At 47.2% G+C, this 68,497-nt stretch overlaps 2 protein-coding genes across 4 annotated transcripts; one reads left to right on the forward strand and one right to left on the reverse strand.

Moving 5' to 3' along the window:
* The first annotated feature begins 8,358 nt into the window (after nt 1-8,358).
* On the forward strand, nt 8,359-43,621 carry CLIC1 (chloride intracellular channel 1). Of its 3 annotated transcripts, none has more exons than XM_082210701.1 (6): nt 8,359-8,486; nt 38,599-38,708; nt 38,874-38,999; nt 39,617-39,723; nt 41,191-41,372; nt 43,338-43,586. In XM_082210701.1, exons 1-6 carry the CDS (start codon nt 8,448-8,450, stop codon nt 43,497-43,499), a joined length of 726 nt encoding a protein of 241 aa, XP_082066827.1. In that variant the 5' UTR covers nt 8,359-8,447; the 3' UTR covers nt 43,500-43,586. The 3 variants fall into 3 exon arrangements, with proteins under 3 accessions (XP_082066827.1, XP_082066828.1, XP_082066829.1); XM_082210702.1 differs by lacking the exon at nt 8,359-8,486 and adding an exon at nt 11,770-11,814 and having other exon boundaries at nt 43,338-43,621; XM_082210703.1 differs by lacking the exon at nt 8,359-8,486 and adding an exon at nt 33,460-33,478 and having other exon boundaries at nt 43,338-43,621.
* Nucleotides 43,622-46,746: 3,125 nt separating this feature from the next.
* LOC309525309 (uncharacterized protein) lies at nt 46,747-54,579 on the reverse strand. The gene is made up of 3 exons (XM_082210868.1): nt 54,425-54,579; nt 49,481-49,603; nt 46,747-47,098 (listed from the first exon to the last, which is right to left on the reverse strand). Exons 1-3 carry the CDS (start codon nt 54,474-54,476, stop codon nt 46,887-46,889), a joined length of 387 nt encoding a protein of 128 aa, XP_082066994.1. The 5' UTR covers nt 54,477-54,579; the 3' UTR covers nt 46,747-46,886.
* Between the last annotated feature and the right edge of the window lie 13,918 nt (nt 54,580-68,497).

Here is a 68,497-nt window from a genome sequence, read left to right on the forward strand (position 1 = left end):
CAGAATCTGAAAGGTGGAAGGGCACCGGCAGCGGGAGGCCTCATTAGGGAAAGCGTGCCTCGGTTTAAGAATGGTTTCAGTTTAAGAACGGACTTCTGGAACCGATTAAGTTCATAAACTGAAGTACCACTGTAAAGTTATAACAGTCACTTTGTTGTTGTTTAGTCGTTTAGTCGTGTCCGACTCTTTGTGACCCCATGGACCAGAGCACGCCAGGCACTCTTGTCTTCCACTGCCTCCCGCAGTTTGGTCAAACTCATGCTAGTAGCTTTGAGAACACTGTCCAGCCATCTCTGTCGTCCCCTTCTTCTTGTGCCCTCCATCTTTCCCAGCATCAGGGTCTTTTCCAGGAAATCTTCTCTTCTCATGAGGTGGCCAAAGTATTGGAGCCTCAGCTTCAGGATCTGTCCTTCCAGTGAGCACTCAGGGCTGATTTCCTTCAGAATGGATAGGTTTGATCTCCTTGCAGTCCATGGGACTCTCAAGAGTCTCCTCCAGCACCATAATTCAAAAGCATCAATTCTTTGGCGATCAGCCTTCTTTATGGTCCAGCTCTCATTTCCATACATCACTACTGGGAAAACCAAAGCTTGAACTACACGAACCTTTGTCAGCAAGGTGATGTCTCTGCTTTTTAAGATGCTGTCTAGGTTTGTCACTGCTTAATTATGGGAATTGTAGTTTGCTGCAGAGGCTAAGAATTCTCTGTTGGGGACCTGCAATAGAACAATGATTCCCAGGGCTCGCCAGACTGAGGAGACGGCATTTACGCCTGTCTAAGAAAGCAGCAGTGATACGCCCTGAGACTACCAAAATGAGAGGCAGGCCTCCCTAAAGAAGCAGAATCGTTTCTGTAAATTGAATCTCACCTTCCTCCAGGGAGCCTCCTAGCCTTGCAACAATCCTGTGAGACAGGCCAGGCTGTGAAATGGCAGCTAGCTACATGTGAGCAGAAGCAAGGGCTTAAGGTAATACATGTATGTATTTACCATGTTTACATCTCGCCCTTCCTCTTAAAGGCGGCTCCCAGCACATTCACATTAAAGTACCTTTGCCTCCTTAAGCTTTGCCTCATTGCGTTGCGATGAGTTTGTACAACGGACACAGCTACACCCCCTCCATTTTATAGCTATATATATTTTTAAAAATCACAGCCAACGCCTATATTTACAAAACAGGAAGGAGCGACATGGCTGGATGTGTGAGGAATCCAGGTCTCCCTGATCTGAGTGCAAAACTCGACTCCACCCTCGGTACGCCTATTCAGAAATAAGCCCCACTTTCATTTCCCCCAGGCCAGGAAAGCCTGCAAGGAAGCGGCTTGTACAGGGAACCGATACAGGAGCTGGCTTTGCCACCTCTTCCTGACTCTCATTAAAGATTTGCTCCAGGAAATATCTGGCCCGAGTGCAATTTCCATATACTTCTCCTCCCAACTCCTGAGGAGCCTCCCAGGTAGCAAGTGGGGAACATTGGCAGGGACTGGAGATGACTGATGGCTTGCCGTCTCCTTTGTTCCTGTGGGTCTGGAGGAGTTGGGGTGTGTGTGAGAGAAAGCCAGGAAACCGCCAGCCCTAGGGGCAGGTATGTCTGGATCTGATAGCTCCTCAACATCATTAGCTCTGTGTGGAGATCTGCTGGAGGGCCCAGCCCACCTTGCTCATCAGGATCTGAGGTCTGGACAAGGCTGAACCCTGACACGCATTGCATCCAATGGGACTTACTCCCAGGCAAATGTGCTTAGGATTGCAGCTGTAGCCCTGTGCGCTTTGTTGGCTCTCGGCGTGTCTTATTATTATTATTATTATTATTTACTAAATTTGTTAGTAGCTTTATCTTGCCCAAGGAAACACAAAGCGACTTACAGCAGTACCTTGGTTCTCAAACTTAATCCGTTCCAGAAGCCTGTTCCAAAACCAAAGCGTTCCAAAACCAAGGCACGCTTTCCCATAGAAAGGAATACAAAACAGATTAATCCGTTCCAGACTTTTAAAAACAACCCCTAAAACAGCAATTTAACATGAATTCTACTATCTAACGAGACCACTGATCCATAAAATGAAAGCAATAATCAATGTAAAAAGGTAAAAGTAAAGGACCCCTGACTGTTCGGTCCAGTTGCGAACGACTCTGGGGTTGCGGCACTCATCTCACTTTAATGGCCAAGGGAGCCCACGTTTGTCCGCAGACAGTTTTTCTGTGTCATGTGGCCAGCATGACTAAGCCGCTTCTGGCGAACCAGAGCAGTGCACGGAAACGCCGTTTACCTTCCCACCGGAGCAGGACCTATTTATCTACTTGCATTTTGATGTGCTTTCAAACTGCTAGGTTGACAAGAGCTGGGAACGAGCAACGGGAGCTCACTATGTCACGGAGATTCGAACCGCCGACCTTCTGATTGGCAAGCCCAAGTCTCAGTGGTTTAGACCACAGCGCCACCCACTGTACTATAAAATAAATAAGACAGTATTGTAGATGATAAAAATTAAAATTATTATTATTTTCTTACCTGCACTGATGATAGTCATTGTTTGCCTTTTCTCCATTTCCACAGTCACACAATCAATCAATCAATCAATCAATCAACCAGTAGCTGAACTGGGTTCCACACAGTCACAAAAACAAATTAACCAAAAAAGCCTCAAAAACAAAAACGCAAAATAAATAGCAAAAACAAAAGCGCCAAACTTAATCCGTTCAGGAAGTCCGTTTCACTTCCAAAATGTTTGAAAACCAAGGCACAGCTTGTGATTGGTGCAGGTGCCCTGGCAACAGTAGCCGACAGTTGCATCAGACGTTCGGCTTCCGAAAAACGTTCGAAAACTGGAACACTTACTTTCGGGTTTTTGGCATTTGAGAACCAAGGCGTTTGAGAACCAAGGTACTACTGTACAACCAACCCCGCCATGGATACATCAAACCAGGGGGGGGGGGGATAGAAATACATTAAAAACATCCCATCCACTTTGAAAGGCCAGAGATAAAGGCCAAAGGGCTGGTTACAGAGGAAGGTTTTCGCCTGGCACCTAAAGATATATAATGACAGTGCCAGTCAAGACTCCTTGGGGAGAGCATTCCACAAACAGGGAGCCCTTAGCCCTTCAAGCCCCTTGAAGCTCCACTCTGTGAAGTGTAGGCCTGTGAGAGGAATAGGGTGGCGCTGTGGGTTAAACCACAGAGCCTAGGACTTGCTGATCAGAAGGTCGGCGGTTCGAATCCCCGTGACGGGGTGAGCTCCCATTGCTTGGTCCCTGCTCCTGCCAACCTAGCAGTTCTAAAGCACGCCAGTGCAAGTAGATAAATAGGTACCGCTCTGGCGGGAAGGTAAACGGCATTTCCGTGTGCTGCTCTGGTTTGCCAGAAGCGGCTTAGTCATGCTGGCCACATGACCCGGAAGCTGTATGCCGGCTCCCTCGGCCAATAAAGCGAGATGAGTGCCGCAACCCCAGAGTTGGTCACGACTGGACCTAATGGTCAGGGGTCCCTTTACCTTTAACAAGTCTCAACGCTCACAACAAACTGCAGTTCCTGAGATTCTTTGGGGGAAGCCATGTCTCTTCGAAGTGGCATGAAACTGCTTTAAATGCGCAGTCCGGATGGTGCTACTGGTCACCCAGACATTGTTCGCTAGGGTTAGCTTTCTTTCTGAGGGGCTCCTGCTGAATCCTGTCAGAATGAGCAATAGCAGAGGCTAGACCAGTGTTTTCCAGCTGTTTTCGGACTACAAATTCCATCATCCCCGACCACCGGTTTTGCTAGCTAGGGATGATGGGAGTTGTAGTCCAAAACCAGCTGGAGACCCAAGTCTGGGAAACGCTGGGCTAGAAGTTCCGTACGAAGGATGGGAAGAAACGGCGGCTCTCCAGACGCGGTTGGACTCCAACTCCCATCAACCCCAGCCAGTGCGGCCAACGGTCAGAGGTTGATGGCAGTTGGAGTCCAGTCACATCTGGAGAGCCAAAGGTTCTTTGTGACCCAGTTCTTGCTTGTTCGCAGGCTCTTCCCTCCTGACATAGACATATAAACGTCACCATGACAAGCATTTTAGTGGGATGGCAATTATAACTGTACTTTTTTTAAGGGAAATTCCCTTATTCTGAATAGGATTCCTCGCAAGAAAAGGGAAAAGTTGACAGCTATGCAGTAACTGTAGTAGTAATTATTTTTGCAATAACGAGGGCTTAGTAAGAACAAGGAGATGAAACAGAACAGAAGATTGGAGAGAACTGGAGCAAGAGGATTTTTGTGTTCCTTTTTCCGAAGGGAAAATAGCTCAAAAGGCCTAGCTATCCCACTAGTCGGAGCAGGAATACTAGCTGGATATTGTGAGACGTTTACAAGCAGGGCAAGATTGCTGTTTAACCCCCAACAAGAGGTGTTCTGTTTCTAAATGTGCAGCTTGCACTTAGGTGTACTCGATAAATTTGTCTTGTCTTGTCTTTATTTTTTTAAGGCAGCATGTTGTGGCAACGAATCCCACAAGCTTGTTAGATGCTGCATGGAGAAGTAACCCTTTCTCTGCCAGGTCCCAAAATCACTAAGAAGTCAAATTCAAGACCTGGCTCCAAATTTCCATGCTTGGGAAGAGAAGTCTTAACCATTCTCTCCACACCAGTTCTATAAACCTCCAGCACCCTTCTTTTAGTTACGGTATGTAAACGAAGCCTATCAATTAGAAGGCCATAAATTATCCCCCCACACACACTTTTAAAGGTGTACATTAAGCGACCTTTTTTAAAAAAACACTCCTGAAAACATAAGTCACGAATGCAACAAATGTGGGCCTTTGCAAGGTGTGAAATGTGCAAATATGCTTTGCCAGAGGGCTATACAGTGGTACCTTGGGTTAAGAACTTAATTCGTTCTGGAGGTCCATTCTTAACCTGAAACCTTTCTTAACCTGAGGTACCACTTTAGCTAATGGGGCCTCCTGCTGCCGTCGTGGTGTGGTTTCTGTTCTCATCCTGAGGTAAAGTTCTTAACCTGAGGTAGTTCTTAACCTGAGGTACTATTTCTGGGTTAGCGGAGTCTGTAACCTGAAGTGTCTGTAACCTGAAGCGTCTGTAACCCGAGGTACCACTGTATTGGCTACAGCTCTCAGATGAGTGTTACTTGTGACAAACCCAGGTTTCTAGAAACTAAGAGGAAAATGGGAAGTGGCTTCATACTGAAGTGGAGGGTTGGTGCATCCAGCTCAATATGGTCAACGCTGAGTGGCAGTGTAGGCTCCCAAGGGTTTGAGACTCTCCCAGTCCTAGATGGAGATGGTGGGGGGTGGGGACTGAACCTGGGACCTTCTGCTTGTGGAGCAGACACTGCCCCCCCCACCAATCTAGGGCCCTTCCCGTTTGAGCCATACAATGTGTGAAACGGCCCAGTCGCTTTGATTTCAGCAAGACTATCTGCCTGCCCCCAGTAGTGATGTATGGAAGTGAGAGCTGGACTATAAAGAAGGCTGTTCGCTGAAGAATTGATGCTTTTGAATTCTGGTGCTGGAGGAGACTCTTGAGAGTCCCATGGACTGCAAGCAGATCAGACCTATCCATTCTGAAGGAAATCAGCCCTGAGTGCTCACTGGAAGGACAGATCCTGAAGGTGAGGCTCCAATACTTTGGCCACCTCATGAGAAGAGACGACTCCTTGGAAAAGACCCTGATGTTGGGAAAGATGGAGGGCACAAGGAGAAGAGGATGACAGAGGACGAGATGGTTGGACAGTGTTCTCGAAGCAACCAGCATGAGTCTGACCAAACTGCGGGAGGCGGTGGAAGACAGGAGTGCCTGGCGTGCTCTGGTCCATGGGGTCATGAAGAGTCGGACACGACTAAACAACTAAACAACAACAACATCTCCCTGCCCCCCGAGAAAAGTGCTTTACATTGGCCAGAATAAGCTTCCGGGAGACTCTACCCTCAGCTCAACAGGACTGGCAGGCTTTTGTAACATAGCCAGAGCCTGAGAAACCTGTTGGACCAGCCGCAATGGGGCAAACAGGGTCGCTTACGTCGCTGTAGCCCATGGAAAGAGGCGGGCCACTTTTATGCTTTAAAACAGGGATGGCATGTTAGGGGTGGGGTCAGAGGCCTGTGGCCCTCGCAATGCTGCTGGCACTGCCCCACCCACCTGTCCCAGCCAGAGGGGTCAGCGGGGAAGGACCATGGGAGCTGCAATGAGCTGTGAACATCTGGAGAGCCACACAGTGGCGTAGCGTGGGTTGTCAGCACCCGGGGCAAGGTAAGTAATTTGCGCCCCCTAACCCGTGGATTTGCGCCCCCTAACCCTAACCCCCAGATGTTGCGCCTGGTGCGGCCGGCCCCCCCGCACCCCCACGCTACGCCACAGGTCCCTCCACATCCCTGCATTTTTTTGGGGGGGAGGGAACAAGTTATCATTTGAGTGTCCTCCGAGGCTATAAGGGGTTGGTGGCGGCTAGCCAGGTTTTTTGCCCTGGGTGAAGCCCCCAGAGGGGCCTCCCAACCGGGTGGGTGGTGCGTGCCAAACTTACTATTATTATTATTATTATATTTATACTTTTCAGGTTTATACATTTCACTGATTTTACAATCATTTTGATATTTCAAAGCTTGACCTCCTCCCCCTTTCTGCAGTTCCTTAAATTAATTTTTAATATCTCCTGCATATCCAAATTAACTCATTTGCTCATTCATTCACCTTCTTCAAATATATACTCTTATGAAACTGCAGCTTATTACAAGAGTCCTGCCAGTGTTCTTATCTGTTTACAACTTATCTGTCAATATTCAATAAACCATTTCCATCCTGTTATAAAAAGTTTGTCATCTTGATTTCTTATTCTTCCGCTAAGTTTTGCCATTTCTGCATATTCCATAAGTTTTTGTATCCGTTTTCTTTCCATTTTGGGGCAAGTCACATTCTTGCTGCTGTAGTCGCATACATGAGTAAGTTTCTATACAGTTTCTGAGCACAATTCAAAGTGTTGGTGTTGACATTTAAAGCCCTAAATGGCCTCGGCCCAGTATACCTGAAGGAGCGTCTCCACCCCCATTGTTCTGCCCTGACACTGAGGTCCAGCTTTGAGGGCCTTCTGGTGGTTCCCTCATTGCGAGAAGCGAGGTTACAGGGAACCAGGCAGAGGGCCTTCTCTGCAGTGGTGCCCACCCTGTGGAACGCTCTCCCATTAGATGTCAAAGAAATAAACAACTACCTGACATTTAGAAGACATCAGGGAAGTTTTTAATCTGTGGCATTTTAATTTATTTTTTATTTTTGTTGGAAGCCGCCCAGAGTGGCTGGGGAAACCCAGCCAGATGGGCGGGGTACAAATAATAAATTAAGATTATTATTTAAGTCAGGCATGGCCTAACTCGGCCCTCCAGATGTTTTGGGACTACAATTACCATTATCCCTGACCACTGGTCCTGTTAGCTAGGGATGATGGGAGTTGTAGTCCCAAAACATCTGGAGGGCCGAGTTTGGCCATGCCTGGTTTTAGTAGCCCCTATAATTCCCAAAGGGACGTGGGTAGCGCTGTGGGTTAAACCACAGAGCCTAGGACTTGCTGATCAGAAGGTCAGTGGTTCGAATCCCCATGACGGAGTGAGCTCCTTTTGCTCGGTCCCTATTCCTGCCAACCTAGCAGTTCGAAAGCATGCCAGTGCAAGTAGATAAATAGCTACCACTCCAGCGGGAAGGTAAATGGCGTTTCCGTGTGCTGCTCTGGTTCGCCAGAAGTGGCTTAGTCATGCTGGCCACGTGACCCGGAAGCTCCCTTGGCCAATAAAGCGAGATGAGCGCCGCAACCCCAGAGTCCTCCGTGACTGGACCTAGTGGTCAGGGGTCCCTTTACCTTTATAATTCCCAAAAGAAAGGCTGCTGGGTTTTGTGTTTGTTTTTTAAAAAACGTTATTTTAAACATCCTTTTCATTTCATTATACACCATTTCCGAGTAAGCTTTCACCTTACTACCAGACCACCACAACTGTGCGTGCCAAAATTTGACCCAGGTGAAATGAAGCCCAGTTTCCCCTCTGCTTTTAGGGCTTAAGGAAGAGGCTGAGAAAGTGGGAAAGGGGCAACGGGAGCGAAATCGTAGCAGAAGGCCAAGCGAAGGAGGTTGGGGCAAGAGAGGATCCCACCCCGCGGCTGCTCCACGGCCCCCCCAGCCGGGGCTGGTCCTCTCCCCCCTCTCTCTCCCTCCCTCCTTCTCTCCCTCCGCCCGCGCTCTGCTCCCATCCGCCCATCCTCGGTGACTCACGGCTCGCCCGGGCTCAGTTCCTGGGCGTGGCCCGCAGCGGCGGAGGGAAGTTGCTTGAAGTTGCGAGAGGCTTTGCTTTTCTTTCTCTTTTTGAGCCGATCGGCGCGGCCCATCGTCCTCTCCCTTCAACCCACCGAAACTTCTCTGCCCCCAAAGCAGCTTCCCTCCCTCCCTCCCGCCCCCCAACCCCAGCGCGCCCAGCCTCCCTCGACATGGCCGAGGAGCAGCCCCAAGTCGAGCTCTTCGTCAAGGTAAGAGCAACGCTGCGCCCTGCGCGCCCTTTCCTGCGCCTCCGTCCCTTGCAGGGAATCGGAGAGCGTGGAAGCTGGAAAATCATATATATACGAGCTCCCTCTCCGGGGGAAAGACGCATCCGATCCTCCTTGGCCCCCACCCTCTCCTCACTTCCTCCCTGGCTGGGTAAGTGGAAGCCCAAAGCCAGCCGAGAAGAAGCCCCCGCCGCGCCCTTCTTGGGCAGACTTCTGTTTTCCTTGCTTGCTTTTCTTAAAAAGACTTCCCCTGGCGGTTATCTGTCTGGTTATCTCGGCGCCTCGTAGCGTGAGAATGGCCGAGAGTTAAAAAACAACAACACAAAACTTTCCTTTAAGGCTTTTGGCTTGAGGTTCGGGGGGGGGGGAAGAGGGGAAAGCCGCCTTTCTGTTGCAGCCGGAGAGAAACAAAGAAACATGTGGCAACTCTAAAAATAAAGAAGGGGAAAAGGCTGCCCAAAACTGTGGTTGGCATGTCTGTAATGTTAAACTCTGGACCTGGTTGTTTTAAGTGCAGGATGATGGGCATTGCCACATTTGGGTGGGTGAGGGAGGTGCCCGTTTTGTTGCGTTTCTGCCCCCAAGTCCTAAATGGTGCTGCTGGTCAGAAATTGCTTTCCTGCAGTTTTTTTTGGGTGTTTTTTTATTTCAAAAACCTCTTTATTTGCTGTCAATCTTATTTTGGAAATTGCTTTCCTGCAGTTGTGTGTGTGTGTGTTTAAAAAACCCTCTATTTGCTGTCAATCTTATTTTGGAAATGGCAAGTTAGAAAAGAGGTGGGAGAAGGTTTTATTTATATTAAATTTGCATCCCGTCACCCCCTCCGACTTTTCCACCAAGAACCACAAAGTGATGTGAAAATGGTTCCAGCCCCACATCTTTCCCTCCTCTTGCCACAGCCTTGTGCAGTAGGTTGGGCTTAGAGGCAGTAGTAATTGCCATGAGGTCACTCAATGCACTGAGTCAGACTCTAGTCTTCCAGGTCCTGGTCTGACACTCTTAGCCACGCTGGATGACAAGGGCATTTGGCATTTCTGGCACAAATCCACTGCCCGAGAGCTGCGTGGAATGCGTGTTCCGAAAGGCGAGGCAAACCCATCCCCTTTTTGATGAAGTTGCGGTGGTCCCATGTCTTCTGTGCTTCTGGTCCATAGATGGCCAACTCGCTTGTGCAGGAAGGGGTGTGGTATCTCTAGACAGGAGCAGGAGGACTCGTGGGCCAGGATGTGGTCTGGAGTTTCAGGTCTGCATGCTTCTTGAGCCCTCTGAAAAGGGGAGGGGAGAAAGCTGCTTCATACCAGGTCTGTCTGGTTTGGCATTGTCCGCACAGACTGGCAGCAGTTCTGCAAGGCTCCAGGCTGAAATATCTTCCAGTCCTATCTGGAGATGCTGGGGACCTTCTGCATTCTTGACCCACTGAGCTATGGCTCTTCCCCCAAGGAATCAGTATGATCTTGTGCATTGGACTTGGGAAGCCGCCTAGGACTTCTGGGAAGCCGCTTCTAGTCCCATCTTCACCCTGCTGCCCATGATCTCAGGTCTTCACCCTCACCTCTTAACCCAAGGCTACGGTTAGCTGAAGCTTTTGGGGACTGGACATTGGCATGCACTGCGTTATGTTCTTCCACTGATCTAAGCCAAGTTACAGGGAACCAGGCAGAGGGCCTTCTCGGTAGTGGCACCCGCCCTGTGGAACGCCCTCCCACCAGATGTCGAAGAGAAAAACAACTACCAGACTTTTAGAAGACATCTGAAGACAGCCCTGTTTAGGGAAGATTTTAATGTTTAATAGACTATTGCATTTTAATATTCTGTTGAAAGCCACCCAGAGTGGCTGGGGAATCCAGCCAGATGGGTGGGGTATAAATAACAAATTATTATTATTATTATTAGGCCCCTCCCCATGAGGCAAGATGTGGTGGCGTCTCTGTCCTGCCTTCTTAAATTGGTACCCTCCTCCTGCCTCCATTGCTTCCTTCAGTTCAGGCGTTTGGGGACCCTTTGGTAAGCTGAATGGTTAGTTGCTTCCCATGTTTGCACCAGCTGGCTCGCTGTCCAGACTTGCACTGTGAGCGATGCAGGGCCTGTTACAACCCTGCCTGGTGGGAGTGTGCTGTGAGGCAACCTCGGTCCTCCTTTGATTTGTGGCTCCGCAGGCTGCTAGGCCACGAGTGCTTTTCAGTTGCATATGTATACTTGGCTGTGTTTGTTTCCATCCAGAATGTGGGGCCTTCACCTTGGGAGCCAATTGTGGCCTTCTAAGCCTGGCTTAAATGTGCCCTTGGACACTGGCGATGCTTCCGTGGATGGGGGATAGAAAGGGCTGGCTGCGTGTGTGGAAACTAGCCTACTACACAAAGGCAAATTTGGCAATCATTGCATCGCGTATTCCTGCATTGCATGGGAGTTGGGCTACATCATGGGTCGGCAAATTAAGGCCCGGGGGTTTGATCAGGTCCAATTGCCTTCTGGATCTGGCCTGCAGACGGCCTGGGAATTGCCGCGTGGATCGCCAGCACGCACGTTCTTTCCCTCTCCCTCCCTCAGCGGTGGTGGCGCCTCCGCCTCCTCCCTCCCTCCTCCTGGCTTCTCCCTGCCCTGCCTAGAGGAGAAAGGGGGCCTGGGCTTTGTTGGTGCCAGCAGCAGCAGCAGAGCTTGAGCGGCCGCCATTTTAAGCAGCCCCTCTCTGGAGCCTTTTCACGCGCCGCTCATAGTCTACCCCACTGCCTCAGCCCCTGCTGCTTACAAGACACAGGTAAGCAGCCACTGGGGCTTGTGGCGCTCTTGCATCACCCCCCCCAAATATAGTCCGGTCCCCCACAAGGTCTGAGGGACAGTGGACTGGCCCCCTGCTGAAAATGTTTGCTGACCCCTGGGCTAGATTATCCTCAGATTCTATGAATCTATGGACCTTCTTTTGCCTCTGGCCACGACCACCACTGGTGTGTGGCCCCCAGAAGGGAATGTGGCATTCAGCCTGGAAAAAGTGCCCCCACCCCTGCCTTAATACTAAAAGAGAGAAGTGTGGGTGCCTGTGAAATACGTTCTTCTCTCCCCCAGTTTTCTTCTCCCATTGCCACTTGTGAAGCCACAAGGCTCCTGCCACTCCTGCTAAGACTCACTGTGCCATTTCCATGCTTACATTTCAGTGCTTTCCACCAACTGCTGCTTCTCTTCGCATTCCCCCCCCCCCCGGCGACACCCCTCATCTTACAACACTAGGCGAGTGTTCCCCTCAACCCCCCACTGAGCATATCACCCTCCAGGTGTTTATTCCGCAATGCCATTGATGCCTTGCCTCTCCTGTCCAGTGAGTCGCTATATTTTTGTTAAACAATTACTGTATTTTTCGCTCTATAACACGCACCCGACCATAACATGCACGTAGTTTTTAGAGGAGGAAAATCCGTAGGCATGCCACCCGTAGGCATTCCCTCCATAACACGCACAGACATTTCCCCTTACTTTCTAGGAGGAAAAAAGTCAGTGTTATGGTGCAAAAAATACGGTAAATGGGCCCGTGGTCCAGGTATGCATGCCAAAAGCACAAATTGCTTTGTGAAAAAAAGTATCTGTTTTGTTGCAGTTCTGTTTTCAGTGTGGTGTGCCGTTTTTGAAATCTGAACGAGCCACAGTTTTCATGTTGCATCTACCTTGCAGAATCTTCATTTGACAATCTCTTTGCTTCTGTGCTCTGTAACATGGAAAACATATGAAGCTGCCTTATGTATTGAGTCAGAATACAAGTCTATCTAGCCTGGTGCTTGTTTTTATTTCATATACTCTATCGCTGCATATTTAGCCCTCCTTTCTTCCCAAATGCTTGTGGCCGCATACCTAGTCCTACTACTCCTTGCAAGTCCAGTTAGGCTGAGAGGCAGTGATTAGATCAGGGTCACCTGGTGGGATTCATGGTGGAGCAGGGATTTGAACCCTGCTCTCTCCCAAGCCCTAGACTGGCACTCTAACCCAGGCATAGCCAAACTTGGCCCTCCAGCTGTTTTGGGACTACAAATCCCATCATCCCTGACCGCTGGTCCTGTTAGCTAGGGATGATGGGAGTTGCAGTCCCAAAACAGCTGGAGGGCCAAGTTTGGCCATGCCTGTTCTAACCACTATGCCAGCCAGCAAGCAATGGTTCTCCCAAGGTCTAGGGGTGGGTGGTCTTTCCTAACCATACTAACTAAAACTGGAGGCAGGAGTTTCTGCATGCAAAGCATGTGTTGTCTGGTTGTGTTGCTTCCCTCTTCCTGTACTCCTATCGTGGCAACCCACCCACCCTCTTGCCTGCCTTCATGTTAAGACCCTTCACCCATTCCTAGCTCATGTCTGGCGGCTCTTTTCTCAAACAGGCGCAGTTAAGACAAAGCACCACCTTTGCAGCTTTTAATTTCCGAAGCTCATTAAAGTTTTTTAGTTTCCGGAGCTCATTAAGCTTTCAAGCTCTGTCGCTTTTTGAGTTATTCTGCAAGCTGGCGGGTTTCTTCCGATCCGTGGGTTCCCAATAGGATGTAACCTCTGCTAAAGGTCCCAAGGGCAGGCAGCAGTGGCTTTTAAATCCCAACTGGACCCAGGAAAAGGGTCATATTCCCAGGCCATTCAGGTATTAAAACAACTGGCCTGCGTGCCTGAAATTGGGAGGCTGAGGTTCTGTGGCCTTTTCCTCCTTACCTTTCAGAATGGTGCAAGGATGGACACGATACTGACAAAAAGGGTGAGGGGTGTTAACTGCTTTGTAAGCATCCCAGAATAATCTGGCTGACAACTGTTGGGAACAGGGTGTTTGGCTGCGTGGACTTTGTGTCAGGGCCATGCAGGATATTTGAATGTTCCTTTTCTTTTCACTTTAACACACCAAGAAAGACAATTATCCGTATAGGTAAAGGGACCGCTGACCATTAGGTCCAGTCGTGAACGACTCTGGGGTTGCAGCGCTCATCTCGCTTTATTGTCCGAGGGAGCCGGCGTACAGCCGTACAGTCATGTGCCCAGCATGACTAAGCCGCTTCTGGCGAACCAGAGCAGCGCACGGAAACACCGTTTACCTTCCCGCTGGAGCGGTACCTATTTATCTACTTGCACTTTGATGTGCTTTCAAACTGCTAGGTGGACAGGAGCTGGGACCGAGCAACGGGAGCTCACCCTGTTGCGGGGATTCGAACCGCCGGCCTTCTGATCGGCAAGTCCTAGGCTCTGTGGTTTAACCCACAGTGCCACCCGCGTCCCTAATTATCTGTATGCATCAACACAAAACAAAAAGAAAAATATACCAAAGAGTAATCACAAAACGTTGAAATAAAAATTGTCTTTTTCTATAGACCTGACTTCCCGTCCAGGAGAAGGAGTGAGGATCTTTGCATGTTCTTATGCCTTACTGCTTCTTTCAGCTTCGCCTGGTCTTGTTTCCAGGTTTCCCCTCATAAGAAGAGGCCTTCTGGACCAGGCCAAAGACCTATTCCAGCCTCTTGTTCCCATAGCGACAAGCCAAATCTCCATAGGTAAAACACAGCCACTATGTGTAGCATCCGGTGGTAGTCTTATCCGCCATGATTTTTGTCTAAAATTCTTTTTAAAACCATCCAGTTGGTACCCGTCACTCCCTCTTTTGGGACCCGATTCCTTAGTTTAAGGATGTGCTGTGTGAATAACTGCTTTCTTTTGTCTGTCCTGAACTTTCCAGATTCCCCCAGTTTTTGGCATTATGAGAGAGGGAGAAATCCTTACCCACTTTTCCTATACTGCTCAAAATCTTACACATCTCTGCCATGCTCCCTTAACCTAGAAGACTAATCCCCGGGCCTAACAAAATAGCTTGATTTGTCTCCTGGGCGGCTACAAAAATTTTATAAACGTATTCAGGAGTATATGAAACCTCAGTAGCCGGAAATGAGATACTGCAGTGTACGGTATACTGTAGTTTTCCGCGTATAAGACGAGGTTTGTTTCTTTAAAAATCCTACTAAAAAATGAGGTTTGTCTTATACATGGGTAGTGGTTAGTTTGGTTACTGCTAGCAGCTATTGTGTGTGTTATTGGTTGCTGCGTCAATGGGTGGTGTTGACTGGCTGACGCTGCGGTAATTTGGCGGGGGATTAGCCAGCGATGGGACAGACGAGAGGTGGATTTTGCGACACGTGCAGGTGGGTGAGTGAAGGCGGTGAAGGTTCTGTGTGAGTGCCTGGAGGCTGTTGGAGGATGGATGGCGGCTAACAGATTGAGGTTGAATCCTGACAAGACAGAAGTACTGTTTTGGGGGGACAGGAGGCGGGTGGGTGTGGAGGACGCCCTGGTCCTGAATGGGGTAACTGTGCCCCTGAAGGAACAGGTGCGTAGCCTGGGAGTCATTTTGGACTCACAGCTGTCCAAGGAGGCGCAGGTCAATTCTGTGTCCAGGGCAGCTGTCTACCAGCTCCATCTGGTACGCAGGCTAAGACCCTACCTGCCCGCGGACTGTCTTGCCAGAGTGCTGCATGCTCTAGTTTTCTCCCGCTTGGACTACTGCAACGCGCTCTACGTGGGGCTACCTTTGAAGGTGACCCAGAAACTGCAATTAATCCAGAATGCGGCAGCTAGATTGTGACTGGGACCACATAACACCGGTTCTGAGAGATCTGCATTGGCTCCCAGTACGTTTCTGAGCACAATTCAAAGTGTTGGTGCTGACCTTTAAAGCCCTAAATGGCCTCGGTCCAATATACCTGAAGGAGCGTCTCCATCCCTATCGTTCAGCCCGGACACTGAGATCCAGCACCGAGGGCCTTCTGGCAGTTCCCTCATTGCGAGAAGTAAGGTTACAGGGAACCAGGCAGAGGGCCTTCTCGGTAGTGGCGCCTGCCCTGTGGAACGCCCTCCCAGCAGATGTCAAAGCAATAAACAACTATTTTACTTTTAAAAGTCATCTGAAGGCAGCCCTCTTTAGGGAAGTTTTTAATATTTGAAGCTGTACTGTTTTTAATATTCAGTTGGAAGCCGCCCAGAGTGGCTGGGGAAACCCAGCCAGATGGGCGGGGTATAAATATATTATTATTATTATTATTATTATTATTATTATTATTATTATTATTTCGGCAGTCCCCCCTAAAAAAAGCTCTACAACTCTGGGCAATCCTCTGCAAAAATACTCAGCAATTCTGTGCCATCTCCCCCCATTTTCTTAAATGTGAGTCCCCCAAATAGGGGGCGTCTTATGCATGGAGGCATCTTATACACAGAAAAGTACGGTACTTCTCTAGCTCCTAGTGGAGGGAAGAGACCCAGAATGATAGAACAGAGCCGTTTCTTTTAATGACTTCAATATTTCTCCAGTCAAGGCAGAGAGCAGCGTTCAAAATGGACTGGGCACATTTTGCACCTGTCTATTGGCCACTTGCAACCAATTGAAAATGTCTGGGCCTGACGTCTCCACCATCTAGAGGTGGGATCCATGGATCTTGACTGTTTTCACACACTAGCAGCTCATCCTGTGGAATTCTGTCCGTTACATTTTATCCGCACAATCAGAACAAATTTCAGGAACCAAAAAGTCTCATTGAAAAATAAAACCTTTGAGCCGCCCGACTCCAAAATGGCAACTAGGCATTCTGTTTTGGTGACGATAAACCTGGTTTAAGGAGGAATTTGGAGCCTAGCGTATATATATATATTGAGCTTCTAACACTGGCAGAAAACCTATATAGGTGTTTGTTTGTTTTTCAAAAAGCTGGGCAGGCGGGTAGCAGATAATAAACAAAACAGGAACGTTTGTCATTTTAATACGAAAAGGGAAGTTGCTCCCCCCCACACACACACTTAGCATGAGATGCTGAGCAGGCAAATAGTGGTGTGTTGTAATAAGGCACTGTCATATTCTGAGGAATATTCAAACACACAGTCTATAAATTTCCTGGAAGATGAGAAAGAAAAAGAAGGGGAGATTAGTAACCAGAGAACCACAAATTTGGGAGGCCAGTTAAACCTTGTCCTCTTCAAGAAGACCATGGTAAAAAGGTCCAGGCTGACACACTGGGAGTTAGAGATGCTTTGAGTGGCTGCAGGGAGAAGCCAGCCTTCGTGGCTTGGTGGTTGAGCAATCTGCTTTGAATGCAGAAGGTCCTGGGTTCAATCCCCAGGTTAGTACTGGGGAAAGACTCCTGTCTGAAACCCTGGTTGCCTGCTGCGAGTCACTGCAGCTGAGGCTGATGGGAATTGTAGTCCAAAGCATTTGGTGGGTACCAAGTTGGATGCAGGTGGCGCTGTGGTGTAAACCATGGAGCCTTGGGCTTGCCAGTCGGAAGGTTGGCGGTTTGAATCCCCATGACGGGGTGAGCTCCCGTTGTTTGGTCCCTGCTCCTGCCAACCTAGCAGTTCAAAAGCACACCAGTGCATGTAGATAAATAGGTACCATTCCGGCGGGAAGGTAAACAGCGTTTCTGTGCGCTTCTGGTGAACCAGAGCAGCGCACGGAAACGCCATTTACCTTCCCGCTGGAGCGCTACCTATTTATCTACTTGCACTTTGATGTGCTTTCGAACTGCTAGGTTGGCAGGAGCAGGGACCGAGCAACGGGAGCTCACCCCGTCGCGGGGATTTGAACCTCCGACCTTCTGATCGGCAAGTCCTAGGCTCTGTGGTTTAACCCACAGCGCCACATAACTCTCCCCAAAAATGCACAGTACAGAATTTTCAGGGTGTCCCCCCCCAAAAAAAATGTGAGGATATAAACTCATTCTCAGCATTGGACTCGGGCTCTGTGATGGCATGGAATGTTCATAAGCATTTCACCTGTTTGAGGGCAAGGTGCCCACAGTAGAGCACTGACAGGCCGTGACATTTCTCTGAGAGGAATTAAAAGGTCATTTCTCCTATAACAAACATCACATGGTTTAGGGACAGAAGGGACCGTGTACTTTTGTCAGGAAGGGAGTAGACAGGCAAAAAAAGGGAGGGAGTAGACAGGCAAAAAAAAAAAAAAAAAAAAAGGAGGGTATGTTCAAATGTTTGATCTAAATTAGGCCAGCGTAGAATTTAATTTATTTTAACCTTGCCCAAACCTGAAGGCTTTGAGCTAGTAAACACCATTTCTCCTTCCTTATAATAGCCTACGAAGGTAGGTCAGGCTTGTTGTTTGAATTCTGTAGGTGGAGAAACTGGTGCTGAAAGGTAATTGACTTGCCTGGGGATATCAGAGAATTGCAGAACTAAAGAGTTGCAAGGGACCCCGAGGGTCATCTAGTCCAACCCCCTGCAACGCAGCAGTCAATGCTCAACTCAAGCATCCATGACAGATGATGATCCAACCTCTGCTTTAATACCCCCAATGAAGAAGCGTCCACAACCTCCCAAGGGAGTCTGTTCCACAGTCGAACAGCTCTTGCCCTCAGAAAGTTCTTCCCGATGTACAGTGGTACCTCGGGTTACGTACTTAATTCGTTCCGGAGGCCCGTTCTTAACCTGAAACTGTTCTTAACTTGAAGCACCACTTTAGCTAATGGGGCCTCCTGCTTCCGCCGCGCAGCCGGAGCACAATTTCTGTTCTCATCCTGAAGCAAAGTTCTTAACCCGAGGTACTATTTCTTGGTTAGCGGAGTCTGTAACCTGAAGCATATGTAACCCGAAGCTTATGTAACCTGAAGCGTATGTAACCCGAGGTACCACTGTATATATCAGTGGTGACTGTGGCTGAATTGAGGACACGTGTTTTCAAAACATGGTTCTGTTAGGATATTTCCGTTCCACCTTAAAAGGGAGCAGGATGTTTGTGTCACAGCCTGCGTATTTCCTGTTCACAAGATGTTTATGTTTGCTATTGCTTTCGTTCTCTCTCAGACGTTCTCTCTCTGTCTGAGACACTGTCGCAGACAGTCATGTCTTTCTTTGTTCTGATCAACGCTGAATAAAAGCTTGTAAATAATGCTCTCCTGAGTGCGACTTCTGGCTGTGAATTATCTGCTGATAGAGTGTGCATGAGCCCTGGAATGTGGCAAGGTATTTTCAGGAAACTCGTGTCGCTAACCGCTCATACTGCGTGACTACGGGAGATCGATGGATCGTCCGGCAGCCGGCTTGGGGGCCATGATGGACTTTATCTCCCTGGCAGTATCCCAACAGGTTCTCCCTTTAAAACGTGGCAAGGAAGAAAGGAATGAGCTGCCTCACTCTCCTTGAAGGGCACTGCTTGAAATGTGTGTCTCTCTTGCACAATGCATAATTAAATCAGTGGTGTTATATATTGCAAGGTGTGATGGCCTCTGGCTTAGAAGCATTCTTTAGGTTAGGTCTACCAGCAACCATGGGTCATCCTAGCAAAACTGGAACTTCTTTATGCAGAGGCATAAATACCAGGTGCTGGGGCCAGCCAGATACCCCCTGTTGCTTCTCATTTGCAGAGTCTGTATGTCCCCAGAGGCATCTCTGGTTGGTCGCTGTTGAAACATAATATTGGACCAGATGGAATCTGGTCTGTCAAAGCCAGGAAACCAGTGTCCCCACTGTTGAAGGACGTGTGGCTCCAGAATTGGCCTCTGCAGCCACTTACGGACTCATTGTTAAAACCGTGTTTATGGAAGACAATCTTACTTGGCTACGAGCGATCGCCAAAGAAAGAAGTGGGTTGGCCCCTTATCTCCCCGCGTCAATCGTCACAACTATGTCAGGTGACCTGCTTATGCCTGTGCTGCCAATCGGCTGATCGGTGCGGCTTGCAAAGTGCCAGAAGCGAAGCCTGAGCATCAGCTGATAGGTGAGGCTTTGCAAGCCCAGACAATCAGCAGCCTGCCCCCGTTAGCCCAGGCATCTGCAGGTTTCCCTGCCACTCACACGACATCGTAAAGGACATCCGCTCTAGGACAGGTGGGCTTGGGCTTAATGTCCTTGTGGGCCAAATGGGGAGGGGGCCTGAAGTGGCCCAGGGGCTGGAGATGTCTCACTCCTAATCAGGGTAGCAGTTCTATTTGTGCCTGCAGATTGGCTAATTTTACATGGGCGCGGGCAATCTTTTCTCTGTTGAGAGCTGCATTCCCACCGGGGCGTTTGGGGTGGCTGGGTGGGATGCCCTGGAGATTGCATAGTAGCAGCAGGCAGGATCAGAGCCGAAAGTGTGTGGGGCCACCCCTCTTCTTTTCCCCCTTGGCCATGTGTTTGCCGGATTCACATGTGCTACCCTGGCTGCATGGGGATTGCTGCACGGAGAAGCAACTCCCTTGACATTGCCAGTGCACCGTGTTTTGCAAAGGAAAACACCCCAGCAGAAGGAGGTCATTTCACCTTGCAAACTGAAATGTGTGCACTGACAGAATGACTGCCATGGCGCTATGCTGAATTCCTTCCTGCGATTCTATTATATATTGCTGAAGGCTCTTTTCTGCTTGTGTTATGTTGCTCTGTCATGGTCCGTCCTGCACTGATTTACAATACGATCATCTTTATTGTCATTGTCCCATACAGAACAACAAAATTGAAAACATGGGCATGTCCCAACAAATTTTTTTTTAATAATTTAGGCAGAATATTTGGACTATTTGATATGTATTTGTATAATTTGGAACACTAAATGTGATTTGATTGGATTGTTAAAATGGGAAACTTAATAAAAATGATTTTTAAAAAGAAAATCTACGTCAGACATTCAGAGAGCGACAAGCCAGCTGTCCCAGCCTGGTTAGCCCCCTAAAAACTCTGATACCCCATAATTAAATACAATATACTCCCATAGAGACTACCTTACACTGCATTTAAAACCAAGAAGTAAACCAAAACTCCACCCCCCCTCTCTCTCTCTGTGTGTGTGTGTGTGTGTAAAAACAAACAAAAACAAAGCCCTTGCTTAACAGAATCCTTACTATCACATAATGGATCTGACGGCACTGAGCTTAGGCTGCAGTTAGGGGGTTGGCGAATCAGTCTTTATTTCTGGCCTGTGTTGGTTTTGTGTGTGTGGTCAGGCATAAGCATTTCCCGTCCTGTTTTGCTTCAATCTAAGAAGCTTCTTTTGTAAAAAATAAAAATAGACCCAAATACAGACACGCGCAGTGTGTTTTTCTCACAGATTGTGCGTTTCTAAATATGCATTTTACGTGCTGTTTGGGCATGCTTTTGAGCCGAGAGGTGCAGAATCTAAAAGCGACCGGTGTCCTGATCTGTAAGCCAGGTCTCTGAGATGGAGATCTGGCCAGCTCCTCTCAGAATTCACTGATAAATTCCTCAAGATTCCTAGCTGCAACTGAGATCCTTTTTAGCAACTTCTGCTATCTAGATAAGTAGCTATGGGGGCGTAGAGAAAGGGGAAGCAGTGAGCTATGATTGTGTGTTTGTTTGTTTGTTTGTTTGTGTGTGTGCATGCATGCATATGTATGCTAACACTTCTCTTTTTAAAGAAAAAATAAAAATAAAATATGTTCTTCAGATTTCCCTGAATGGAAAATCAGGGACAAATTGTGACACCAGGAACAGGTAGCAGAATATTGGAACTGTCTCTGGTCAGTTAAGAGAGCTGGGAGCATATTATTGTCCCTTACTAAATTTATGACCTGCTCTTCTCTGGCTGAGGTCTGGGTGGGTTGCAGGAATTTAAAATTCAGAATTAAACAACACCTGGAACAGAGCACAGTCACAGGAATAAGGGGGCTGGGGCTGAAAACACACGTCTCAGGTGTGTTTGGCCAGGTGTGTTTGACCAGCTCGGCGACGGTGCACAATTTTGTGTACAGTTTCAATAATTCAGTCCTTGGGAGATGGCCTTTATTCTAGCTCAGAGTATTGGTACATGAAGCCCAATGTTCTTGACACTGGCTGGCAGAGGCAGGGGGCTCTCCCAGCCCTATCTTGTGATGCCTGGGATTGAACCCGGGTCCTTATTCAGGCAAGGCAGATGTTCTCCTACTGAGCTACAACCCTGCGGTCCTTAGTATCATCATAGCAGATGAAAGGAAAGACCTTGGGGATCCACAGTGAGTCATAGACCGCAGTTCACCAACCTTTTTGGACCAGAATTTTGAGAGTGTGTCAGCCACAAAATGACTGCTTTTTTTGGGGGGGGGGGTGGCATAACTCAAAATTAGAGAGATGGCGAAGCTTTCCCCAGAGTTGCATTTCCATACAGGAAAAGGCTTAACCTGTTGAATTTCTGCCTGTTGTACAGCTGCTCAGGGCACAAGAACTCCATTCCTCCCCATGCCAACCTGAAGCCAAACATAGGCTGCCATCCCCTACCCGCTTGCTTGGGAGTAAAGCTCTATTAAACACAAAGGGACTTCTGAGTAGACATGCCCGTTATTGTTGCAAATATTCTGTGTGGTATTAATGTATCGGATAAAGCAGGGGTCTGCAACCCGCGGCTCCGGAGCCGCATGTGGCTCTTTTACACCTTTGCCGCGGCTCCAGGGCGGATACTAGCGAGGGGAGGAAGCGCATTGTGCGCCCCGACACTCCCCACTGTGGCGGGCGCTGTACTGGCTGTGACGTCGCATGGGGGCGGTGCATGCGTTAGTCACGCACCGTCCCGACGTCACCTTCCCGCCCGCTGTCAGATCGCGGCTCCGGAGATATATTTGTTTTAAATGTCGCAGTGGTTTTGCGGCTCCCAGGTTTTTTTCCCTTCGGAAACGGGTCCAAGTGGCTCTTTTTGTCTTAAAGGTTGCAGACCCCTGGGATAAAGGAACTTTAATAGAGAAATTGCTTTGAAGGGTACTTGCAGGCTGTGATTTGTAGCTTTCTTTCTGGGGAGGATTGGATAGTTCTGGTATTTTCCGCTCTATAGGACGCACTTTTCCCCCTCCAAAAATTAAGGGGAAATGTGTGTGCGTCCTATGGAGCGAATGCAGGCTCCTTGGCTTCAGCGATAGCAACGTGAAGCCTCCGAAGCACAGAGGGAGGCTCCGGAGGCTTCACGTTGCTTTCGCTGAAGCCTAGAGAGCGAGAGGGGTCGCACCAACCCGCCTCTCTCTCCAGGCTTCAGGGATAGCCGCCTGAAGCCTTTGGAGCGCAGCGGGAACTTGCGCTGCGGTCCGAAGGCTTCGGGTTCCTTTTGCTGAAGCTGGGAGAGCAAGACTCTCCTGGCTTCAGCAGAGAGGGAGAGCTGCGCGGCACCCCTTCAGCGAAGCGGGAGGAGAAATGGAAGGGGCTCCGTTTCTCCTGCCACTTCGCTGAAGGGGCACTGAGCAGAGAGGGGGAGAATTCCCCCCCCTTTTCTCTTCCTCCTATGGTCGGGTGTGTCCTATAGAGCGAAAAATACGGTAATTTATTTATTTCTTTTTAAAAAGTAACTCCGCAGTCCAGGAGCCTTGCCAGGGGGCCACCAGCAAAAGCTATAGGGGGTTTTATGGTGCTCGTGGGCAGTGCATTTTAGACAGTAGCAGACGTTATGGTCAAAATAGTCTGACCTTGAATATGGGGGGAGAGTTATATAGAGAGAACTTTTCTCCAGACGTCTCAGTCTAGATGCATGTGTTTGTGTGTTTAAAGTCTCTGTTTTTCATCCAAACACCCTGATCCTGTCAGCAAACAGATGCTGTTTGAATACCCTGACAAAGTCCCCTCTGTGAGGGTCTTAATTCATCAGGAATGTTTTGTTCCGAGCAAGGTTAACCCTCCAACGAGAATTGTCTGTTGGGGGCCATTTTTTATTCTGAGAGGCAGCCTAGTGATCGATAGCTTGGAAGCACCTCAGGTGAGCTCTTTGTTTTCCCAGTCATGCTGTGGAGGGGGAAAAAATAGCCCTATTGTGGTGATTGAATGAGGCAACAGGGGAGCGGTGGTTGGCAAGAATCTGCTTTATTTGCCTGCGTTAGCAGCACAGGGGATAAATCAGCAAGTTGAATAGGGAGTCCGTGGGACACCGCTCACAAATACATAATTCACCTTAGTCCCTTCCCGGAATGCCTGCTCGTTGGTGCACAATATCTAAAAACGGTATGGTATAATTTTAAATGCTGTGGTGTGCCCCGTTTATGGTGAAGGGCAGGTTATGAAGCTTGCCAAGGGTAATAATTAATTGTGAAGTTTGTTGGCTGGTTCCGCAAACTGAATTGATTCAATAAATCACGTGCAACTAAACCACTCCTCAATTAGGTATTACCTCTGGTGTGTCGTGTTACAAACGAACGTGATTTAGCCTCCCATTCCACTTCCAGTCATAACTTTCCCAATTTTTTTTTATTATAGTACAGTGGTGCCCCGCAAGACGAATGCCTCGCAAGACGGAAAACTCACTAGATGAAAGAGTTTTCCATTTTGGAGGTGCTTCGCAAAACGAATTTCCTATGGGCTTGCTTCGCAAGACGACAATGTCTTGCGAGTTCCTGCTGGTTCCCCCCCCTTTTTCTAAGCCGCTAAGCCGCTTATCAGCTGATCCGATCAGCAGATAAGCCGCTAATAGCGCTAATCCGCTAATCCTTCAATGGGCTTGCTTCGCAAGACGAAAAAACCGCTAGACGAAGAGAATCACAGAACGGATTCTTTTCGTCTTGCGAGGCACCACTGTAAACCTTTTGGTTCTGACACCACATATATTTGCACCAGCTTTTTAAAAAATAAAACAGAAGACGAGCCCTACTGGATCAGGCTAGTGGTGCATCTCATTGTGGCCAGCCACGGCCCATGCCTATCGGAAACCTTGTAAGCACAAGAGCGTTCTGCCCATCTGTATTTCTGAGGAACTGGAATTCAAAGGCTTGCTATTGAGGGATAATGTAACCATTGTGGCCAGTAGCCCTTGCTACACATGATTTGCTACACATGATTTGATTTAGCCCTTGCTAGTTTTATTCTCCATGTTTTCGCTTTTATGGTACCTTCCCAAGCTTTCTTATAACAGGAACTTCCATGAATAGATACCCTGTGCCAGATACCTCTCCCCGCCCCCCAAAAAGATGGGAGTGGATTGCTTCTTCCAAAATTTGTCAACCAATACCTATTGGAGCATCCTCCCTGTAAAATCTATTAATTGTTTGGCAGTGTAATTTTCTTTTGCCTCAGTGGGTTTCAATTTTGTGCCACTGTCTTCTCATTGGTGGAATAATAATAATAATATTTATTATTTATTATTTATACCCCGCCCATCTGGGTTATAGTTGTTTCCCTAAACAGGGCTGCCTTCAAATGTCTTCTGAAAGTCAGGTAGTTGTTTATTTCCTTGACATCTGATGAGAGGGCGTTCCACAGGGAGGGCGCCACCACCGAGAAGGCCCTCTGCCTGGTTCCCTGTAACTCACTTCTTGCAGTGAGGGAACCGCCAGAAGGCCCTCGGAGCTGGACCTCAGTGTCTGGGAAGAACCATGAGGGTGGAGACGCTCCTTCAGGTATACTGGGCCGAGGCCGTTTAGGGCTTCAAAGGTCAGCACCAACACTTTGAATTGTGCTAGGAAACGTACTGGGAAGATGTTGGTTTATGGTCCGAGTTATTAAGCTTCATTGGTTGAACATTGGTTCCATAAGGTTTATATACTGCTTGATTGTAAAACAAGAACGTCCTCCATAGTGGTTTACAAAAACAGGGTGTGTGTGTGAAACTATCAGTAAAAACATTTAAAACCAACTATTTAAAATGTATTTTAAAAATTTGAAGTCAACCAGATTAAGACACATGCCAGCATTTTACATACCTGAATAGGCTTGCTAAACAAAAATGTTTTTAGCAGGCGCCAGCAAGAGAACATTGAAGACTCCTGTCTGATGTCTATAGGCAGGGAGTTCCAACGTATGGGTGCAAACGAACGTGTTTGCATTAGGGAATGTCCTGAAATAGAGGACCTTATGCATTATATCTTGCGCTGCCCCTTATATAATGAAGCAAGAGAATGATTTTTAGCACCTATAATGACAAAATCCCCTGGCCAGAACCCCTCTGACATGATTTTATATCTCCTTGCAGACACAGATAAGTATGTGACCTGGCGTGTAGCACTCTTTGCAACTGCCGCTAGGAAAATTAGAGCAAATTATATAGCCAAGATAGCCACCAACTGTAAAGGAGATGAATTTATTTGACCCTATCTACATCCAGCTAGGGACACGGGTGGCGCTGTGGGTTAAACCACAGAGCCTAGGACTTGTCGATCAGAAGGTTGGCGGTTCGAATCCCCGCGACGGGGTGAGCTCCCGTTGCTCGGTCCCTGCTCCTGCCAACCTAGCATTTCAAAAGCACGTCAAAGTGCAAGTAGATAAATAGGTACCACTCCGGCGGGAAGGTAAACGGCGTTTCCGTGCGCTGCTCTGGTTCGCCAGAAGCGGCTTAGTCATGCTGGCCACATGACCCGGAAGCTGTATGCCGGCTCCCTCGGCCAATAAAGCGAGATGAGCGCCGCAACCCCAGAGTTGGTCACGACAAGACCTAATGGTCAGGGTTCCCTTTACCTTTACCTTTACATCAAGCTATATTCTATCTTTATCACCAAACTCCTGTTATAATTGCACATTGTATTAATCAACATTATTTTTTAATATAATAGTGGCCATGTGATGATTTTAGCCTATAAATTTTATTGTTTAATGTCTTATATTAAGGTACTTTCTTAGCTCTGTTTAATGTAGCTAATGTCTTGATAATATAAATGTTTTCAGTTTTTTGTATTAATCCAGCGTATTTTCTTTTAATTGTTGAACGATTCTGTGTACATTGCGGCAGCCTTTGGCTATGTGCAATGAAACTGACTGAATGACTGACTGACAATGTATGGGTGTGACCACACCGAAAGATCAAGTTCTTATGAATGTGGAATGAGTATCGTGTGGCACTGGCAACAGTGCTGCTTCCACAAATCCAAGGTTGGCAGGCGTATTTAGAAAGGCATTTGGCACATTGTTATAAACAGGTCAAATAAGTTATGCAGGCCTAGGGTGGAGCTGCACTGTGGGACTTCGAGTCCTTCCCTCTCTGCCACATCTTCCCCTGTCGTCTTGGATTTCTGTTTGAAGGACACCTCCTGGCTGCCTGTCATCTTTGTCAGGCGCCAAGGTAATCACCGGAGGAAGGGCTGTTTTCTCTTCCAAGTAAATTTTTATTATTTTCTTTACATACCGTATTTTTCACTCTATAAGATGCACCAGACCACAAGACGCACCTAGTTTTTGGAGGAGGAAAACAAGAAAAAAAAATATTCTGAATCTCAGAAGCCAGAACAGCAAGAGGGATCGCTGCGCAGCGGAAGCAGCAATCCCTCTTGCTGTTCTGGCTTCTGGGATAGCTTCGCAGCCTGCATTCGCTCCATAAGACGCACACACATTTCCCCTTGCTTTTTAGGAGGGAAAAAGTGAGTCTTATAGAGCAAAAAATACGGTATTCTTTTTCCAACAATCAGGAATAATTGGATATTTAAAGGTGAACTGTAAAAGTGTAAAGACACTAGCAGGACTGGAATGATACCTTCAGTGTAAAGCAGTAGGGATATAAGAATAATGTGCAAGATAAGAATGGATTTAATATACCAATTGCAGGGAGGGAGGGAGGTGAAGACTCGGCAGAGTCAAATGGAATATATGGTAATAATAAGGAAGGGCTGTTTTCACCGCTGCTTTCCCCATCACTGAATTCAGCAGAGAGAGTAGCAAGCACAGGCAAGGAGAGTTTGGGGAGAAGAAAAGCAGCAGACTCTTGAGGCTTTTGGTAGTCTCCAGCAGGAAGCTCAGTGCTTTGCAGGGCAGAAGATCCCAGGTCTGCAGCAACCCTGGAGGGCAGCTGCCAGTCCGTGTAGGCAAAACGGAAGAAGAGTGGAAGAAATTTAAAATATATCTTAAGGACTATTATAAACCTGATGAATGCTAGAATGTCGAGGTTTTCAGGAAGAAGGGTTACAGTAATATAAGATTAGACTAAAGAAAATATTAACATGACAGAGGTTGGAAAGAAATATTTGGACGTTGTTAAAAAACTATGAACATTGGGATGCAGAAAGGGGAGGTATGGGGAAGTCCGAGAAAAGAGGTTTATGAAAAATTGTTATGAAACTATGCGTGTTTGTATGTCTTTTTATGTGTGTGTTTGTTTAAAAAACTTTGTAAAACTAATAAAAATTTTATATATATATAAAAAAAACTGATCTGGATGATCCAAGTAGTCTGACTCACTGGAAGTTATCTTCTTCCAGGTGATAAGCTGAGTGCATTTTGCAGGGGCTCTGTTCAAAGGCGGAAAACTGGAAATGCACGCAGGATTCCCTACCTATAAAATGAACCTTTGCCTGTTTTTCTCCTTAAAGGAGGAAGTCTTTCCCAGCATGGAAAATGATTACAGTGGTACCTCGGGTTAAGAACTTAATTCGTTCTGGAGGTCTATTCTTAACCTGAAACTGTTCTTAACCTGAGGTACCGCTTTAGCTAATGGGGCCTCCTGCTGCTGCCATGCCACCAGAGCACGATTTCTGTTCTCATCCTGAGGTAAAGTTCTTAACCTGAGGTACTATTTCTGGGTTAGCGGGGTCTGTAACATGAAGCTTCCAACAAAAGATTAAAAATACATTAAAACATCGGTCATTAAAAGCCTCCCTAAACAGGACTGCCTTCAGATGTCTTCTAAAAGTCAGATACAGTAGTACCTTGGGTTACAGACGCTTCAGGTTACAGACTCCGCTAACCCAGAAATCGTATCTCGGGTTAAGAACTTTGCTTCAGGATGAGAACAGAAATCGGGCTCTGGCGGCGCGGCGGCAGCAGGAGGCCCCATTAGCTAAAGTGGTGCTTCAGGTTAAGAACAGTTTCAGGTTAAGAACGGACCTCCGGAACGAATTAAGTTCTTAACCTGAAGTACCACTGTAGAAGATTCCTGCTGGATCAGACCTTGCAAATATGGGCCTGAAGCCAGTCTGAAGCAGATTTCTTTGAATCCATTTCAGGCTTCAGAGAAGCAGGCTCAAAAGAGCCATTTTGCAATAAACGGCTAAAATTACTTAACTTAATCCATTAATCACACAGAAGCCAAGAAGTTAGGGGGATGAACTGTCAACAGTCCTGGTTTCAGATGACGGTCGCACTGCAGCTCACCAGTGTTTGACTTCTTGTCTATTAGCTGCAATCTGACCTTTTCATTTTTTCTTTTAGTACTTCTGCAGACACATGACCATGCCACGGATGCATGTGATCATGGGTTGTGCCCAACTAAGCTCCTACTCTTGAGTAGGCCCATTGATTGAAACTAATGAGTCTTAGGTTAGCCATGTCCGTTAACTTCAGGGTCTACTCTTAAGTAGGACTACCGTTGGTCATTGGGTCCAGCAACTTAACTTGTACGGGGGGGAATCATAGAAATGTGGAGTTGGAAGGGACCCTGAGGGTCATCTAGTCCAACCCCCTGCAATGCAGGAATCTCAGCTAAAGCATCCATGACAGGTGGCCCTCCAACCTCTGAAGGAGTGTCTCCACCTCCATCTGAGGTCCAGCTCTGAGGGCCGTCTGGCGGTTCCCCCACTGTGAGAAGTGAAGTTACAGGGAACTAGGCAGAGGGCCTTCTCGGTGGTGGTACCTGCCCTGTGGAACGCTCTCCCACCAGATGTCAAGGAAATAAGCAACTATCTGACTTTCAGAAGACATCTGAATGGAAGTTTTTAATGTTTGATGTTTTATTGTGCTTTTAATATTCTGCTGGGAGCTGTCCAGAGCGGCTGGGGAAACCCAGCCAGACGCGTGGGGTATAAATAATAAATTATTATTATTACTATTAAATAGAGGTCTAACAATACTGGCCTATAAAATGTTTATTGAGTATATGGGGGGGAATTGTGTACACTTGAAAATGCTGGCAGCATTAAGATAAATTCAACAGCATAAATAAGTTTTGATGGATGTAATAATGGAATACTGAATGGTATAGTTTATGTAAAGTATGCAGGGATTTTATGTTATGCAAAATGAACCATGGAAAGAGAAGGGAAGTCACTGATACTTTAAGGTTGTTTAAATGAATACTCTAAAATGTAAAATAGAAAATCTAATAAAAAATATACGGGGGCGTGGGGAGAAAGGAACCTCTCAGATGAAATAAAGCAAGCTTACTTTTGATTGCTCACTGGTCCCCACCCTCGTCTTCAGCACAGGGGATAATAATATTGACCTGCGTTACTAGGTGTTATTACAGCAAGGTAATGTACCTAGAGTGCTATTTAAAGGGGCGGGTATTATTACAGGCCAAAGGAAGAAACACTGCACAGGGCACAGTCAGAAACCATGGAATTCCCTTGCACAAGATGAGCTCTGCAGGGGCAGCAGCGAAACCCTGGAGGAGGGAGGTGACAAAATACTGCCACTCCCGTCCTGGTCGTAAGATGACAAACAGGGGCTGGCAGGCTGACGTTGGTGGGCCAGTGGCCCGTTTGCCCTGATTAACCAGGCCTCCCCTGCGAGATTCCCTCTCGTACAGAACTATTAAAGGCACTGGAACATCATCTCCTTCTCCTTTTCTTTTTGCATGTGGCTGCTTTGCTCTCAGCAAATTTACCTGCACACCTCTTTTCTGGGTCTCTTGCGCAGCTGTGAGCTCCTTGCAGGATTTCTGGCTGCGTGGAAAGTTGTGGAAAGCACCTGGACTACGACTAGCCGCCTGAGAAATAGTTTTTATCCAAATGCTATTTTGGTTTTAAACGCAGTGTAAGGTAGTCTTAATAATAATAATAATAATAATAATAATAATAATAATAATAATAATTTATTATTTATACCCCGCCCATCTGGCTGGGTTTCCCCAGCCACTCTGGGTGGCTTCCGACAAAACACTGAAATACAATAACCTATTAAACATTAAAAGCTTCCCTAAACATAATATACTCTGTGGGAGTATATTATATTTAATTATGGGGTATCAGAGTTTTTAGGGGGTTAACCAAGCTGGGATAGCAGGCTTGTTGGTTTTTGAATGTCTGATGTAGATTTTTTTTCAATTTCGTTGTTCCGTATGGGACAATGACAATGAAGATTATCGTATCGTGAAGTTGGCAGCTCTGGGCGGAAGCCTTGATCGACATTCTGCGGATCTTCCTCCGTGTACACCAGGTATGGCGAAACCTGGCCCTCCAGATGTTTTGGGACTACAACTCCCATCATCCCTAGCTAACAGGACTAGTGGTCCGGGGATGATGGGAGTTGTAGTCCCAAAGCTTCTGGAGGGCCGAGTTTGCCTGTGCCTGGTGTACACCATCAGAAAGGGTTTGCGGAGTGAGACCCTGAGAGGGCTGTAGCGCCCCTAATATTTGCATCGGCTGCAGCGCCCCTGATATTTGCATTGTCCTCCCCGCAGCATTGCTTTCAGGGCTCTGCAGCGACGCTCACCTCAGCTTGCCATATCCTTCTCAGGTGTGCACACAGCTTCTGGAATGTTGCACCATTTGCATTAATTAACCCTAGCGCAGAATCTGGATATCCCTGAATCAGCAGGTGCATTCTGCATATTTGTGGCACCTAACAGAAACTGTGCCTGCCTCCCTCCCTCTGTTCCCTGGAATCCATTTCCTCACAGTGTAGCTTGTTGTCGGCTTTTTATTCCCTTGTTTTTATTGTCCGAGTTGCATTTGATCTGAGCACCGGCTGCTGGGTGTGTGTGCATGTGTGGGCAGGAACGCTCTCGCAAACTGTACGCGTGTGCTGGAGTCGGTTGTCACTGATTTGCTCCTGTATCTTTCCTGGATTAGGCCAAAGGCTGTGGCAGAGGTAGAGCGTTATCAAGCCCAGCAAATTATTCCAGCGTGAGTGTACTCTGAACTAATCCGGAGCCAGAAAAGAGGACTTAGAATCGGGAGAAGGAGAGTCTACTGTTAGGTTAGCCAGATGCAAAAGGGGAAATGGACCCTGTACCTTTACTAGTTGTGTGGCAGGCTGTACTTGATGAAATCCCCTCTCCTGTTAAAGATATAAGATGATGATGATGATAATTTATTTGTACCCCACCCATCTGGCTGGGTTTCACCAACAAAATATTAAAAACACGACAAAACATCAAACATTAAAAACTTCCCTAAACAGGGCTGCCTTGAGATGTCTTCTAAAAGTCAGATAGTTGTTTATTTCCTTGACATCTGATGGGAGGGCGTTCCACAGGGAGGGCGCCACTACCGAGAAGGCCCTCTGCCTGCTTCCTCACCTGCCCACACAGCCGACTGTAAAGTCGACCATCCTATCTACCAGTAAAAAATTTATAAGATTTTAGCTATGTTGGTCCATATTGGGGGAATTCAAAAAGACTGTATATTTATTCATTTGTTGGTTGGTTTAATTGAATTCCATTTGTGAATCTCTTCCATAGAATACCTCAGAGCAATTTTGCAAATGAAAATGCCACCTACCAAAACAACTGCAATTAATAAATTTTGCTTGATCCGGCCGCAAATGTCAGAAAGTTGTGAGCGAGCTTCTCAGATGTTCGACTGAGAATCAAATCCCAGACAGTCCACCTTTCGGAAAACAAGGCTTTAGAGCCATTTTGCCTCCAAATAGCAACTAAACATTCTGTTTTGATGACCACAACCTTGGTTTAAGGAGCAATTTGGGGTCTAGCTTATATACCTATTTTGTAATACTGGTCAGAAGGGGAGGCAGCAAACTTGAAAGTGTCATTTCCAGTTTTTCATTTTTACCCATTTCCCTTTTCCAGGCAGACAATGTTGTACGTGTGCTTTAAGCTCGGCTGCTCTCGTCATGGTGCGAAATGCAAATACATAAATATTGGGTTAGAGACGGGAAAGGTGCCAGCAGGCTTGGCTTTAAGAGGAGAGCAAAGGGGTGGTGCTTGGGAACAAAGTCTCCTTACAATGTCTTTTCTCTGTGTGTGCTCTAGTGGAAAAGAGAGAGAGACGGAAATAGGGATCCCCGGTTCCCTCTGCCTATATTTAGCCCCTCAAAATGTCATTTCCTTGGAAATGCTGGTGTCATCGCTGGCTGGAATGGGCCCCTGAACTCTATTCATGCCTCTTCCTTGCCTGAATGGAGGAAGGAATTTGTTGAAACCAGCCTTCTGTGAGGAAGGAAAAATTCATATCTGTTGCTCCACCCACTTTTGCCCTCCTGCTGATGTGGCCCCCGAAAAGTTGCCCGGTGGCCCTTGGGCCTGAAGAGGGTTCCACCCTGAAGGAGATGCCTTTTCAGATTACGGACCTGGCAGTCTCTTGGTGGGTGTTTGACGGTCTGGGCTGCCTTTGCAGGTTCAAAGGAGCTTGAGGAATCAAGTGGATTTGAAGGTTGGAAGGAATTCGTGAAAGGGAATAAGCCATAGTGATGAAGACGTCTCCTCAGCTGCCATTTTTAGGGGATTAGAATAGAGAGAGTGGCTGGGTATCCCACTTTGAGGGTAGGAGTCCCATCCTTAGCAAGGTTGCCAACCACTCCTCAGCTACACTAAGTGCTGGCCAGGGGAGTAGCATTTGGCAAGTTAAATTAAGGGTTGGGATTCCTGGGTTCTCCTAAGAGATGTGGTTCAAAAAAAGGTAAAGGACCCCTGACTGTTAAGTCCAGTCGCGGACGACTCTGGGGTTGCGGCGCTCATCTCGCTTTACTGGCCGAGGGAGCCGACGTTTGTCCGCAGACAGTATTTCCGGGTTATGTGGCCAGCAGGACTAAGCCGCTTCTGGCGAACCAGAGCAGCGCACGGAAATGCCGTTCACCTTCCCACCGGAGCGGTACCTATTTATCTACTTGCACTGGTGTGCTTTTGAACTGCTAGGTGGGCAGGAGCAGGGACCGAGCAACGGGAGCTCACCCCGTCGCGGGGATTCGAACCGCCAACCTTCCGACTGGCAAGCCCAAGGCTCAGTGGTTTACGCCACAGTGCCACCCACGTCCCAAGTGGAGTGGGACCTAATTCAGGGTGGGCAACCTTCTCCACCTTGAGGGCCACAGTCCCTCCCAGGCAGCCTTTGAGGGCCATATAGCAGAGCAAAAGTGAGGAGGGCGACAAATGCAAAATTGTCATACGGTAGGGCAGGCTAGTTTCTACATGTGCTCACACATCCCTCCTCCTGTGCCCTCCATTCAGACAAGCAGGATTCCTTATCAGAGTTCCAGGGTGCGTTTCAGCAGGACCAGTGATGGTGAGGTTCTCCCCTCCTGGCATAATTGGGGTTGAATATCTGTGGCCCGGACTCCTGGGTTCCTTGGCAATGGATGAAGTGTGGCTTCTCCAAGAGCGGAATGTATTAGGTGGAGATAAGGGGGCGTTGGGTGGCTGAGTAACTTCTGACAGCCCATAGTGGAATTTCCTGGCTGCCGTTCAAAGGCTGAAATGAACATCTCCTTAGTATTTCTTTGAAAAAAAACCCCTTCTAAGTCTCAGAATGATGTCAGACTGGGAACTCCCTCTTGTCTCCTCCAGATCTGACTAGGCTGGCCGCCCCAAGCCACCGGGAAATCATGTGACTTCATCTCCACCCTCCATCCTTGTGTACATGTTTTCTCCAGAAGCTAGTCGACTTACCACTTTTATGGCTCATTCTTGCTTGATCTTTTTCCAGGGAAGGGCATCTCTCTCTCTTTTTTCCCATGTAAGGGTTTGCAGTTTTGTTTCTGCGCCCGATTTAGCAACTGGAGAGTCATGGTTTCTTGTTTTTTTTTTTTTAAAAAAACACCTTAAACTTGCTAGTCCCTGGAAGAAAGGAAAGGGCAGAGTTGCCATGAGAACAATTAATCACGATGGCAGAAAGTGGTTAGGAAAAGGCACTGGGGATTATTTAGGGTGGAAACGTTGGTGGGGCTACTGGCTGCATATATTTATAGAACTTTGCACAGTCACGGCTTCCCTGCAAAGAATCCTGGGAGATGTCGTTTACTCCGCCACGGAGCTATGATTCCCAGCAGTCTCAATAAACTACAGTTCCCAAGATTCTTGGAAGGTGGTTTAAAATGTATGGTACATATGGTATGCAAAATATTCTGGGGATAGCGCTTGCGGCCTTTTAAAATTACTAATTTTCTGTTTGGAAATTTAGGAAGTTAAAAAAAGGAGAAAGGTTTTTTTCTTCTTCTCTGGATTGCCAGATTCTTCTTGCCATCGGAACTTCTTATGCAGCTGGGATGCCCGTCGAAATTGCGGTCTGTTGAGTCATGGGAAATGGGCAGTCTGGCTGGATGCAAAAGGAAACAGGGCTCTCTCGCACCTTTAATTACAGGGATGGGGAAAACTGATATTGCTGGACTATAACTCTCAACATCCCTCACTGTTGCCATCGACAGTTCTAGCTGGGGCTGATGGCTGGTGGAGTCCTGACACTACCTAAAGGGCCACAAGTTCCCTGTTGCTGATTTAATAGTTTTTTGGGTGTGTGTTTTTTAAATTAATTTTATAATATTTACTGGGTTTAATTTTTTTAAAAATAATCTTTTTAGATACTTTTTGGGTTTTTGAATACGTTTTTGTTTTCTTTAAAATCATTTTGTTTTATCAAGGGTGTGTTTGCCACCTTGGGCTCCTTTGCGAAGAAGGACAGGATATAAATCTAATTATTTAAGTTCAAGCAAACTTATTAGTACTTGCTCAAAAGCCCTGTTTAGCTTGCATATCAGGTTGCACTGGAGTTCCCTCTTCTGTACAAATATGAAAGGTGCAGGAGCTGCCTATATTATATTATTATATTATATTATATTATATTATATTATATTATATTATATTATATTATATTATATTATATTATATTATATTATATTATATTATATTATATTATATTATATTATATTATATTATATTATATTATTATTATTATTGCTACCCTGAGTATATCTTGCACAGTGACAGTCAAAAAATGGAGACGGTTACGTCAGCACAATGTATTCTGCAACCTGAGTCAGGTTTTCAAAGAATTTTAGATGTGGGTTTTTCGTTTTGTTTTTGTCTGCACGGGAATAGCGAATTGCCAAAAAAACCAAACAAACAGCCGATTGACATTGCGGAGCAGCTCTTAAGTCCGGCGGCCATTTTGATTGATGTCTGGCTCCACACGCCTTTCTGTTTGGGCATTTCTATAGCAACCTCTTGTCCCTTGTGCCTGCCAGGCTGGCGGTGACTGAGGGGTAACCATGGCTGAGTAGTCGAAGTAGGAACTGGCTGCACCGTGTTAAGCTGGCGACAACTCAACTTTCTGGAGGATGTTTGGGGAAGCCCATCTGTTCCCATGGCAACGGTTGGTGGCCGTAGTCCTCCGTGGAAGCTGATTCATCTTATCTCCTCCCTGACTGTGTGGGTTACTAGAGCAAGAGATCTTCTTCCCTTTGGCAACTGTTGATAAGAGATCCCTGCTGTCTATGCAGCCCACTGTCCCCAGAGGTGCTGGCTCGCCCCACGTTTGGCCATTCTGGCTGGGTCACACATTGCATCTATTTCCCCCCCCAATAAATTTTTATTGTTTTCTTTACATAATCTTTCTTTCCATACATTTCATACATACATCAACATATAAACCATTTTGCTCTGCCAAGTTATGATTTCCCTCCTTCCCTTCAGTTGGTATCCCTTGTCACATTCTTTTGCATATTTTATCCTCTCATCTTATTTACATTACATCTTATTTACATTATAGGAGTTACTTCAGTCCTGCTAGTGTTTTTAAGTTTTTACAACTGTCTTTTAAATACTCAGTAAATTTACTTCAATTATCCTGGAATCTCTGGTCGTCCCCATCCCAAATCCTTCCCGTCAGTTTGGCTAGTTCCATGTCATCTATCATTTTCGACTGCCACTCCACAATGGTAGGAACTTCTTGTGATTTCCAGTTTGGGGCCAACGAAGTCCTTGCCGCAGCTGTGGCATACATGAATAATCTTTGGTCCTTTATCTTAATTTCCTTTCCCATCAAACCAAGCAAAAAAGCCTCTGGTCTTTTGGGAACAAAGATCCGTATAATTAAAGCCATGGTTTTCCCAGTAGTGATGTATGGAAGTGAGAGCTGGACCATAAAGAAGGCTGATCGCCAAAGAATTGATGCTTTTGAATTATGGTGCTGGAGGAGACTCTTGAGAGTCCCATGGACTGCAAGAAGATCAAACCTATCCATTCTTAAGGAAATCAGCCCTGAGTGCTCACTGGAAGGACAGATCCTGAAGCTGAGGCTCCAATACTTTGGCCACCTGATGAGAAGAGAAGACTCCCTGGAAAAGACCCTGATGTTGAAAAAGATGGAGGGCACAAGGAGAAGGGGACGACAGAGGACGAGATGGTTGGACAGTGTTCTCGAAGCTACCAGCATGACTTTGACCAAACTGCGGGAGGCGGTGGAAGACAGGAGTGCCTGGCGTGCTCTGGTCCATGGGGTCACGAAGAGTCGGACACGACTAAACAACAATATTTCAATATTTTTTAAAGCTCATTATAGGAGAGCACATTGCATCTAAAGTACACCATCAAACGCAGGTATAGTAAAAGATAATAAAAGCAACACAATTAAGGCTGCCTCCTTTAGCGTGGCGCCCCCTTCAGTGCAGTTTGGCCGCTGTGTCTTTCCTCATTTTGGACTAGGAGATATCCTGCTGCAGGATTGCGCTCGGAGCCCTCCCAGGAACTTGTATAGAACCCGGTTGATAAACCTGCTTAGTTAGCGACTCCTGTGTGGCAAGCTAAACAGAGATCAAGGTTCAGCAGGAACTCCCAGCCTGGAGGGGAGACCGAAACCTGCGGAGAGCCTGCCCACTGATCACCAGCGCTGTGATTTACAGCCAATTCGGAACAGGGCGACTCTGTTTTTTTCTTTTTTTTAAAAAAAAAGGTTTGGGTGGCTGTGACCTTTGTAAGTACAAAGAGCCCAATACTATATTTCACTGTGGCAGAAGGTATTGTGACCTTTCGTATGCCACTGTCTCCCTCTAGTGGTTAAAACTCTCTCATTTTTATTAAGTTTTCAGTTTTACAATTTAAAGTACTCATTTCTACATCCTTAAGATATCAGTGACTTCCCTTCTCCCCTTTCCATTGCTCATTTTACATATCATAAATCCCTGCATATTTTACAAAAACTATACCATTCAGCATTCCATTATTACATCCATCAGAACTTATTTACACTGTTCAATTTGTCTTCATGCTGCCAGCGTTTTCAGCTGTACATCGTTATTTCCCATACATTCAATAAACGTTTTCCAATCTTCTCTAAACATATGTCCTCCTTGTTCTCTTATTCTGTATGTTAAGCCTGCAAGCTGCGCATATTGTGTCGGCTTGAGTTGCCATTCTTCTTTGGTTGGGACCTTGCTCGTTTTCCAGTTTCTGGGCTAGCAAAACAGGGCCGCAGTAGTGGCATACATAAATAACATTTTTTGATACCTGGGAATTTTAAGTTGCAAGTCTGTCTCAGCCCTTTCCTACATGCTTTTGTGGCTTCCTGAAGGCCAAGTCGCTAGTAAAAAGTGCTGTGATTCTAACTTTTGTAAAACATCCCACTCGTACTAACCATCCCAGGGCGCTCAACCACTGCCACAATGTCCTTTCTCCTATCAGATCAAAATTGTCCTATCAGATAACAGCAAAGGTTGCTAGGTTCATAGCAGGGGTAATCAGAATAAGGGCCACTAACTGACGGCTGATTCAGGACTTTAAATTGTGCTCTTAAATCAAACTTCCTTTTCTGTGTATGCTGTAATGTTTTACTGTTGCTATGGCCATTGGCTAATGCAAATAAAGTTTTATCTGTCTATCAAACACTGGCTTGCAGCGGGAATTACTTTAGCTACATTTCCAGAATTACTTAAGCTACGTTTCGGGTACCATCCCAAGGCTGTGGGGTTAGCTAGCAGAGTGGCTGGGGAAACCCAGCCAGATGGGCGGGGTATAAATGATGATGATTGTTATGTACTGAAGTTTTCACCCTGGGCCAGCAGGGGGATACTGTAGATAGTTTTCACTCAGGTCCACATATGCAAATAAGGGATTGAAAGTGACGTTCAGTGATTGGATAGTTACAGAAAATGGTTACTGTTGCGTTGTAGTGGAGCTCTATATAAGCAGGCTGGCTGAACCCTTCAGTTCAGTTCTGTTCTGGCCTGTGAATAAACAAGAGCTGTTTGAAGAATCGCTGTGTCGTCTGATATGTTCACCCACAACTTGATGATGATGATGATGATGTACATAAGACGAGCTGGATTAGGCTAAAGGTGGGTCTAGTCATTGAATTATAGAATGGCAGAGTTAGATTGAGGCTTAGATCTCAATGTTTTGGTTTCATTTCCTCAGGCCGGCAGCGATGGAGCCAAAATCGGGAACTGCCCCTTCTCCCAGCGACTCTTCATGGTCCTTTGGCTCAAGGGCGTGACCTTCAACGTCACCACAGTGGACACAAAGAGGTGGGTAGAAATTGCCGCAGGGGCACCCTAGGGCGCCCTCCCTTTTGCTACGGACTCGCACGTGCATCTCCCCGTCCGGCCAGCATCGCTTATCTTCGCTTCGGGGTCCTTCTTGCAGTTACAAGCACTCTTAATATGTTCTTCTTCTTCTTCTCTTCCTTGTAGGAGGACCGAGACGGTGCAGAAACTATGCCCCGGAGGTCAGCTCCCGTTCCTGATGTACGGGACTGAGGTTCACACAGACACTAACAAGATCGAAGAGTTCCTTGAGGAGGTCCTTTGCCCTCCCAAGTAAGAATTATTTGAGGCAATTGAGCTGATTGTGGACATACTAAGGATTATTATTGTATACCAGAAGGAGCATCTCCACGCCCATCGACCAGCCCGGACACTGAGGTCCAGCTCTGAGGGCCTTCTGGTGGTTCCCTGACTGTGACAAGGTTACAGGGAACCAGGCAGAGGGCCTTCTCGGTAGTGGCACCCTCCTGTTGGATGTCAAGGAAATAAACAGCTATCTGACTTTTAGAAGGCATCCGAAGGCAGCCCTGTTTAGGGACATTTTTAATGGCTGATGTCTTAATGTATTTATTTTTAATCTTTTGTTGGAAGCCACCCAGAATGGCTGTGGAAACCCAGCCAGATGGGCAGGGTAGAAATAAACTATTATTAGTATTATTATTATGAGCATTTTTTAGGAGATCGCCCCCTCAAGGGGGCAGGCTTCTGCTGGGGGGCAGGGGGCAGAATCTCCGTTTATTGAGCACTTTCAATGCTTTTCAATAATTTTTGTGGATCTAGGGGAGCTGGTTAGGGAAAGGGGGTTGCTGGCTCTCTAGGAGGAGTTGCGGGTGACGCCACTAAGCGAGGCCACTTCACGGTTGATGATAAATCTGCCTTCTCTCCCACAGGTACCCCAAGTTGGCTGCCCGTAACCCCGAGTCCAACACAGCTGGCCTTGACGTCTTTGCCAAGTTCTCTGCCTATATCAAGAACTCGAACCCGGGGCAGAACTCCAGTGAGTATCTTGGCCCCCAAATCCTCACTGGGCGGCCTCTTCCCAAGTGTTTTGATTCTCAGATTGGTCTTTTTCAATTCTTTTGGCCCCTTCTTTCCCAGGCCTCTCAGTGAACTGACTAGGATAGCCTTTCGTTGTCACTGGCTTCGTTCCTCCATTGGCTTCAGCTGCTGCTTACTTGCATCTTTGTTTTAATTGGGCAGGATTCATCTAGGTAATTGCGTATGAATCCTGGGAGCTATAGCTTTTTAAGGGTGCTGAGGGAACCCCCCCTATTTTTCATAATTTTTATTAAAGTTTCCAGTTTTTACATTTCCACATTAACATCTTTCATTATACCAAGGTGTATAAAAATCAATATTTTTTTTTAAAAAATAAACAAAAAACCCATATATTTTTTTTAAAAATGGATTTTTTCATTAAATAGGATTTTTAAAATAAAATGCTTTTGGAGGAAAAATCTTTCTAAAGATAGTTTTCTATTTAAGCTACATTATAGTCCAAAGGCTATTCATCAGGAAATAAGGATTTGTTTTAAGTTTTTCATGTGTGCTAAAACTCAATCTTAAGTTGTTGTTTTTTAATTGTTTAACCACATCAGTTAACAAACAGGGATGCATATGCTATAATGTTATTGTTTCAGTTAAATAAATTGTTATTAAGAAAATGATTATTTTTTCTCCTTCCAATAAAGCACAGCAGAAAAGTTGTCCAAATATATAACTTATTAAACCTCACAATGATTTCATAATGACCAGTCTATGCATTTCTAATAGTATAACCAAATCAGAAATTTTTTATATAACTGTAAAAACTACTCTGAAAATGTATTATTCCAAAAATGAAACCTTAATTTGGTTGTAAATATTAAGATTATACCAGCAAGAATGTCTTCCTGTAAAAAAAGATGTAAATCTAGTCTTACTGTCTTAAATTGTGATTTAAATCGATTTGATTGAAATCAAATCCACCCTGCATTATACACATACATTCAACGACTTCCCTCCTTCCCCTTCCAAGGTTCTTGGAAGAAGAAGAAAAGGGTGGTGAGACCTTTTTTTCTCCTCCAGTGCTATGATTCCCAAAGTTCCTTGAAAAGAGGGATCAATCATTAAACCACTCTGGGAATTGTAGACCTGTGAGGGGTCTACACCTCAGCACCCTTAAAAAACTACATCTCCCATAATTCCTTGGGGGGATCATGACCATTTAAAGTGGTAGGACACTGCCTGAAATACAGATGGTGCCTTAATTCCTTGATCTCATTGGCTCTGTCATTCTTTTTTTCTTGGATGCCATTGGCTCCCTCTGCCTCTCCCTCTTGCCTCAAATCCCAATGGCTCCCTTTCCAGCTTAGATGCTACTTGAACCCTTTCCTGATGTTTTCCCTCGTCACTCCTTGGCTTTTCAATGGTTCCGTTCATTCCTCCCCCCTCTCCCCCTGCCCGTCCCCCCCGTATTTCTTAGATCTCGAGAAAGGTTTGCTGAAAGCGTTGAAGGTCCTGGATGTTTATTTGACAACGCCGCTGCCGGAGGAGGTGGACGAGAATAGTGCTGAGGACGAGGGTCAGTCCCGCCGCAAATTCCTCGATGGGGATGAGCTCACGTTGGCCGACTGCAATCTTCTGCCCAAGCTTCACATCGTCAAGGTGAAAACCTCTTCTTTTGCTCCTCCTCCAGCCCCACTCCACCCCCAACTCCCGCACGGCCACGAGGATTGGATGGAATCTGGGAGTTAAGAGTGCAGCAAGTTAAATTGGGACTTCAGATTCCCCAAGACTCGGGTTATAAAATTAACCTGGCCAGATCTTTTCATGGCTGGGTTTTAATTTAAATCATTCTTCTAAGGACAAAATGGCAAAAAGATAGGCATCTCTGTGGAAAGATTCTCCTGTTAAGTATCTGGGTAGATGGCTACTTCAAGATCTAAATACCGTATTTTTCGCTCTTAAGATGCACCTAGTTTTTAGAGAAGGAAAACAAGAAAAAATTTTTTTGAATCAAATGTTGTTGAAGAGGCTTTGCGTTGCTTTTGCTGAAGCCAGAACAGCAAGAGGGATCGCTGTGCGATAGCTGCGTATTCGCTCCATAAGACGCACCCCTTACTTTTTAGGAGGAGAAAAGTGTGTCTTATAGAGTGAAAAATATGGCAACTTATCGCAATATAAGCGTGGAAATCTGTTGGCTGAGGTTTGAGCTTAATTGAATCTCTGGTCTTTCTTGAAATCGAGCTACAGGGGGAAAAGAAAAATTATCTTCAGCCACAATGGCCCCACCTGCACTACACATTCAAAGCAGTTTGTTATGGTTGCTGATTGTTGTATGTAGGGAGACCCTTATTACCTAAGCAGAGCTACAGTTCCCAGAGGCATTGATGACTAAAAACTGCCCTGGGAACTGTAGCTCTGTGAGGGGAACAGGGATTGTTTCATGATTCGGTCCAGTACAGTGGTACCTCAGGTTAAGTACTTAATTCGTTGCAGAGGTCTGTACTTAACCTGAAACTGTTCTTAACCTGAAGCACCACTTTAGCTAATGGGGCCTCCTGCTGCCGCCGCGCCGCCGGAGCACGATTTCTGTTCTCATCCTGAAGCAAAGTTCTTAACCTGAAGGAACTTTCTGGGTTTGCGGAGTCTGTAACCTGAAGCGTATGTAACCTGAGGTACCACTGTATATCTGAAGGAGCATCTCCACCCCCATCGTTCTGCCTGGACACTGAGGTCCAGTGCCGAGGGCCTTCTGACGGTTCCCTCACTGCGAGAAGCCAAGTTACAGGGAACCAGGCAGAGGGCCTTCTCGGTAGTGGCGCCCTCCCTGTGGAACGCCCTCCCATCAGATGTCAAAGAGAACAACAGCTACCTGACTTTCAGAAGACATCTGAAGGCAGCCCTGTTTAGGGAAGCTTTTAATATTTGATGCATTACTGTATTTTAATATTTTGTTGGAAGCCGCCCAGAGTGGCTGGGGAAGCCCAGCCAGATGGGCGGGGTATAAATAGTAAATAATTATTATATATTATTATGACTCTTGGCACCCTTAACAAACAGCAGTTCCCAGGATTCCTTGGGGGAAGACATGACTTTTTACAGTGGTATGATACAGGTTTAAATGTGGAGTGCAGCCAATCTCATTGGCTGTGTCCCTTCTATGTTAATGAACACGGCAACAAGAATGCTTGGACAGGGGTACAGTCGTACCTCGGGTTAAGTACTTAATTCGTTCCAGAGGTCCGTTCTTAACCTGAAACTCTTCTTAACCTGAGGTACCACTTTAGCTAATGGGGCCTCCTACTGCCGCTGCGCCGCTGGAGCACGATTTCTGTTCTCATCCTGAAGCAAAGTACTTAACCCGAGGTACTATTTCTGGGTTAACGGAGTCTGTAACCTGAAGCGTCTGTAACCCGAGGTACCACTGTATTGTGTGAGGTGTTAATCTGTCCTGTTTTGAATCACATAAGACTTCCGCAAGCAGGCAAAATGCTTTGATTTTACTGACTTCTAAGTTCTGCACCTATTACCAAATTCCTTCTTGTGTGGAATCTCAGAACGCATGCTCGCCTGATTCATTCATACGCCATGTTGCCGAAATGATGTTTGATCTCTCCGTCTCAACAGGTGGTGTGCAAGAAGTACCGCAACTTTACCATCCCTGAGGCATTCCAAGGCATCCACCGCTATCTCAAGAATGCTTACGCCCGTGAGGAGTTTGCCAGCACCTGCCCAGACGATGAAGAGATTGAGCTAGCTTATGAGCTGGTTGCCAAAGCTTTGAAATAACAAACTTCTGAGAGTTGGAAAAAGGGACGTAGGGTTTCCGTGGCAGGGATATTGGGGTCTGGGGTTGGGCCCGTTGAAGGGTATTTTTATGTATGTACTTATGTTTGGCGGAGGGGAAGGGGGGAGGAAGGAGGGAGAATGATTTATTTTCTGGGGGGGGGGACGTGATTTGAATTTCAGTAAGAACAAGAATAAAATAAAAGTACACATTTGTAAAAATATCAAACCCGAGTGCTTTCCCTGCCTCCTCACTCCTGAAAATAGTGGGGAACCAATGAATGGCTACTGAAATATTTGGCTGATTCTGTAGTATTGAGGAATCTTAATTGGGTAGTTACGCAAAATGGAGAGATTTGAGGGTGATACCATAGGAATCTTATTACCGTAATTTTCGCTCCATAACACGCAGTTTTTTGCTCCTAGAAAGTAAGGGAAAATGCCTGTGCGTGTTACGGAGCGAATGCACTCGACCGGAGCCATGGCTGCCGTCAGTCAAGCAAAGCGGAGCCGCTTGCAGGGCTTTGCACGGCTCTAACTTTGCTTGCTTTACAGCCAGGAGGAGGGGGAGGAGCTGAGGAGGAGGGAGGGAAGGAGAGCCATGGCAGCAAAGCGGGCAGCAGCCGCTTACACGCGAGGAGGGACAGACGGGAGCCATAGCAAGCCGGGAGAAGGCAGGCAGTTCAAAGCCAGCAGGCGCTTTTAAAGTAGCCGGTAACAGCTGCTGCAGCCTCAGCTAGCAAAGGTCCCAGCGCTCTCTAAATGGAGCAATGAGGCTGCAGAGGGAAAGGAGGGCTTGGATCAGGAAGGATAAAGTTTAAGCAACCAGCAGCAAAAATACCCAAAACCAACCTGGAGCTCTGAGCCACGAGCACAGTGAAAACCAGGAAGTAAAAGAAAAGGCTATCCCCCCGCTTCTCAGCTGTTTTCAGGCAGGATAGATTTGAGCATTGTCTGGGTCCTAGTGCCCCTACTGCTTTTTGTGCTCCATTGTATTGCTGCTGGTGGCTGCTTATCACTCAAACTGAACCTGATACCAGTAGCCACCTGTACAAACAAAGTAGAAGGCTGCAAGGAGGAGAGCTTTTACACAGCTAATAGCAAATCCCCTGCAATCCAAGTCCTCCTCACTTGCTCAAATCTATTCTGCCTCAAAACAAGGAGCGAAGAAAAAGGCTGCAAACTGTTAAATGGAAAAAACCCCAGGCACAGGGCAAATACCTTAAGTATACCTTTAAAGCAACAGTGCTCTTTCCCTCCCTGCTCAGCTCGCAGAAAAGCTGCTTCTCCACCCACCCCACGCGTGCTCCTTATCCCTTGAGTGCTTTTCCTTCCCTCCCCACTTAAAACGTGGTTACAAAGCACGGATCCACATGGATCCTCAGGATTTTTGCACTGGGTCACCCCAAACTCACCATCAGATCACATGTCTGTGGCCACAGCATGAACCACAAAAATCATACATCTACTGTTTCATTTAGAATATTTTTTTCTTGTTTTCCTCCTTTAAAAACTACGTGCGTGTTATGGTCAGGTGCGTGTTATAGAGCGAAAAATACGGTAAGTATTTGAGGAGTGGCAGTGAAATGTTCTGATTGGCTAACTAAGGAGACTGACTGGGTTAGAATGCTGGGGTCCTTCCATGAGTTTTGAGGGACCCCACCGATTGGTCCTGCTGCTGGTGGCTGAAAGAACTCTGGTTGGCTGCTTCTGGTCAGGTGACTAGAAACATCAGCGGTATCTCAGATTTTATCAGTATAACACACCGGCCACTAACTGCCACATGATTATTAGAGTTAGATGCCCAACTGGGCTGCACTACACACTTAAAGCAGGATTGTACCAGTTTAAACAGTCACAGCTTTTCCCAAAGAATCCTGGGAGCTGTTGCTTTTTAGGGGTGGTGAGAGTTGTTAGGAGACCCCCCCCCACAGGGGACATGGGGAGAATGGTCTCTGGGTGGGTGAGTGCGTGCAATGATGAAACGGGGACTCCTTGAGTTTGCCTTTAGGAGTCACTTTTGTCAATCTCTTGCGCCAATCCTTCCTTGGCTGTTCGTAGCCACGTGCTGTGCGGCATTGGGAATAAAGCCCCCTAGCTAAAGCTAAAGGTGAAGGGACCCCTGACCATTAGGTCCAGTCGTGACCGACTCTGGGGTTGCGGCGCTCATCTCGCTTTATTGGCCGAGGGAGCCGGCGTACAGCTTCCGGGTCATGTGGCCAGCATGACTAAGCCACTTCTGGCGAACCAGAGCAGTGCACAGAAACGCCGTTTACCTTCCCGCCGGAGCAGTACCTATTTATCTACTTGCACTGGTGTGCTTTCGAACTGCTAGGTTGGCAGGAGCAGGGACTGAGCAACGGGAGCTCACCCCGTCGCAGGGATTCAAACCCCCGACCTTCTGATCAGCAAGTCCTAGGCTCTGTGGTTTAACCCACAGCGCCACCCACGTCCCTGCGCCCTAGCTAGATGATGCCTAAAATTACATTAAAACAGCAAACCCCACTTTTTAGTCAGGGCATTCTATAACTAAATAATCCTTAATAAAGTGCCCTCGAAAACTTCCAATGGTTTTTTTTTAAAAGATTTAGCTCGCTTTCTGAAGGATTCCTTCCCCTTGCTAATTGGTGGGGGTAGGAACCCAGGTCACTGTCTCCCAAATCTTGTAGGAAATTCCACAGTTGAAGGTGGTTGTTGCTGTTGCCTACCTGTGGTACGCGGTGCATCCAAAGTACCACCTTTTCCCAGCCTTCTGCCCTCCATATGTAGCTAGACGTACTCATTTCATTTATTTTATTTTATTTTCATTCATTTTATTTATTCCATAAAGCTTATATATACCACTTGATTGTAAGGGGACGACGACATCAAAGCAGTTTAGATTTGGATTCTTTAGTTGAGATTCCTCCCTCGTAGGGGGTTGGACTCTACAATTCTATCATTCAACTCCCATGGGAATTAATCCAAATCGTGTGGTAAGGAAGGCTTCAACAAACAAACAGGGCTCTGCCCCAAGCAGCTTACACTCTGAATTTTGAAAGCATAGAAAAGGCAAAGAAAGAGGAGAGGCTTGTGTCCCTCTGTTTCTACCATCCTACCAAATTTTCCCCCTCTTCTTTCTAATGTAAAGCCAACTGTGGTATCAGATAGTTTGAAACAGTTGTGTGTACATTATGGGGAGTGGGGTGGTTTAAAATAAATTTCCGTGTGCAAATTAAGAAGATAACCCAAAGAAAGAGATGAAAAAAGCGACATGAAACCAGGAACATTGTTATTTAGACTTCTTCCAGAGCATTTTGGTTATCGGGGGCCGAGAGAAAGCAGCAATATGAGGTGACTGGACCTGAGTCGTCTCACACCCTGGGGCATGACTGCTTTGGGGGCTGGCTCTCATTGGAGGTTGACCAGGATGATTGACAGGGGGATCAGTGCGGCTTGCCCCCAGAAAAGGCTCGGCCCCCTAGCAGCTGAGTTGCACAGGTCGGTGTCGCAGCAGGAAGAATAAAAGGTGAAATTGGTTCCCAGCATGGATCGGGTGCCGTGGGCCCCACACATCGAAGAATCCCCACAGGTCTTCTCATAGATAACCAGTTCCAGGGCACCTAAGGAAAAGAGATCAGGGATGAGAGTAAACAGAAGATCAGGGGGAATCCCACATGCACCCATTTCTTCCTTTTCATAGACTTGGAAAGTGAACGTCTGAAATCAGGCATTTCCCAACTGTGGCCTGTGAGCTTCGTTCAGTCGCTCTATGGGGAGTCTATAAAATTATGATTCGAAACCCTCCAGTACATTACAATTGCAGGAAAATGACCGTATTTTTGCTCTATAGGACACACTTTTCCCTCCAAAAATTAAGGGGGAATGTGTGTGCGTCCTATGGAGCGAATGCAGGCTCCTTGGCTTCAGCAATAGCAACACGAAGCCTCCGAAGCACAGAGGGAGCGCTGCCTCCGTGCTCCGGAGGCTACGCGTTGCTTTCGCTAAAGCCTGGAGACCGAGAGGAGTCGGTGCACACTGACCCCTCTCACTCTCCAGTCTTCATGGATAGCCACCTGAAGCCTTGGGAGCGCAGTGGGACATTGCGCTGCGCTCCGAAGGCTTCAGGTTCCTTTTGCTGAAGCCGGGAGAGCAAAACTCTCCTGGCTTCAGCAGAGAGGGAGAGCTGTGCAGCGCCCCTTCAGCGAAGCGGGAGGAGAAATGGAAGGGGCTCCGTTTCTCCTGCCGCTTCGCTGAAGGGGCGCTGAGCAGAGAGGGGGATAATCTTTTTTTCTTCTTCTCCCCCTCTAAAACAAGGTGTGTCCTATGGTCGGGTGCGTCCTATAGAGTGAAAAATACGGTACTCTGTGTTCCACCAGGAATCTCCACAATTTTCAAGCAGTCCATGGTCTGGGCCACATTGCGTGAGGAAAGGAAGATGCCATCTCAGGAAGCTGAGTTATACAGAGTCAGATCCTTGGATCCATCTTGCTCAATATTGTCTACACTGGCAGCGATTCTCCAGGGATTCACAGGGAAATTCCCAACCCCAAACTGGAGGTGCCAGGGATTTGAACCTGGAACATTCTGCATGATAACTCTGGGTGCTGCTTTCCCTCGTCTGGAGCAGCAAGAGTATACCAACTGCAAACAGGAATTGTTATTAACAGTAAAAAAAGGTAAAAGGTAAAGGACCCCCGGACAGTTAAGTCCAGTCAAAGGCAACTATGGGGTTGCGGTGCTCATCTCTCTTTGAGGCTGAAGGAGCCGGCATTTGTCCACAGACAGCTTTCTGGGTCATGTGGCCTGCACGACTAAATCACTTCTGGCGCGACGGGACACCACGACAGAAGCCAGAGTGCACGGAAACACTGTTCACCTATTAACAGTACTGCATTTATAACCCACCTTTCCTGCAGGGAGTTAAAAGAGGTGTGCAGAGTTCTCCCCCTTTCCCATTTCATCCTCTCAAAAACCCTGTGAGGTAGCGGAGACTGAGAGAGAGCGACTGGCCCCCGTTTCCCAAACAAGCTTCATTGGCTGAATGGGCATTTGAACCCTTGACTCCCAGGCCCTGGCCCAGCAATCTTGCCGCTACACTGATGGGAGATACACCCAAACAGGAAAAGTTGGGTCATGTTTGATAGACTTGGTTCTATGTTTTCTGACGTTGGAAAACTGAAAACCCTCCTTTGCTCGTTACTACGCTTTGACTAAAAGAAAGGGCTGGATCTGCTTCCAGCGTAAACAACAGAGAAGCTGGCTTTGGAACCTAAGAGGAGTGGGATCTGTAATAAAATGTGGCAGCGTAGCCTCACCCTGAGCTCAGGGTGCCAGCCGGCCACACTCTCCACTGCAATCTTTTAAGCGAACAGGGGAGAGGATGGAGAACAGCATGCATTCTGCTCTTTTCCTCTTCCCAGCTGACACTCAGAAGTCCATTAGAGTCGTACCTTGGAAGTCGAACGGAATCCGTTCCGGAAGTCCGTCCGACTTCCAAAACGTTCGAAAACCAAAGCACGGCTTCTGATTGGCTGCAGGAAGCTCCTGCAACCAATCGGAAGCCGCGGAAGCCCCGTCGGACGTTCGGGTTCCAAAGAACATTTGCAAACCGGGTTTGCGTCATTCAGGAGCCAAAACGTCCCAGTACCAGGCGTTCTGGATCCTGAGCGTAATGGACAAGCCCAGTGGACAACCACTTCCTACAAAGGTACATAAATCTAAGAAATAATAAAGCAAAATAAAATCCAGATTCCCCCAGAGCATGTTGGTGCTTTCCCCTTTGTTTCTTACTGGGCCTGTTTTTGTCTCCCATTTCTATTAGCACTAAATATTTTGAGTTTGCTTCTAGAGGGAGTGGTAGCTGCTCCCTGTCCATCTCTGAAAACATTCCCTCCTCTCTCCCTCCCGCGTTCACAGGCTTTCTTCCTCTGGCCTTGACAAAAGCAGGATCAAAACGTCAAAACTATTGGCCAAAGCGATCGCTAGAAATCTGGCAGCAGAACCTCTGTGCCCTCTGATGACGGACGTGAGGCATCTCTGAGACGGGCCGCACGGTGTGGGGAACTTCAGGCAGTCCAGCGGGGAGATGGTAGGGAACAGGCAGGTGTAGCATCGCAAGGCGGATCCTGAAGGCAAAGAACAAAGGTGGCCTTAAGGCACAAAGTGCTGAAAATCATAGCTCTTAGTTGGCACAGTGGTGCGGACCAGGGATGGGCAACTTCTTGCCTCCTGCAGCTGTTGGACTACAACTCCTATCACTCCTGCCCATTGCCCAAGCTGCCTGGGGCTGATGGGAATTGGAGTCCAACAGTATCCGAAGGCCAAATATTCCAGGCATAGAAAAAATGGTAGCCAATAATACTAAAAAACTTATTTCATTTATGAACTGCCTCTTATGAAGTACAGTGGTAACTTGTGTTACAGGTGCTTCAGGTTACAGACGCTTCAGGTTACAGACTCCGCTAACCCAGAAATAGTACCTCAGGTTAAGAACGTTACCTCAGGAAGAGAACAGAAATTGTGCGGCAGCAGCGGGAGGCCCCATTAGCTAAAGTGGTATCTCAGGTTAAGAACGGTTTCAGGTTAAGAACAGACCTCCGGAACAAATTAAGTTCTTAACCCCAAGGTACCACTGTATCACAAAGCAATTTCACAACTCAATGAAACAGGGATAACTCCGTCGGTTGAGCATGAAACTCTTAATGTCAGGGTCAAGTGAGTTCGAGCTTCCATGTATTTTGGACTACAGCTCCCATGCGTCTCAGTCAGGCAAAACTTGGCATAAGTTTATATGCTACAACTGCGGCCCATGTTTTGTGAGCCCCAAAATGGAAAATGAGTGAGGTCCCAACTAAAGAAGAATGGCAACTTAAGCTGACGGAATATGCGCAACTTGCAGACTTAACATAAAGAATTAGAGAACAAGAAGAACATACGTTTAGAGAAGATTGGAAAATGTTTATTGAATATACGGGGGGGGGGATTGTATACACCTGAAAATGTTGGCAGCATTAAGATAAAACCAATAAGGTAAATAAGTTTTGATGGATGCAATGATAGAATACTGAATGGTTTCGTTTTTGTAACATATGCAGAGATTTATGATATGCAAAATGAACCATGGAAAGAGAGGAAGGGAAGTCATCGATATTTTAAGGATGTTTAAGTGAGAATTCTAAATTGTAAAACAGAAAATTTAATAGAGATATCTATAAGAACCCACTTTTTCAGGGGTGCCAACTTGAATAAAATATTGGGTTTGGATATTGACCCACGTGGCACAGTTTATGACGATTCAATTAAATGCATGCAACACGAGCATAGTTTGACTATTCATGACAGCAGTAATCGGGTTACCACAACACAGCTGCTGTTAGTCCTCCTTACTTCCACAAGGGGGAAACATATTCCTCCAAATCCCATTAATCTCAGGATATTTTTATTTCCCCGTGGGCAAGCAGGCCTCCTCCAGCTCTGCCAGATGCTTCTCGCTGTAAAGGAACTCCCTTATTATGCTGAACAGCTGTTGCTTTATTCCAGAACATCTTACTTTGATAACTCAATGAAAGGAGCCTTGTTGCAGAAGGATCACAGCCTAGCAGCCTTCAACTTTGGGGTGTCCTGGGTAGGGACCCCAAATCCTTTCTTCCTTCTCCCAAAGTCCTTCCCCCTCTTAACTGCGGCACTGGGAGAAAGTGCATCAGCTGAAATCCTATACCCCCAGCTCACATTTTATAGGCAAACAAGAGAATGGGTATAGGTAAAGGTCAAGGTAAAGGGACCCCTGACCATTAGGTCCTGTAGTGGCCGACTCTGGGGTTGCGGCACTCATCTCGCTTTATTGGCTGAGGGAGCCGGTGTACAGCTTCCAGGTCATGTGGCCAGCAGGACTAAGCCGCTTCTGGTGAACCAGAGCAGCGCACGGAAACGCCTTCCCGCCAGAGCGGTACCTATTTATCTACTTGCATTTTGAGGTGCTTTCGAACTGCTAGGTGGGCAGGAGCAGGGACCGAACAACAGGAGCTCACCCCTTTGCGGGGATTCGAACCACCGACCTTCTGATCGGCAAGTCCTAGGCTCTGTGGTTTAACCCACAGCACCACCCTTATACATGTATAGGAGACACCCTTAAATTCTCAGGCAAACAATCCCGGGCCAAGGCCCCCTTGGCCCTACCATGTATTGCTGAGGGTGCTGCCCAATTATCTTGTGGCATCTTGAGGACGAACGCATTTATTGTGGCGTGCATTGGGGTCCGCTTCATCAGCTGTGTGGAATGTTATACCTAAATTGACAGGTATGTATTGCATACGCATGAGTGCAAAGAGAGAGAGAGAGAATGGCTAGGAGTGAGGCTGGAAGGAAATGGAAACGCAGGAAAGCAGACTGTGAGAATTGCATTTAAAACGCAAACGCAATTGCAGTGATCATTCACAAAGCAGTGGCGATGGAAACAGACATCCTGCATTGGATAAACACCCAATTATTTTCATTCAGAACTTCTTGATGAATTGCAATTCATCTGTTTCACGCTGTAGTCTCCCTTTGAGGACAGAACTTGGGACCTACCATACTCTCCAACAATTCCCTGGTGAAAATAGGGACATCCTATTCCATTACAGTGGTACCTCGGGTTAAGTACTTAATTCGTTCCGGAGGTCCGTTCTTAACCTGAAACTGTTCTTAACCTGAAGCACCACTTTAGCTAATGGGGCCTCCTGCTGCTGCCGCGCCATGGGAGCACAATTTCTATTCTCATCCTGAAGCAAAGTTCTTAACCTGAGGTACTATTTCTGGGTTAGCGGAGTGTGTAACCTGAAGTGTATGTAACCTGAAGTGCATGTAACCCGAGGTACCACTGTACTTATTTCCTTGGCTCAGCGGGTCACATAACTCCATATCCTCCAACATTTCTCTGATGAATCAGGCCGTCCTAAGGAAAAGCGGGACATTCCAGGATAAAATCAGAAACCAGGGCGGCTTCTGTAAATCCAGGGCTGTCCCTAGAAAATCGGGACACTTGGAGGGTTTGGCCTTCTGCATGAAAGGCAGAATTTCATTCTCTGAGCTATGGCTCTGCCCCTTTCCTTCTGTTATGGCCTCCCTTGTGCCAACTTGATTGTAAGCTCCTTGGGGCAGGGATCTGCCCGCTTTCTTAGAGCGTAAAGCCCCTGTATGTTGACGGCATCGTGTACAAACAGTTGTTATTTTTGCACTGTTTTTGCCTTATGGCTGAGGAGCTCCACAGTTTTAAGCACAGCCCTCCGTGATCCCAAATGCCGATCAGGCATTCTTCATCCCCACATATATATCTCTGCTAGGCTTCCCGCTTTTCCACTCTGTTCCAGCTTCTAAACTTATCCCATTCCTTTAGCTTCAGGCCTGGGAAAACTTTACTGACTACAGTGGTACCTCAGGTTAAGTACTTAATTCGTTCCGGAGGTCCGTACTTAACCTGAAACTGTTCTTAACCTGAAGCACCACTTTAGCTAATGGGGCCTCCTGCTGCCGCCGCAGCGCCGGAGCACGATTTCTGTTCTCATCAAGAAGCAAAGTTCTTAACCTGAAGCACTATTTCTGGGTTAGTGGAGTGTGTAACCTGAAGCATCTGTAACCTGAGGTACCACTGTACATTTCTGCCTGTCAGGCTCCTGTTAACGCCACAAGAGCTGAAGCAGTATAAAATAAAACAAAACTTTTTTTGTTAAAGTGAACAGTTTATCAAGACTTTTCATATATATATATTTTTAAAAACCAGGCGAAGAATCAATAAAAACTTGTGCATGTACACTTATACACTGGGTTACAGCAAACCTAAGAGCGAAACCAGTAGACAACAGAAATTATATACAACCCACAACACATGAACATTCAGTGAAGCAATCAGGGAACCATCACAAAAGTTATCATCTAGCCAAGCGTAAAGAGAATAATTCTTTTTCAGCTCAGTCAGCCTGAAACATCAATCCATCCGTATGTTGTCAGGAATGCATTCCCAAGTATTTTCTTTATATTTGCATTCAGCTATCCTAAAACCCCAGGGTGTACTGGGTCTTCTGCTCCAAATTACCGTATTTTTTGCACCATAACACTCACTTTTTTCCTCCTAGAAAGTAAGGGGAAATGTCTGTGCGTGTTATGGAGCGAATGCCTACGGGTGGCGGGTGGGATCTGCTGCAGTCATGAGCAGATGATCCATGGTTCCCCTTCCTTTCCTCCTCCATGGTTACAAAGCATGGATCCACATGGATCCTCAGGATTTTTGCATTGGGCTACTCCAAACTCACTGCCAGATCACATGTCTGTGGCCACAGCATGAACCACAAAAATCATATATCCACTATTTCGTTTAGAATATTTTTTTTCTTGTTTTCCTCCTCTAAAAACTACGTGCGTGTTATGGTCTGGTGTGTGTTATAGAGCGAAAAATACGGTAGTTGCTCACAGTACAATCCCACGCTTGTTTGGGGCAATCAGGGAAGGGCAAACCTCTCCTTTTCAGTTTATTTCTCATCCTTCCAGGCTTTAAGTTCCCCAGGTCTCAATGTCGCTTTGTGATTTCCATGAAAATCCACCAGCATCTCAGAACAAAATTATCCTAATGTACGTGTATGATTTTTTTTTGCCCAATGTACACATTTTCACGAGTCCCTTTCCCTTTCTTTGCATGCTATTTTCACAAATATATGCATTTAAAAGCAAATCCCCCCCACCCCATCCTCCCCGGATAATGTGCATTTTTGAACATATTACTGTGCTGGAAAAGTGCATTGCAAAATTCAGAAAGGCCCAAATTTTGAAGGGTGGCTTTGATTTGGTTTACAAACTGTTTTGGGAAGTGTGGATTAAGGTGGAGCCACCTTTAAATGTGAACGGAGTCCCCTACTGCTACTCAGAAGTAAGAGGCTATAGGATTGGGTGAGGCCTGCCAGTTAACTTCCACTTACCTGATGGAAGGAGAAGGAGGGTTGCGCAGCTGACCAAAAACACAGCCTTCATCTTTGGCCTTATCCTGTCCCTCTGGCTCTTGCACTGCCTGACTGGGCTAGGCAGAGGGTCCCTTTTAAAGTTTTCCACCCCACTAATGAGCAGCCTTCTTCATGTGATTAACATTAATTTAACATCCAGGCTTAGAAGAGGCTGGGAAGGCAGAAATTGAGGAGGCTTCCTTGGAAACTCCCATTTCCTCAGAGTTTCCTTCGTAATGGCGAACGCTCTGCTTGAAAAACAGCCTGCTGCCTTTTTAGGTTAGCTTGTTTCTGCTAAAATTTTAAAAGTGAAATCCTATGCGTGTTCACCGGCAAATAAGTAGGAAGAAGTAAATAACTCAGAAGTAACAAGTAAGTGTTCAGCCATCCTCTTGAAGCCATCCAGAGTGTTTCTATCAAGAAGGCCCTTGAATAATAGAATCATAGAATTTTAAGAGCTGGAATCATCTAGTCCAACCCCCTGAAATGCAGGAATCCTGAGCAGCACACAGAAACGCCGTTTACCTTCCCACCGGAGTGGTACCTATTTATCTACTTGCACTTTGACATGCTCTCGAACTGCTAGGTTGGCAGGAGCAGGGACTGAGCAACAGGAGCTCACCCCGTCGCAGGGATTTGAACCGCCAACCTTCTGATCGGCAAGCCCTAGGCTCTGTGGTTTAACCCACAGCGCCACCCGCGTCCAGTCTTTTAAATACTCTGGTCTAAAACAGTATACACAGGGATTTACGTAGTGTAACCACTGCACAAGTAAATTATGATGGATGCTGAATAAACAGGCTGCTGGGAGGTGCCCACATCTCAGAAGACCCTGGAGCATTTCGAAGGCGGTTCCTTGGCAGGAAAAAGAAGCGCTCCCTGAGGCGTCGAAGGCTGAAACTAGCTAGATGTGGGTGTGGCTCTGCCTGGTTCTGATGGGGTCCAGGTAAGCTGTCTGACATCAGAGGAAACCGCAGAGTGTGTAAGTTTCAGAAATCGAACTCAGGGCCGAAAGACGATGGTTAAGAATAGCCCCTTTAATCCCGTTACCCCTTGAAGCTGGATAGAGAAGGCGCTACGGCAGGTTGGAAATGAGGGCCTTCAGCTACACGGCGCTCGTGTGCCAGATTCAATGACTGCTTGCTCTTGTGATCCAAAGCTCCAGGGATTTGGGATTAACGGGCCTAATTGACTTGGCTCCGAGCCTCCGGGGCGAGGCAGGCAAGATGTCAGGGAAAGCGAGCGTCAACAACAGCAGCCTCTGGCTCAGCCAAATCATGTTGGGGCCGCAGGCACCCCATAGCGGGAGAATTGTGGCCCCCGGAACAAATGCAGAAGAGCGAGGCAGTTAATTCTCCGTCCTCCTTCCACCCCTACCCCTAGATGAACCCAGGGCATTTGACCATGCGCCCGAAATTTCTGGATTCCGAACGGATTAAGCTAAAAGGCAAAGGGTCTCCAAATCCTCAGCAACTCTTTAAAGCAGGGGTGCAAATTTTTTATCGGTCTGATGGCCCCCTTCCGGAACCTTCCACAGGCCACATGCGAGTAGTGGGCGGGGCCAGAGTTAACAAGTGGGCGGAGCAACAGGTGTAGGCGGTGGCGTAGCGTGGGGGGTGCAGGGGGGGCCAGCCGCACCGGGCTCAACATCTGGGCGGGGTGTGCTCCACGGGTTAGGGGGCGCAAAATCCACGGGTTAGGGGGCGCAAATTACTTGCCTTGCCCCGGGTGCTTGCAACCCACGCTACGCCACTGGGTGTAGGCTGCATTTCCACCACTCACCTTCAGAGGTTTCTTTCTATGCACGACGCACGCCTTGCTTCTTTCCCTCTAGGCGAGCGAGAAGCATTGTTCCCCATCTGTACTATACATTGAAAACAGCATCGCACCACTTCAAACAGACACAGCTTCCCCCAAAGCATCTTGGGAAGGGTAGTTTGTTAAGGGGGCTAACCCAGAAATAGTACCTCAGTTAAGAACTTTGCTTCAGGATGAGAACAGAAATTGCGTGGCGGCAGCGGGAGGCCCCATTAGCTAAAGTGGTACCTCAGGTTAAGAACAGTTTCAGGTTAAGAATGGACCTCCGGAATAAATTAAGTACTTAACCTGAGGTACGACTGTATCTGAAAAACCGCCTGCTCCTACGCAGATCTAGACGCACCCTCAAGCATCTATGGAAGCCCTCCTCAAATGGTCTTTGCCCTCTGGCATGAGGCAGAACAATGGAAGCGGCAAAAGTTTTGGACCTTTTTCAGTCCACAGCTCCCCTGAGCGACGGCATCCTTTCTGCGGCTCCTCTGTGCGGCTTAGAAGCCCAGTCTTCTCACCCCTTGCCTGAAGAGCCGGCAGCCTCTCATCCATTTTGGAACACTCTCCCTCCCTCCTGAGGGCCAATGTGGTGTAGTGGTTAAGAGCAATAGACTCGTAATCTGGTGAACCGGGTTCACTTCCCCGCTCCTCCACATGCAGCTGCTGGGTGACCTTGGGCCAGTCACACTTCTTTGAAGTCTCTCAGCCCCACTCACCTCACAGAGTGTTTGTTGTGGGGGAGGAAGGGAAAGGAGAATGTTAGCCGCTTTGAGACTCCTTAAAGGTAAAGGACGCGGGTGGCGCTGTGGGTTAAAAGCCTCAGCGCCTAGGGCTTGCCGATCGAAAGGTCGGCGGTTCGAATCCCCGCGGCGGGGTGCGCTCCCGCTGCTCGGTCCCAGCGCCTGCCAACCTAGCAGTTCGAAAGCACCCCCGGGGGCAAGTAGATAAATAGGTACCGCTTACCAGCGGGAAGGTAAACGGCGTTCCGTGTGCGGCTCTGGCTCGCCAGAGCAGCGTTGTCACGCTGGCCACGTGACCCGGAAGTGTCTTCGGACAGCGCTGGCCCCCGGCCTATGGATGTGAGATGGGCGCACAAACCCCAGAGTCTGTCAAGACTGGCCCGTTCGGGCAGGGGTACCTTTACCTTTACCTTTTAAAGGTAAAGGTAAAGGGACCCCTGACCATTAGGTCCAGTCGTGACTGACTCTGGGGTTGCGGCACTCATCTCACTTTCTTGGCCGAGGGAGCCGGCGTACAGCTTCCGGGTCATGTGGCCAGCATGAATAAGCCGCTTCTGGCGAACCAGAGCAGCGCACGGAAACGCTGTTTACCTTCCCGCCAGAGCGGTACCTATTTATCTACTTGCACTTTGACATGCTTTCGAACTGCTAGGTTGGCAGGAGCAGGGACCGAGCAACAGGAGCTCACCCCATTGCGGGGATTCGAACTGCCGACCTTCTGATCGGCAAGTCCTAGGCTCTGTGGTTTAACCCACAGCGCCACCCGCATCCCTTGAAACTCCTTAGGGTAGTGATAAAGCGGGATATCAAATCCAAACTCCTCCTCCTCCTCCCCCCTCCTCCTCTACTCCTTCTCCTCCTCCTCCTCCTCCTCCTCCTCCTCTCCCCTCTCCTTGGGAATCCTCCAGGCAGCCACTGCTGCCACCCCTAGTCTCTGAGCCACTCCCCCTGCCCCAAAGAGAGGTGCGTCCTCACACTGCACTACAGGGGCCTGGCAAAAGGATGCCCCCAGCCTAACAGATACTTGCCAGAAGTAAACATGAGGCCAGCACCTTACCTTGGGAGGCAGTAGGGCTGCTGCAACAAACAAACTTTTCAAGTTTACACATTTTATTAGTTCTACAGTCAATTTAACATTTCAAAGTTGGACTTCCTATCCCCCTCTTTCTGCAGTTCCTTGAATTTATTTTTTTTAATATCTTCTGCATATCCAAATTCATTTGCTCATTTAGTTATCTACTTTAAATATATACCCTTATGAAACTGCAGGTCATTACAATAACCCTGCCAATGTTTTTGTCTGTTTGCAATTTATCTGAAAATCAATAAGCCATTTCCATTCTTCTATAAAACGTCTCTTGTTTTCTCCTGCTCTGGAGGGTAGGATTCGAACCCATGGCTTCAAGTTACAGGAAAGGAGATTCCAACTAAACCTCAGGAAGAACTTTCCGGCAGTAAGAGCTGTGGACTCTCCTTCCTTGGAGGTTTTTAAGCAGAGGTTGGGTGGCCACCTGTCAGGCATGATCTAGTTGAGATCCCTGCATTGCAGGGGTTGGACTAGATGACCCTCAAGGTCCCTTTCAACTCTACAATTCTGTGAGTTCATGATTCTATGGCTCAAAGCCTCTTCAACCTATAGGGGTTGCTGGACTGCCAGCAGCCACCTGCCCCAGTGTGCTGGGCCCGGGGGTAACCCATGAAAAGCAGTCCAGGACCGGACCAGACTCTGAAGGTTCCTCTAGGAGTCAGTCCGACAGGGCCAAGGCAGGACACGAGGCAGGATACCAAGCAAGGACGGGTACAGGATCTCTGGCATACAGCAATGTTGCTCCTGCAACCTGGGGCGGGGCCAGACAGCCTTTTATCTTTGCCGGGGTAATGGCCGGTCCTGATCCCCCGGCAACTCACCTCCCTGTTTCGCCCGAAGGCGAGCACTCATCCTGCGAGTACTCAGGTCTTTCCTTCTCTCAGACCTGAGTCTCTGCAGCTCGGGAGATGTCGGTGGGTTACTAGACCCAGAGGCCGCCTCAGCCTCCCCTGACCCAACCGGTAGTGGAGCAGCTGTAAGTGATGGCTCAGCTGAAGGCAACGAGGTCATCCCCGCACCTGGAGCCAGGGCAGGATCAGGCCCCTGACTTGGCCCAGCTGGTGTTTGTTGCAGGGGAACCTGTGCAGACTGGGACTCTTCAGGATCAGGCCCCAGACTTGGTTCAGATGATGCCTTCGGCAAAGGATCTGATGCAGACTGAGACTCCTCTGGTTCTGAGTCCGAGCCCAAGTCCCAGGCCATCACACCCAGCCAGCACATCTGATGGCTCAGGGGTCATCATCCAACAACATCTGGAGGGCCACAGGTTCCCTGCTGCAAATGTTTTGATCCTGCTGCTGTTGGTATGTTGCTGCTGTGTTGCTTTCTTTAAATAATTGTTATGTACTGAAGTTCTCACCCTGGGCCAGCAGGGGGATACAGTAGATAGTTATGCAAATGAAGGATCGAAAGTGACGTTCAGTGATTGGATAGTTTGTATGCAAATGAAGGATTGAAAGTGACGTTCAGTGATTGGATAGTTTTAGAAAGTTGCAACAGTTACATTGCTCTGGAGCTCTATATAAGCAGGCTGACTGAGCTCCTCAGTTCAGTTCTGTTCTGGCCTTTGAATAAACAAGAGCTGCTTGAAGAATCACTGTGTCGTCTCATACGTTCACCCACAACTTAACAACAACAACAACAACATTTTATTTATATCCCGCCCTCCCCAGCCAAAGCCAGGCTCAGAGCGGCTAACAACAGTAAAAGCAGCACAGTTTACATAAAATCACAGTCAATTAATTGAAATACATTCTGAAATCAATTCAGAATCAAATTGATGGCAACCGTTGGACTAGAGTTCTGTGAGGATTACCAAAGGAGGGGGTCAGACTGTGCCTTGGCCAAAGACCTGGTGGAACAGCTCTGTCTTGTAGGCCCTGTGGAAAGATGCTAAGTCCCACAGGGCCCTAGTCTCTTGTGACAGAGTGTTCCACCAGATCAGAGCCACAGCCGAAAAAGCCCTGGCTCTGGTCGAGGCCAGTCTAACCTCCCTGTGGCCCGGGACCTCCAAGATGTTTTTGTTTGCAGACTGCAAGGTCCTCCATGGGACATACCAGGAGAGGCGGTCCCGTAGGTATGAGGGTCCTAGGCCGTATAGGGCTTTAAAGGTTAAAACCAGCACCTTAAACCTGATCCTGTACTCCACCGGGAGCCAGTGCAGCTGGTATAGCAGTGATCTCGCAGTGAAGACCCCATAAGGAGTCTCGCCGTGGCATTCTGCACCCGCTGGAGTTTCTGGGTCAGTCTCAAGGGCAGCCCCACGTAGAGTGAGTTACAATAATAAAGAAGAAAAGAAACCCAACACATTTTGAATTTTTATTATTCCGGCTGTTTTGATCACAGCCACGAGAAGCTCAGAAAGCACTAATATGAGGGGGGGGGGAAGAGAGATTAAACCCCAAGCAGATAAACAGAGGCGCAGCTAAAATGGACACCCTGGGCCAAAGGTTCTGAATAATTCAAGTGAGAGCATTGAGCCGAATGCTTCCCAAGAGAGAGCAAAGCGTCTGCAGGGCTCCCTGACGATCTGACCTGCGGGCGAGTGGCTGTCTGACCCCTGCTATGGAAAACAGCAGGAGCCAGTTGAGCAGGAGAAGATGATGACATCTCACCCCCCCCCCCAGTCTGTATAACTTAAGGCTGCGGCCATCAGCATATTTGAATCAGCTGTGCTCTTAGGGCAGGACTCTGGGGCAGAAGTCCCAGGCCCCACTCAGCAGAGATGGCTTACTATACGTGTGTGTTTGTGTGTCAATTAAGGTTTCCCTTTTTTCAAACCAGCTCTTCCCATTTCTGAACCAATTTGCACTTTTTTAAAAAAAAAATCTCATAAAAACCTACCAGCGTTTTAGTGTGAATTTCTCCCACTACACACGGTTCTGCATGAAATTTGGCAAAGTGTACTTTCCCTAATCTACTGCTTTTTTTAAAAAATGTTGTATGTGGTCACGGCCACAAAATGGAAGATGGCAGAATCGCCAAGGATGTGCTGGCTTCAGGCTCCAGGCCCCTGTGAAGCTAAGGTCTGATACCAAGGTGAAGGTCTATCAGGTTCGTGTCTTGAGCATGCTGCAAGTGCGGCTTTCTCCCGATTGAAGTGCAGAGTGTTTGAGGACCAGGACATTCGCAGGGAAACCAAAATTCTTGTTTACAAAGCTATTGTACTGCCAACCTTACTGTATGCTTGTGAAACATGGACCACTTATAACTGCCATCTCCAACTCCTCGAAAGATTCCATCAATAATGTCTCTGAAAATTTTTACACATCAGTTGGGAAGACAGGCAAACCAATGCCAGTGTACTAGAAGAAGCAAAGATCACTAGTGTTGAAGCAATGATTCTCCAGCATCAACTTGTTGGACTGGTTATGTTGTGCGGATGCCTGATGATCGTCTTCCAAAGCAACTACTCTATTCCGAACTTAAAAATGGAAAGCATAATGCTGGTGGTCAACAAAAGAGGTTTAAAGACTGTCTCAAGGCAATTTTTTTAAAAAATGTAGTATGAACACTGACAACTGGGAAACTCTGACCTGCGAGTGCTCCAGTTGGAGAACAGCCTTTACCAAAGGTGTCATGGACTTTGAAGACACTCGAACACAGGACACAAGGGAGAAACGTGCTAGGAGGAAGGCATGCTTGGCAAATCCACACCATGATCAACTCCCACTCGGAAACCTATGTCCCCACTTTGGAAGGACGTGTGGATCCAGAACTGGCCTCCACAGTCAGACTCATTGTTAAAACCATGTTCATGGGAGACAATTTTATTCGGCAACGAGAAGAAGGCAACGAGCGATGCCTCAATGCCTTCCAGATGTGCTGTGTCAGGAACAGAGTTTCAAACAAAGATGTCCTCTCCCAAGCTCACATTCCCAGCATGTTCAGACTCCTGTCTCAGCAACCAATGTCTACGCTGGCTTGGTCATGCCCACAGAATGGAAGATGGCAGGATCCCCAAGGGTGTGTTGTACCAGGAGCTGGCTTCAAGCACCAGGCCCATCGGCAGACCAACTCTGTGTTACAAAGACGTCTGCAAAAGGGGCATGAAGGCTGGTGTCAGAGCTGCCCGAGGTCCCAGCTCACAAAGGACCAACGCCACTTCGTTGTTATATACAAAAGTCTTTATTGAAGTTCAGTTTCGCTTCAACAGCTGCAGCGTGCAGCTCTACGTCTGAAACTCTAGACCGCCGAAGCTCCGTCTGAATCTCCTCCCCCCAGACACCAGTTTAAGACTCTAGCCTTGCTCCACCTCTTCCTCTGCTCTTTCCTCCTCTGGGTCCGCCTGTCAGCTGGGGTCTCGCCCTTCCTAGACTCTTCTGACGCTGAGTCCCCTGAGTCTTCCCCCTGCCTCCGGCGGGCTTTAGGACCTGGTTCCCGATCTGGGCTTTCTGCTGTCCCACGCGCCTGTACATTCGAACTTGGCGCGCGCGCCCAGCCGGCAACCTTCCTCCTGACCGTTACACTGCTCCTGTCACTGCTTCCCCCTTCGGGGGGGGGGCTAGCTGGACCTGACCTCCCCTCCGTTCCCCCACTCTCCGATAGAGGCGTGGTCAGCCCTGACTCATCTTCTTTCCCTGCTGGAGGAAACGCTGGCCCTGACACATGGGACTCTTCCCCCCCACTACGCTCTGGTGGGGAAGCTGGTCCTGATTTCCCGCTGCTGCTTTGGGAGTCCCCGCTGGCCCCTTGTTTCTGGTGTGTCTCCCCTGGGACCCCCCTTGCCCTGACCATCGGTGCCTCCTTCTGGGAATCTTCTGATTCACTGGAGAAGCTCATGGAATCTCTCGGGCCACTGTCATACTCCCCTACGCTGCCCTCAGATTCTTCCCCTTCGCTCTCCATTTCCTCTCTCCCCTGTACCTCTGTTCCTGAGACCCTGACAGCTGGCAACATCAACCCCACCGTCTGGGAATCCCTTGCAGACGACTGCAGTGCCTGGAGACAGTCAGGTTGTGCATCCACAGCAGTGACCAGAAGAGGAAGGACTGCTGGGAGGAGCACAGAGAGAACAAACACCACGGTGCATCTGCAGCAACACAACTGGACACCTTCATCTACCCCAGCTGCCACAAAACATGTCTCTCTCACATCAGTCCTTACAGCCACAGCAGGCAATGCAACTGTCCAAGAGCTTGACTTCACTCACAAAGGCACGCCCTTCCATAGTCTCCTGAGACAGATGGAAGTCAACATTCAGTCCAGAATAACAATGGCCAGGGACGATTGTGTCTGTAGCCCAGAAAAATCCGATCCCCTGTCCCTGATTTAGCATTTGAGCTCTTGTGGAGGAAAGCGATTTGGAAGCATCCTTTTCCCAGAGCAACTCCTGTTGGGACACTTGGTATCCTGCAGCTTTTACCTCATAAACACTAGCCCCAGAGATGGAAAGAAGACAAAGTCCCTAACAGAAAGGAATGGCAAGCTAAGTTTGCCAAAATGGCAAAGCTGACTGGAAAACTCAAGAACCAAGAGGACAAAAACTTTACGAAAGAAGGGGGGAAATTCATAAGCTATCTAGAAGACCACTGTAAGCAGATGGAAACATTAGCAGGATTTTAATTCCACTTGTAAGGTAATAATAATAATAATAATAATAATAATAATAATAATAATAATTTGTTGTTTGTACCCCGCCCATCTGGCTGGGCTTCACCAGCCACTCTGGGCAGCTTCCAACAAAGATTAAAAATACATTAGAAGGTAACAAATACTATGGACAATATGGATTGAGATGGAAGAATATGCAGTTGTAAATGTTTAGAATGTTTAGAATAGGACCCCATAGAGGGTGTGGGGTGCAGTCATGAGATTCAGAATAATCTCTACATATGGATTCTAATTGTAATTGGATTGTTATAATTCCATATTTGTAAAATCAAATAAAAATGATTTTTAAAAAAATCAATACACCGCCACTTGTGTGTCGTTCTGCAGTATGATTTAAGCAAATGCTTTTGTCATAACTTTTCGTGGTTTTCTCTCCTAACTGATTTTAAAATCCCATTGCTTGTGTTTGATGTTACGAGAAACCTGCCCCTGAGGTCTACATACGGAGGGAGAGCTGTAAATTACGAAAATCAACAAATAAACACACACTTCAGTTCTGCTGATGTTATAAACTGTTCCTTGCAGCACCCAAGGGGATATAACACAGGGCTGTCCTGCTTACTGAGTAAGGCATCATGCGTACTGGTACCATAAACAAGTTTATGACTGTAGCACAGCTCCCTAGCAGGGCACTAAATGCAGGGTTTCTTGTCACAGGAAAGAGAGGAAGGGGAGGAGCCTGGAAGCAGTACTTAAGAAAAAGTCACTGAAATAATGCAGAGTCCAGAGACAAAACCTCGATAACACTTTACTGAGGAAACAGAAGCAAAACAGTGTATAGCTGAGCAGGAAAACAATCAAACAACTATATAAAGCAATCAGAACTGTCAGAGATGCACAAGGGAAACTGTGTTTTAATGCTCAGGAACCCGGCAAAGTCTTTGCAGACTTTTGAATATTATGGATGTATGCTTTGTTATTAGTTTATTAATTGTTCTTGTTTAATAATAATAATAATAATAAATTTTATTTATATCCCGCCCTCCCCAGCCGAAGCCGGGCTCAGGGCGGCTAACAACAATAAAACAGTACAAAAGTACAACATAAACAACATTCTAAAATCATTCATTATAAAAATTAATTAATTCAAGCCACTAGCAACCATTGGGCCAGAGCTCTGCGAAGATTGCCGAGGGAGGGAGTCAGGCTGTGCCCTGGCCAAAGGCCTGGTGGAACAGCTCTGTCTTGCAGGCTCTGCGGAAAGATGTCAAGTCCCGCAGGGCCCTGGTCTCTTGTGACAGAGTGTTCCACCAGATCGGAGCCACAGCCGAAAAAGCCCTGGCTCTAGTTGAGGCCAGCCTAACTTCTCTGTGGCCTGGGACCTTCAAGATGTTTTTATTTGAAGACCGTAGGTTTCTCTGTGGGGCATACCAGGAGAGGCGGTCCCGTAGGTACGAGGGTCCTAGGCCATATAGGGCTTTAAAGGTTAAAACCAGCACCTTAAACCAGCACCTTAAACCTCTGTTTAGTCGTTTAGTCGTGTCCGACTCTCCGTGACCCCATGAACCAGAGCATGCTAGGCACTCCTGTCTTCCACTGCCTCCCGCAGTTTGATCAAACTCATGCTTTGAGAACACTGTCTAACCATCTCCTCCTCTGTCATCCCCTTCTCCTTTCCCAACATCAGGGTCTTTTCCAGGGAGTCTTCTCTTCTCATGAGGTGGCCAAAGTATTGGAGCCTCAGCTTCAGGATCTGTCCTTCCAGTGAGCACTCAGGGCTGATTTCCTTAAGAATGGAGAGGTTTGATCTTCTTCCAGTCCATGGCACTCTCAAGAGTCTCCTCCAGCACCATAATTCAAAAGCATTGCTTAATACAAGTTTGTCATGACTTTCAGCTAGAACAATAAATTTATGAACTGGAACAAAGGGAAAACTCTCTCAGGACTACACAGCCAATCAGGGCACATGCTGCCTCAGGTAAGATCATGCTACTTTGCCTGGTTGCTACATAACACGTCCACCCTGCCTGGCTAGCTCACTTTAATGACAATAGATTTAACCCTTAAGTTTCACACGGAATGATCTCTGCTGTTATACATCCACCAAAAGCAGGGTCAGGGAACTTTTTCTTTTCCTAATAGGAGTTATTGGCACAGAGGGGTGGGAAATCAATTGGGCCCACACACACCTAGAAAAGGACCTCTTCTGCTACAGGAGAGCTTTTGAAGACACAGCTTGATCTGTACTTTTAAAGCTGTCCTTCCTCATGGGGGAGGCTGTTGAGCACTGGACAGCTTTCTGCCCGGGAGGGGGAACATCTCAGGCAACAGTCAACAAAATCCACACCTTCCAGTTGGCTGATAACAGGCGTGATTGGTTCCTTCACAGTCCTCCTTGTGTGTGGGGTGCGTGGAATCGAGCAGATTTGGCTCTCCAGGCTATAAGATCTCCACCCTGACTTATTCCATGATGGCACACAGTTAATTGACAGCGCCTGTCTACAAGGTTCAGCACCAACATGCTCCTGTTAAATTGAGTTGGTTGTTACTCTTAACTTCCAGTAACTAAGAGTGGCCACCACAGAGAATAAAGGATAGAGCAACATCACACTCTGCAATCATACTTTTTAACTGAAAGTCCAAGCTGTGTGCGACTCTGATCTTTTTCTGTCTCGGTACTTAAGTCCTCAAGAGTGAATAAAAAAAAAGGGGGGCCTGTTTTTGAATGCTGATGACATTGAAATGAATTGAAGGGGTTCTACCAACAAGGTAAAATGTAAGATGGGATTGATAATCGATAAACTAATAGGATATGAATTTGCTGAACCAATTTCTGAAAGGGATACAAAAAAGGGAGACGTGAGGAAGTCAGGAAAATAAGTTAACTAAAGATGAGAAATTAAGAAAGAGGGAGTTTCTGTTTTCTTTTATATGTGGTTCTTCTTCTTTTTTGTGTTTAATGTTTAATATTTGTATTTTTGTATTTTGTAATTTTGTATTTTTCTGTTTTTGTATTTTTCTGAACTTTTCCATTGATAAAACCTAATAAAATATTATTAAAAAAGGGGGAGGGCTGTTTCAGAACATCCACCCTATCTGATCTCCTTTGTCTAGCTTGGGTTTCTGCAGGGGTCCGTCCCCCCCATCAGCAAAAAAGTTTTTTTAAAGGAAAAGAGGTGGGGATAAGCTAGGTGAGGACGAGTAGGGGAATACAGCCCGGGAGCATGAATACTTCAGCCTTTGCCCTGACACCACCCTCTGTGCTTTGCAATGAGGACTAGGAACTTGGAAGTAAATAAAGACCCTCCCAAATCCACATGTTGTGCCATGCACAAGGTTCTGTAAGGATTTTTATTAGCAGCAGGCAAAAAAGAACAGCGACACATATTGTTGTCTTCCTGTGCTCTCGCTTTCTCTCTCAACTGATCTTTCTTTTGCCGTGGATCACATGGTGTCTTTCTCCTCTTAGCTCAAAACACAGAGCCTCCTGTTGTTTTTTGGTCCCCTTGTTTGTGTCTCTGTGTCAGGGCTGGCCCTGCTGTTAGGCACAGTGAAGCAACTGCCTCAGGCAGCAGATGATGATGGGCGGTAGCAACAGCAGCTCCTGGCTGTTCCTCCAAAGGCCCCCTTTGCCATTCCTACCTGTTGCCAAAGGGTCTTTCCTGAACCCCACAATCTTGCCAGCTGCCTCAAGTACAGTGCAGGGCACCATCCTGTCACCAGTGTTGAAGCAAGACCCCACCCAAACCATGTATTTGAAGTACAGTGGTACCCCGCAAGACGAATGCCTCGCAAGACGGAAAACCCGCAAGACGAAAGGGTTTTCTGTTTTGGAGGCGCTTCGCAAGACGAATTTCCCTATGGGCTTGCTTCGCAAGACGAAAGCCCATAGGGAAATCTCCGGGGACCTGTTTTAAATTGCTGGTGGTCGGGAGTAAAGACTTTTGCCCCCCGCCGGCCTTCAGAAGAGGTCCTGGACCTCTTCTGAAGGCCGGCGGGGGGCAAAAGTCTTTGCTCCCCCCCGCCTGCCTTCCCGGGACAGCGGAGACTTCTCCGCTGCCCCGGGCGATCTTAAAATGCTGGCGGGCGGGAGCGAAGCGTTCGCTGCCGACCCCCAGCATTTTAAAATCGCCCCGGGACAGCAGGGGCTTTTAAAATGCTGGCGGTCGGCAGCAAAGCCCTCCTGTCCCCGGAGCTTGCGAGGCGGGAGGTGGGAAGTAGGGCTTTTCTTCCCACCGCCAGCCTTCAGAACAGCCTTCTGAAGGCTGGCAGTGGGAAGAAAAGCCCTTGTCCCCCCCCAGCCTTCAGAAGAGGTCGGGGGACAGACTGTCCCCAGACCTGGTCTGAAGGCGGTTTCCCTAGGAACGCATTAATTGATTTTCAATGCATTCCTATGCATTTCGTCTTGCGACGAAAAACTCGCAAGAAGAAAAAACTTGCGGAACGAATTAATTTCGTCTTGCGAGGCACCACTGTACTATCATTGCCTTTAAACAGCCACAAGGAGAAATTTCCCTATGAAGAACACATTTTGGGGTACACTATTTTCAATAATATGTGCATCTTTACCCTAGTGCTTGTGTTTTTGTACATGTTACTTGGCTGGAGAACTGCATTGTAAAATTCAGAGGAGCGTGGATTTTTTTTATTTTTACAGTTGTCGCAGGAAACCCCCCTCCCAATAATTTAGTTTGTACAAACTTCACACACACACTCACATACTACATACGCTATGCTTTTGTTATAAATTCATAGAAAATCAACCATACATCGGATTTCCACTGTTCCACTTTTATTTTACTCCATGAAGGAAGGACTACAAAATGGGGAAGGTTTGATACAGGGCAGCCATAATCCCTTGAG

The sequence above is a fragment of the Podarcis vaucheri genome, assembly GCF_965113315.1.
Source record: "Podarcis vaucheri genome assembly, chromosome: 2".
NCBI lineage: Eukaryota > Metazoa > Chordata > Lepidosauria > Squamata > Lacertidae > Podarcis > Podarcis vaucheri.

Coding starts and splice junctions, on each gene's coding strand:
- CLIC1 (XM_082210701.1), top strand. CDS start 8,448: ATGGCCGAGGAGCAGCCCCAAGTCGAGCTCTTCGTCAAG. Junction 8,487..38,598: donor AAGTCGAGCTCTTCGTCAAG/GTAAGAGCAACG, acceptor TCATTTCCTCAG/GCCGGCAGCGATGGAGCCAA. Junction 41,373..43,337: donor CCAAGCTTCACATCGTCAAG/GTGAAAACCTCT, acceptor CCGTCTCAACAG/GTGGTGTGCAAGAAGTACCG.
- LOC309525309 (XM_082210868.1), bottom strand. CDS start 54,476: ATGAAGGCTGTGTTTTTGGTCAGCTGCGCAACCCTCCTTCTCCTTCCA. Junction 49,604..54,424: donor CCTCCTTCTCCTTCCATCAG/GTAAGTGGAAGT, acceptor CTTTGCCTTCAG/GATCCGCCTTGCGATGCTAC. Junction 47,099..49,480: donor CGTCATCAGAGGGCACAGAG/GTTCTGCTGCCA, acceptor TCTTTTCCTTAG/GTGCCCTGGAACTGGTTATC.